At 36.4% G+C, this 72,089-nt stretch overlaps 1 protein-coding gene and 1 long non-coding RNA gene across 2 annotated transcripts; both read left to right on the top strand.

The window, feature by feature from the left end:
- Nucleotides 1-3,490: 3,490 nt before the first annotated feature.
- LOC129226609 (uncharacterized) lies at nucleotides 3,491-20,718 on the top strand. Its single transcript, XR_008580805.1, has 4 exons — nucleotides 3,491-3,599; nucleotides 12,469-12,596; nucleotides 14,540-14,635; nucleotides 20,645-20,718. It is a non-coding gene; the product is annotated as an uncharacterized LOC129226609 (long non-coding RNA).
- Nucleotides 20,719-21,753: 1,035 nt separating this feature from the next.
- On the top strand, nucleotides 21,754-67,776 carry LOC129226260 (multiple epidermal growth factor-like domains protein 6). Its single transcript, XM_054860861.1, has 13 exons — nucleotides 21,754-21,859; nucleotides 22,969-23,145; nucleotides 26,303-26,422; nucleotides 29,497-29,673; nucleotides 30,987-31,097; nucleotides 42,027-42,146; nucleotides 48,072-48,305; nucleotides 56,832-57,062; nucleotides 59,210-59,329; nucleotides 60,377-60,604; nucleotides 61,939-62,058; nucleotides 66,186-66,418; nucleotides 67,753-67,776. Exons 1-13 carry the CDS (start codon nucleotides 21,805-21,807, stop codon nucleotides 67,774-67,776), a joined length of 1,950 nt encoding a protein of 649 aa, XP_054716836.1. The 5' UTR covers nucleotides 21,754-21,804.
- The last annotated feature ends 4,313 nt before the right edge of the window (nucleotides 67,777-72,089 follow it).

The raw sequence follows: 72,089 nt of genomic DNA, 5'->3' as shown, positions 1-72,089 counted from the left end.
GTGCAAGTATGATTAAGAAAATCATTATAAAAAATTTGATGAAATAGATGCATATCATTTTAGTTACATTTGATCAATAAATAGTTACTAGAATGATACTGCCAGGGAAAAAAAAAAATGAGAACTCTGGTAATTTCATTATTTTATGATTGTATTTCTCAATGACTGAAGCGTTTCCGACTGTCAACTTGATTGTAATGACTTCGACATCAGCTAACCAAAAAAATTACATTTGCCGTGAGAATGAGTATTCATGGGGTAAGTTGGGGTGAATAGAAACAAAATTTGAAATGTTTCAACTTTATCCTGCTCTTCCTTTTGAATCAATTGAGAGTTACAGTTTGGTGCATTTGCATCTGAGACTAAATTAATTCAAAAATGTCAAAGTTAGCAGTGGTGTTCCCATATTGTGTATACTCCATATACGCAGTATACTCTCAAACATTTTTTACAAAAATAGCGTATACTCTCCAAGGACGCCCATATGCAAAATTTTAAGGGGGGCTGAGATATTTTCCCCATGGTTTAGCATCAGGATATTTTCCTCATAGAAACCGATTTCAGTACAGATTAGATATATTAAAATTTGAGATTTAAAATAACTTATTCATTAACTGCTGGAGAAGAAATATTTTTACATTTTTACGAAGAAAAAGGTAGTAAACGCAAGGAAGTTTTAATTTCAAAGAGGGGCTTGAGCCCCCACTTGTCCCCCACCCCCATACGGGCGCCCTTGATACCTTCATGCTTCTAAAATTTTCATTTTATGTCACATTATGTACATGATCGCATACACAAATTGTGCGTAATGGATTACTGGGAATATACCCTCAGAAAAATTTATGGGAACATCACTGGCTCTAAGCAGTCTAAAAATAACACAAGAAATTCTATCCAAGAAGGTAATATTTGACTTGCATTGATAGCGGTTGTAATATGTACATATGGTTCATTAATGGTTGTGTGGGAAGCATATTTTAAATTTTCTGTGGGAAAAATACACTGATAATAATTCCAAAATTGCCGACAGTGTTCCGGCTCTGTTTTGTTAATGGCATAACCTTGCTGTTTTCCCTTTAAATACTGTCTTCAGAGCTTTGAATCGGCATAATTAATGTTTTCCCTTTAAATGCTGTCTTCAGAGCTTTGAATCAGCATAATTAATATTTTCCCTTTAAATGCTGTCTTCAAAGCTTTGAATCAGCATAATTAATATTTTCCCTTTAAATGCTGTCTTCAGAGTTTTGAATCAGCATAATTAATGTTTTCCCCTTTAAATGCTGTCTTCAAAGCTTTGAATCAGCATAATTAATGTTTTCCCTTTAAATGCTGTCTTCAGAGCTTTGAATCAGCATAATAAATGTTTTCCCTTTAAATGCTGTCTTCAGAGCTTTGAATCAGCATAATTAATGTTTTCCCTTTAAATGCTGTCTTCAGAGCTTTGAATCAGCATAATAAATGTTTTCCCTTAAATGCTGTCTTCAAAGCTTTGAATCAGTATAATGAATGTTTTCCCTTTAAATGCTGTCTTCAAAGCTTTGAATCAGCATAATTAATGTTTTCCCTTTAAATGCTGTCTTCAAAGCTTTGAATCAGCATAATAAATGTTTTCCCTTTAAATGCTGTCTTCAGAGCTTTGAATCAGCATAATTAATGTTTTCTCTTTAAATGCTGTCTTCAGAGCTTTGAATCAGCATTATTAATATTTTCCCTTTAAATGCTGTCTTCAGAGCTTTGAATCAGCATTATTAATGTTTTCCCTTTAAATGCTGTCTTCAGAGCTTTGAATCAGCATAATTAATGTTTTCCCTTTAAATGCTGTCTTCAGAGCTTTGAATCAGCATAATTAATGTTTTCCCTTTAAATGCTGTCTTCAGAGCTTTGAATCAGCATAATTCAAGTCCAATACTGAGTAACTGGGTTTCAACAATTTCACTATTTGGCTACTTGTTAGCAGTGATGTTCCCATCAGTTTTTCTGAGGGTATACTCCCAGTAATCCATTACGCAAAATTTGTGTATGTGATCATATCTATAGTATGTCATAATATAAAAATTTATGAAGCTTGAGGGTATACGCTACATGTCTAAAAAATGTTTGAGAGTATGCGGCGTATATGGAGTATAACCCTATGAGAACACCACTGCTTGTTAGTAGATGAAATGCTGCTTATATTTACCCCAGTTTGTTTCCATTTTAACCATCCATCATATAACTTCATAATGTAATTCTGATAATTTCATGGATCCTCAAACACGAATACTTGTCTTTGTGAAGTATAGTTGGTCTAAGAAGTTATGCACACCTCAATTCATTGAACAATCAAGAAAAAATTTCTCTGCGAAAGAATACCTTATTTAATTGCTTATAAATGTTCCTCATTGATTTCTCTATAAAACCTCTAAGAATCAAAAATAAACGAAAGATTTAAATTTGCTGAATTTATCCTTGAACTTTCCTAATTAGTTATTTTTACAATGGATACATTATCATATGTTCTATTTTAAGTGGGAGAGGTGTTACTCACGAACGTGACGTCATTAAAATCTGTATGCTTTTTGGGTGGAGCTAAATGAGCAACGCCTACAGGCTATGAATATCCCTCCAAACAGACGAAAAAGGAAAGAAGAAAAAGTGAAGAATGGAAAGTACCCAGCTGTCTTTGCAACCGAAACTGAAATAAATTACTACTAATTTCTCCTTTTAACTTGAAACATGTATGTTTGAAAACGTTTTTAAATCAAATCTGGTGAGGCTATTTTTTATAACGCAAGTAGAGAGATGAGGTGTATGTAACGCCAACGTTATGTATGTCTTTTTCATTCAAAAGAATTTGCAAATGAAAGAAGGAACATCTTCATTGCATTGTTTATTGATATGAGTTTGACAGAAACGAGACCAAAAGTGAAAAACTACATATAAAGCCATAAATGTAAAAACTACAAAACGTTTGTGAGCTAAAATCCAATTTTTCTGGAGAATAAGTAGCCTGGTGCAAAAACAGAAAAAAAAAAAAGAAGATCGAGCTGTAACTTTAGTGTCCACTTCTGCAAGTAGTCGACACTTCATTTAAAAGTTAGGGCAAAAAATTAAATTTCCTTAAAGTGCACCGTGTCCCAAAAAGAATCTCTCCTCCATATCTAATGCCATTCTTAGTAAATCTGAGCAATACTTGCGGAAGGTATTCTCAATTATTTTTGGTAGACATTCTGAAGCTGATTAAGAAATACTGTTTCCTAATTTTTTGGTGTAATATTTTATGAAATTATGTGTTCCATGTGAAGCTACAAAATAAACCTATAGAAAGTGATGAATTCCTTACGTTCACTCGATGAACAATAGTTTATATAAAGGAGGCTATATAATATTATAGTCCCGCCCATAGAGTTGACCAGAGTAAAATTCATTCCTTGCACCGCAAATTTTCTTAAAATTTGAATGCTTTTTATTTATTTTATCTGAGTGCATAATTAAACTAGTTAAACTTGATTTATAGCTGTTTTTCATGTGGTAGTGATTGCAGCTTATGTGAATTGTTCTACAGCCACTTGCCAACATGAAGTCACGTGTCCGTGCGGAACGACGGGACTGAACATTACGTAAGTAACACAATAATACAGCAGAAATTCAAGATTTTTTACATTCAAATACACAGGTTCCATTATCTGTCTTACTTATAAGTTATACTTAACTAATTGCAACAGCAACAGATTGCGTCTGTTGTAATAGACTTACTGTGGATACTGAATCAATCCAAACACTGCAATAAGTAAATTCTTATCCGCTAAATCAAGCTAGGCAGCAACCTTTTAGCCTTGTTTACTGTATTCTACTTACTTCCTAAAGAGTTAGTAATCGATAATAAAAATCATAGCAAATTAAAACACAAAGTTTTTTAAAGCTATACTTCGCTTGGCGCAATGAAGGTGAAATTCCACCACAGTTGTAATGAAGCAGAATGCAAACGGTAATATTGTTCTAAATTGGCTATATGTTGCAAAGTCATCGCCTAATTGACGCCAAACATGAGCCGTCGAATCGTGCTTCAGTTTAGATATAAGCCTTATTTTTCTAGATAGCTATTTTCACTCCCTGTAAATTGCGTCGATTTGATCCAAACAAGGAGTATCAGAAGTTTAATTCTCACTTAAAAGACACTTCCATATTGTTTTTTTGGTTTATTTTACAAATTTTATTTACTTATTGATATTACAATACCCAATTTCTGACGCCAACCAACACATCATACTGGGTTCACGGGGAAGATAAACTACATGTAAACAAAGGAATGCGCCATTTGGCGACGTCAACTACTTGTTTGGCTTGGACTAGAACAAATTGGGGCCAAGCAGATGGCAAATGCAAACACTATTGGTTCACTTCTTTTTACTCCGGAAAAAATTCCCCAAAAGTGGCGATAGTGGCAAGCTTTCTGGAAACTAGTCTGTTTACTTCTGGTCTATCTTTCCCGTGAACGCAATTTAGATTAAGTTTGTAAGTGCTCTACATTTACAATATTTTACACTCAAGGCGTGAAGGCCGTTCCACTATGCTCAGCTAAGCATCTGCAGGCACCGGAGCCAAGTCAGACTTCTCTCCATTGGAGCTCCAGGTACCTAGTACCATGAGAAGCTGCTTTTTCCCTTCTCCATGAAAATATGTCACCCTTAGTAAGCCATACAGCATCGTCTGTCGCGCTGGATAATCAGAGACGCGTTCGAGGTTTGGGAAGTGGGCCTCGTTCGAAAAATATGCGTCCTTCCCCATTCAAGCATCGCCCTCTTAGAATATTGCAATGCAATATTAATGGGCTTGGTACAGCAGCAACGCGGATTAAACTTGACCAGCTTCTTGAGCTGGCCGAAACTAAAGAAGTTCAGATTATTGCTCTTCAGGAAACCAAGCTTAAAGAGACCTCTAAACTAGAGGTAAAGGGGTACAATGTCTTCCGTTCAGACAGAAAAACTGGAGGAGCTGGTGGTGGCTTAGCCTTCCTCGTCAGGAACATTCAGTATCAGAGCATCGACACCCCACAATTTGATAATACTAAACTGGAAATCCAAGGCATTTCGTTCCCCTGGAGAGGTAAGAACAAAGGACGGGAGTGTCCCTAGTGGTCACAAAGAAGCAGCGGACATCTTAGGCCTGCATTACAGTAATATCAGTAAACTGTCATTCACTAACCCAGACAAGACTATTGCACGTAGGGCAAGAATCCTTGCTAACAGACACCGAAACAAGAAAGCAAGTGACCCCTTATTCAGCGCTCACTTCTCTCTGCAAGAATTGGAGTTCGCTATTGGAAACTTGAAACTGTCCAAGTCTCCTGGCCCTGACGGCATCTACGGACACATGATCCTACATCTCGGTGAGAAGGCAAAGAAGAGATTGCTAGAAATCATTAATATCTCCTGGAGCAAGGGTCGGCTACCAAGAAATTGGAAAAAAGCTACCATTGTTCCAATTAGGAAACCTGCTAAAAGCGCAAACTCACCAGACAGCTACAGACCCATTGCCTTAACAAGCATTCCATGCAAGATTATGGAAAAAATGATCCTCTCCAGACTTTCTTACCATCTGACTTCCAAAAACCTATTACCTAAAGAACAATTTGCGTTTAGGAGAGGACATAGTACCACAGATCAAGTTCTTTACTTTTGTCAAAATATCAGAGATTTCCAAAACATCAAACCAACAAATCACACCATTGCGGTTTTTCTGGATCTTTCCAAGGCGTTTGATAGGGTGTGGTGGAACCTACTCATCCTGAAACTGCATGACAAATTTGGAATCAAAGGCAGTGCCCTTGCCTGGATTGCTGACTTTCTAAGAGCCAGAATTTTTCGTGTTAAGTGTCAAGACACCCTATCTAACTGGTTCAAAACGTATCAGGGGGTCCCTCAGGGATCCGTCCTTAGCCCAACTCTGTTTTCATTGTTTATGGCTAGATTCGAAAGTATCATCGCTCCGGAGTGTGATGTCAGAATATTTGCTGACGACATTGTGCTGTGGTGCTCTGGCCCTGATGTGAAAAATATTGAATCGACCTTAAACGCTACGTTAAAGGATGTGTGGAAGTTTGCAAACAACCACAAACTGAATTTTAACGTCACTAAATCATATGTTGGACTTTTTACCACCAATAAACACCTGTACTCGTACCACCCCCAGGTCCTCTTTCAAGATCAGCCTCTTTCATATGTTAAACATCCAAAGTACTTGGGCTTTGTTTTAGATCAGGAGATTACGAGCAACGGACACATTTCAAATCTGGTGATCAAGAGCCGCAAGAGACTAAATATCCTTAAGTACATCTCTGGCAGAGACTGGGGTGCTGACGCCAAAACACTCAGATCAACATACATTGCACTAATCAGGCCTATCCTTGAGTATGGATTCCCGGTATACTTCTGCGCCTCGACATCTAACCTTCTCCAGTTGGAGAGAGTGCAATTGAGTGCGGCTCGCATCATAACAGGCCTAAGAAACAGTTGCCCAAATGATATAGTGCTTTATGAGGCTGATCTCCCTCCCCTTGGCCTCGTTAGAAACTCGAAACTGGTGAAATACTTCAACAAACTAAAAAGCTATGAAAATCAGAACCGTACATCTGAATATCTGTCCAGCTGGAGTAGCAACCAAAGACTCAAAAGGAATAGCCCACTTGGTCTGGCCGACAAACTGGATATTATATCCCATTCAGTGGAGTACTCATCTCTAACACCTTGTGTTAGTCCGACTGAGGGACTCCTTGGAGTTCACTTCCACTCTGAACTACCGTCTCAAACCAACAAAAACTCTGATGTCCCTGAATATCTACGACAACTGGCTCTGGAGGTCATAAATAGTATCCCGAGTTACGCTACTCTTATTTATACAGATGGGAGTAAAGACGAGTCAAATCATACTGGGAGTGGTATATATATTGAGAATCCTTCTGTACGTCTCTCTCGACGCAACCCAGACCACTGCTCGGTCTTTAAGAGCGAATTAATAGCTATTAAGGAGGGTTTAAATCAAATTCTCCACTCCACAGACTGTAGTGACATCTGGATTCTTACAGACAGCCGTAGCTCAATTCAACATCTACAGGACTGGAACCAAGTAAATGACCTAGTAAGCATTCAAATCATCAATATGCTTAAAACTATTTCAAAGCGAAGAGACGTCCACCTTCAGTGGATCCCCTCCCACGTCAACATTCCGGGAAATGAAACCGCGGATGCTTTGGCAAAAAGAGGCTGCTCTGAGATGGCCACGACTGATTACGACCTAACCTTTGAAGAAATTTTCTCTGCGGCGAAAAATAGAGACCGGCTTGTCTGGCTTGCTCCTCCAGCTCATTCTTGGTACAGTAGACCAAAACCAGGAGGTGCATTACGTTTCAAGGCGGACAGACAGGATCAAACGGCCATCTCAAGACTCTTCAGTGGGCACCTGAAATGCATGTCATTTGAATCCGGCCGTAAAGTCTTCCCAACGTGTCCCAAGTGCCATCTGCTGCCGGCCTCCCCGCAACACCTACTGGATTGCTTGGGGCTCACTCTTGAGGATGTCCGCGACAACCCACTCCTGGTGCTCGACTTTGCGAGGGTGCATGGAATTATGGATTTGATCTAGCTGTCGCTAGATCCTGAAGGATTGGACACAACAACAACACACTCACAGAATGAGTGTAGATATTAAAATTGCTTCTTTTATCTTATTAAACCATTTTGTTTTATTTTAGTTACTCTTTTACTCAACGATATAACGTTTCAAGGTTCTAGTTACGAAAAAAATAATTATAGTGTTTTTAAGTTACATCGTACCTCGTTATATCATGCATTATGGGATACATGTAAAGTTGAAAAAAAAAAACAAAAACAAAACGAAGCATCTTTTGACTAGATGTAGAAGAGATCAAATAATTATATATGATAGACTAGAGTTGGAAAGATTTAGAGTTTGAGAAATTTAGAACTTATGTGTCTCTTAAGAGCTTTAAGGTCAAACTTTAATTTAAAAACAGAAGCTATCACAGCAGGCTTCAATACTATAACACTTTTCTTGGCTTAAAGGCAGTGGTTAGTTAATACAAGCCCAAAAAATTGTTAATGACCTTTTAATGAACATATGTTTAGAAAAAAAGTTTCATTACATCATTTTCAAATAGAGTACCTTTCGGTATACTTCATGAAAATAGCGTTACCCATATTCCGAAATGCGATTGATTATTTTTATGCGTAGGTCATCCTCCGTACTATTTATAAAAAGGTTCATGTATCTTTCACAAAGTAAGTAACTACTAGTGATGGGCATAATCGAGTTCTCTTAATCGAATCACTCGATTATTCAAGATCACTTGAGAACTGGATTATCACGAATTCTCGATTATTACATCTCGAGTTCTCGATTGACACAGCTCAAGTTCTCGATTATCACAGCTCTAGTTCTTGATTATCACAGCTTGAGTTCTCGATTATCTTATCTCGAGTTTTCGATTGACTCAGCTCAAGTTCTCGATTATCACTGCAAATCGAGATCTCTCGATTATCAAAACTTCCGTGCTACTAGAAAATTTCTAGTAAGCTAGACTTGCCATAAAGGATTTTGTAGGCACTAAAAAACTGCAGTACCACTAGAAGATCTCTAGAAAGTGGACTTCCATCAAGTTTTCAATAACGGCACAGCTCCTTCTTAAGTAACACTAAATTTTGCTTAAAAAGAATCTGAATCGTTTATAGAAAATTTGATGGAACCTCCGTTTCATAGAGATTTTATAGAAATACTGTAGTTTTTTTCTACAGTGTAATAACGATACAACTTCGGAAAAAAAAGGGGTTATTAAACAGAGTTGTGAATTTTTTTGCACTAATTCACCATCTATTTAAATAAAAAAATCATAACATTAATGTTTAAAAATTTTTTTCCCCCATTTGAGTTTTTTTTTTTTTTGTTTCTTTTTTCTTTAAATGAGGTTGCTTTAAATCGCTAAAACTCAAAATATTCTTGGTAAAATTTCCCTTTTTTTCAAAAAATTATGCCCAAATATCTAAGCTTTAATTTTGATTCTGCGATTTAAAAAATATTAATTCAACAAAAAATCGAAAATATTTGAAAAAAAATTTCGAAAATTTCGAAGATACTTTTTTTTAAAAAATCATATTTTTGAAGTAAATGTTTTTTTTTAATTTGCCGAATAAAAATGAAAGTAAACTGTTTGAAAAATATATGCTTTAAGTTTCATTACTTTATCTTCATCAGTTGTTGACTTATAAGAGTTTGAATGCAAAAAAATCGGGGAAAAATTGCATCATGGAGAAAAACACGTTTAAAGATTTAAAGTTAAATATAATATTAGTTAAATGCAAGCAACAGAAATAATTATATCTTTTGCTCTAATTAAGATAGAAATAAGATTCAAACGTCTTTTTAAGCAGAAAAAACGGAGAATTTCTTTATATGATTATTAAAAAAAACTTGCAAAATTTGACGATTTTTGTGTCTCGGACACCTTTAAGAAACAGCTGTATCGCAAAAAAAAAAGTTTATGGAATCCCCGTTTCCTAGAGGTTTTCTAATAGACTAGTTCTTTATTTTTACGACTAAAGTTTAATTAAATTCAAATGAACATGAAACACCAGCTGACCTCGTGGCGGCTGTTCATAATCTTCCATCACTGCCTTGTAAATACCAATAAATACCAACTGACTCATAAAATTCACTTTGATGGCACTAGAGGGTTGTACCATATTCATGGGTCGTAGCAACATCAGTTTCACCCGCCTAAAATTCTCATTGTTTAACTTACGACTGTCTGTTACTGGACCCTTTTTGTGACGTTACTATACAGTAGGTGTTTCTTTTCCTACTGTATAGTAACGTTAGTTTCTTCTTAAGTACCGCTACTAAACAAGGAGCTGTGTCGTACTAGAAAAGCTTATGGAATCCCAGTTTCCTAGAAATTTTCTTGAAAAGGCGCAGTTTTTGTTTTTTTTTTTTTTTTTTTTTACAGTGCGCATGAAGTCCCAAAAGCTACCTACGATCTCAAAACTAAAACGTGCTAAAAATATCAGAGCATAGTGCTTCATTCACAATGACACGAAAGAGGCAATAACATATTCACTTTCCTGCTAATATGGCAATGAAAACGTCTTCTGTTTGAAGGTTGACTGTGGGTAGCTCATTAGGTGACTCTATGGTAATCAAAGTCACGTGGATGAACTTGTGCGTTGTGTGTCGTAATATCAAGAATGTGTTTTTTTCTTTTTTGCTACATTTGGAGCGATATGCACCATTTCGAAATTGGAGTTTAATTTTTCTTGCTACAGCGTTTTCGAAAAAAATATTTCAAAAGCAACTTTTGATATTTTTTTCAAAGACGCCAATTATAAAAATGTTGATTTTTTTCTGTTGATCAGTTTTTCTCTAGTACTACTCTTCCCAAAAAGGGGGAGTTTTCACTTTTGAGTTTAAAAGGTTTTAGAGGTATTTGAAAAAAATGGGGTGTTAAGGTACTGTTTGTAAAATTAGACATGAAAATCCAAAATTTTATGTGGTAGCAAGTGGTCAGTAAACACTTTTAATTTAGTTATATAGCCCATTTTCATTTTCAGTTGCAGGTTGATTCTCGAAAAAATGTCCCGTGCATAACGCAAAGTTTTTTATTTTATTCAACTAATTATTTACTAAATATGGGATTAACTGTTTTGCTTTGATAGTATATTAAAGCATGTATTATTCCCCAACAGCATTATTTTTTAAAGGCTTTGATTAGCTGTAAAAAATGAAAAACTTAGCGTTATACACGGGACATTTTTTCGAGAATCGCCCTGCAGCTTCATCCAGGAGTTTAATTTTTTTTTATGAAAACTAGAACGCAGTCTTCAATCCGATTTGCTTGCCGAAATCTTTCTCCGCACGCAACCTTTCAGAGTGCCAAAAGATTCGTTTAGCGTAGTGCCTTCTTCTTTTCGCACAAAATTAAAATCCTAAATGAAGTAGCAACCAAAAATGAAAATGTATCTATACAACTAAATTAAAAGTGTCTTCTGGCCACTTGCTGCTAAATAAAATTTTGAATTTTCAAGTCAGCCTGAAAAACCTTCATTTTTTTTAATGTCATCTCTAAAACCAGTAAAACTCAAAAGTGGAAGCCCTCCTTTTCAGAAGAGCTCAATGTACTCAATATTATTGATAAACAGCAAAAAAAATCAAAAATTTCAAAATTGGCGTTAAAAAAATCAAAAATTGATCAAGTAATATCTCTTTTGAAACGCAGTAAGAAAGAAAAAAGAACTCATATATTTAAATGGTACATATCTTGTAAAATAAAAAAATATATTTTTCATACAAAAAAAAATGTAATAAAATATACTGCACCGTTTCGGAAATAAAGCAATTGGAAAATTTTGTAGAAAATCGCAAGTGACAAATAGTGCAAGGTTGCCACACTTGACTGGCGGTATCACGAATTTAAAAACTTCCGAGACTATGAAGGTACCCCAGCCCCTGCCTGAATTGACATAAACAATGCGCATATTCAAGCATTTCCCCCTCATTTTCATATACTTTTATTCTGTCTTGTAAATAATTTCAGCTGTTCAATTTATCTTGTCACAACTCCATCCCCTGCTCGTTGACGCTGACCAACCCCCGATGATTGCTTCGCAATCTTATTTGATTCGCAATGATTTAATTTGTCAATTTGAAAGAATCACATTAAAAACGCGTTACGAGTTCCGTTCGAAACAAAAAGCACCTCTTTTCCCGGGTTTTAAACTAACTTGTACCAACTTGAAAAGCTATAGGTGCTAAGGGGCTCCAGAGCATTGCAAAACGGCGGTTTTGTACGCTTGAAAAGTCGCTTTCAAATTCGTGATCTCCAGTAATATATTGTACTCTTTAGCTAAGAACATGAATTGAGTTGAACCTAGAAATTTCCGTTAAAATAGAAACCCTTATATGCTGTTCTAATTCATTTAGAAAGTTGGAACAAGCTTTATTTGATGCAGAAAAAAAATCTCTTTAGAACTACATAGAATGCAAGGAGTGTGGGTCTTGCATTCCTTTAATTGGCAATTTACTTCAAATTTTAGCTTAAAAAGTAATTATAAAAAAACTAATTCGAAATTTAAAATAAAAAAACCCAGGCGAAAACCCGTGGAGCTCGAAGTAATTTTGTACCAAATTTTAAGGCTATGGGGTCTCTAAGAAACCGTCTCTCGGGCGCAGAACCGCCGCAAACTTCCTTTCAGGATTTCTTAGAAGTTACTTTTTTTTAATATGTAGAGAAAAAAATGATAATTACAGTCAAGAAAAAAATTTACCTTCAGTCCTTTCCTATTTAACTAATGTAAATGATTTGTTTTATTTCTTTGAGCAATAAATTTCCGACTTTTTCTATTCGTATTTACATCAAATGAATCATAAAACTAGCGTTTCTGTATGAAAAATGATTACCGCATTTTTATCCTTTAAAAATAGTTTTTGCTCAAAACAAATGTCAGAAAGTAACGACACCTGTCAACAATGGGCTGGCTGCAAAAGGTGTCACCCAGAAGTCGATCACTGTATAGAATGTCCTGACGGATACACAGGTCCCACATGTCAAGGTAAGTTTCTGCCAACGGATAAGTTTTTGTAATCACGAATTTTGTCAAAAGCTTTAATTAAGCAAGTGCGAAATTGCATTTAACTCATTCCTTCTTACGAAGCTAAGATATTGAAAATCCTATTTTCAGTGATGTCTGGTTATTTTGAGGAAAAATGGTTTAAATATTTGCTTTATAAGTTTTACGTACGTTATTTTAACTGCTTTGTTCTAATGAACTAAGATCAGTCAAACGCCATAATTATTTTACTCCATTCATCAATTTTGTAGATCCTTGCTATTCGTTTCATTACCAGTAACAGTATGCTAATAAACTTTCGTCGCCTTCTTATTTTTTTTTCTTCCTCGCTTTTCGAATTAAATCGTCGGGTCATGGATATTTATGCTTGACCTACACAGAGCTAATCGCTATTAATGGATTACTCTATACATAAAAACTTTAAAAAAAATTTACAGACTCCATCGGTACCTTGAACTAACTTGACGGAAACAAAATGAGCTGTCAATATGGACATTTTTATTTAGGTCAAACATAAAGAGTTCTCTAAATTTGCTTGAAGAAAAAACAAGATCAAGAACCTTCGAAAATTATTGGAATTAGAAAAACACGAACACTATTTGATACAGGAAGACATATAGCACAACAGAAATCCTACTGTGCTTGATTTTTGAAAAACATTCCCCGTTTTGAAGAATAGGGTCAACTTATTCAAGGATTCAACTCGCTTCCGTTAAGTACTGCAGTCATTTTTGCAATTCATATTCCATTAGTTGCATTCCGTTATTAGCTGCTTTTACCGTTTTAATGTTTCCCTTTTAGGCAGGTTTTCACTGCGATACTCATATGGAATCGTACCTCTTTTCGCAAAGTGATGAAAACTACTTTGTAACAACAGAAAACTTAAATAATAATACAAGCTGATACTCTCTGACTATTTACTTTTCAGACAGAATATCATTCCCCTGTGGTGGATTAGTTTAGATTTAGTAGTTTTAGGTGCCTATGTGCGTGAACGTGTTGTCGACCGAGCGCAGTCAAGTCAAAATATAAACACAAAGAAGTTTACGTCACTGTATTTATTTGTTTTGAATCAAAACAAAACAAAACTACGTAAAAATCAGCGAATTAGTAAGCGAAAGATCAATTTACGCGTCCCAGAGACGGATCTTCCTCAAAACAGGGAAAAAAGAATCTTCATTGCTATTATTTGTGGTGAAACTAGTTACCAGGGTGTCTTGTGCAAACCGTCTGCGGCGGGATGGTGTACACCGCATTTGGAAGTGTACTTTGGGAGCTTCGCTTCTTTGCAGCAGGCGGCGGTACTCTCTATCTATGGCGGTTCGCTCAGTTTGCCTGCAGTGGGTTTGTGCGCAAAGGTTCCAACTACCAAGACTTTTTAAACGAAAACATCTTAATGTTTTACACTTAACATTTTGTTTATCATGCAAATAAACGCGTAAAAACAAATTACTGTAGGCAAAGAAATATTTAAAAAATACTAACTGCGACTTTTGTTCAGACAAAAATTCAACCAGTTAACAAAAAAAAAAAAGAAGTGAATGGCATTTTACGAACATTCGACATTTTCTGAACATCTGGTCCATTTTGAAGGCAGTAAGTAACAAAATATAGTTTTTATTAGAAGAATCTAACGCTACTTAACGCTGATTCAGTGGATAACTTGCAAAACACATACTTAATGCAAAATATACTATTAAATGTACAAAATTAAGATAATATATACAATTAAGATTTAAAGTGTTGAATGGTGGTCTGTTGTATCTAAGTAATAATAATGGAGAGAACTATTTTAAAAGCAATGTTAAACGTTAATAAACATACGTAAAATCCATATTATGTGAGATAAAAATAGCATCAAAGATTATTAATAGAGTCTAGTAGTGTTTTTTTTTTTTTTGCTATTTTTATGTTTTGACTTTCAGAGGCCAACGTTGACCTTCTTGTCCGTCTCAAGAGGGATTTCAAGTTTTCCAGGTCTGGGTCAATTTCAAGAAAAAGGGTCACACTTTCTTCTGCAGGTAAGACTTTCATGTATAAGTACGGGTTGTCAGAATAAGGACTCATTTTAGATTTATAAAAGGAAATGCATTACAACGCGAACTTGTGAACAAAACCTTACATGTGCCCAGTAGCAGAAACTCTGTAGTCAGTCTGCGACACTATTTTCGGTAGTTAAAAATAATCTGCCGCATTATTATTAGTTTTGTTTTAAGTTTTCATAAAATACATAAGTCCCATGTGAAGGCCAAGACTTGGACAATTTTCCAACTGGCCAGTGGCCACTAGACCCGAAAAACTTAGTGGCCACCACTGTTGCTGAGTTTTAAAGCAATAAGGGGGGGGGCAGCAGCTTTCACTACTTTCATAAAAATAAATAGAATTCTACACACTATGAAAACCAATTCTTCAAGATATATTAATTTTAATAGAAGTTTGCAGGAAACTGCATTTTAGATGAAATATTTAGCTTATAGCAAAGCCTTCAAATCAATGAGGATCAAACACAACTGTGCAGATAATAATTCGCATTTTTCAAAAAAAATATTTTATAAAAAGAAAAAAAACATGATTTATTGAACACTTTGTGTTATCTTCAATAGTTTGTGTTGATGTAAACATCCAATTCTGTTTTTGGAAACTTAGGTAAGTAATAGTATCGTTTATTTCCAGCTTGCGAATGACCAAACATGGCGTCTACGCGAAAAATTCATGGTTATAAATAGATATTTGAATTTGTTACATAAAAGTAGTGATAAATTCAAAATCCTTAAAAAACTACAATTTAGGTGAAATAGTTTTTAGCACATTAGCCTCTAAAGCAATGAAGAAAAGATAATATTCTGAAGATAAAATTCTGCAATTTTAAAAACAGTAATTAAGAATTACCAAAAAAAAAGGGCATATTTTGCATAATTTTCAACAGTTTGCATTGCAATAAACATCCAATTCCGTTTTGAAAACGTAGGCACTTCATGAGTCTTGCGTACCAACATCTTGGGAATGACCAAATATGGTGACTACGCTAAAAATTAAGATATGAATTTCTGAATTTGTTGCAAAAAATATTTTCAAAATAAAAATCCTCATGAGACTAAACTTAAGTTGAAGCTTTAGCACTTTTGCGACCAAAGCAATCAGGATAAGGTGTAATTTTCACATAAAACTTTTCATTCCTCAAGAAAATTATTTTAAAAAATAAAAATAAAAAAACGATTGATTTGCTGTAAATTTTAAGTTATTTTCATTTCTTGGCAGAAAAATAAAACATCCAATTCATCTTTGTTTTTGAAAATTTTTGCACTTTTCTACTTCGATTTTGTGAATGACCAAATATGGCGACTATGTTTCTAGCTGAAATGCTGAACCATCCATCGCTCAAAAAGCGATCTCCAAACGATCTTTTCCCAAGCTGCATTTCTTCTTTTTTTCCCTTTTATTTACAAATACAAATACAAATACAAATGTGACGACCAGCAACAGGCTCTGGGCCCAGCTAGGCTGGTCCTATTTATTTATTTTTTCTTTCTTTCTTTTTGTTCTTCGGTAAAATTATCTGCAGGCCGCGGGAAAATCTGCGACGCACGTCTCGCGTCTCGCAGTTTCTGCTACCGGGTACATGTGGATGAAACATGGCAATCCTCATAATCCAAATATTTAACTAGCATGTTAAAGAATACTTTAACATCCTTATGCTGAGCAAATATTCGGATTGTTAGGATTGCCATGATTTATTCATATGTACGGTTTTAGGCTTTGCGTGGTTTGAATATCTCCTACAAGAGCAAAAGAAAGAGGCGCTGTCCAGCTTGGAGTAGCCCGATGATTTTGGCCCTAGACATTAAGGACACATTTACGATCTGTAGAAAAAAATATGTTTTTAATCATACAGTTGATCAAATCGAATATGTTTTTTATTTAATTCGATACAAAATATTATTACATCGTTTTGATGGGTAAACTCAGGATTGCCACTCTTAATCTATGCAGCAGATTTTGTGCATCGGTTCTAAACTGTCTCCTTATCCGAGTACTCTCTTGCATTGGTGACAGTAGTTACTGACTAAACTAAAGCTTAAGTTGTGAGCTAACCCCTACTGAATAAGGACATACGAACGATTAAAAAAAAAATTAGATATGAATGCAAAAAGCAGGGGTACCCACCCCCTAAGGGCAAGGGCGCACGCCCTTAATATCACGGAGCTCCCCCAAAAGCAAGAGCACCACCAAACGAGAAAAATACCCCTCAAAACACCCTCTCCCTAAAAATTTCAATGGCGCAGTCCTGTGCCATGACCCCCCCCCCCCAAGTGGGCACCCAAGCAAAGGGGCAGTTACTTTCACCCCGTTATGATGCGTAAATCTATTACGATTCAGGATTCTTCTACACAGTACAAAACGATGCGCCAGTTGCAAACACGTTTTTCTTCCGATGGTCACAAAAACTACTAGTCAGCTAGAACATGTGACCTCATCTCTTGCGATTAAGGAGATATTTTTTAAAAAAATTAGCAAACTTCTTGATCAAAGTCTCAAACATCGTTACGTGGGAACATTTACATCGTTAAGAAGGGTAAATGTTCCAATTCCGAGTTGCTATTATTCATATGGACGTTTTGTATGTTGTTTGGCAACCCTGCTCATATCCGAATCTTCTTTCAATAGTGAAAGCTACTTGCTAACTGAGATGTCTGATCTTATCATTCTCAAGTAGAACCACCTTTAAGATTTAAAATAAAATTTAAAAAAAAAAACACTAATAATTGTAACTAGCAAATACTGTTATTTATACTAATATTATAAAGAGAGAGGGCGGATTTTTGTGTGTTTATATGTCGAGGTAATTTCTGGAACCACTGCACCTATTTGGAAAATTCCTTCACTATATGAAAGGTGCTTTCTTACTGAAGTAACATAGGCTATAATTCGAAAAAATCCGATAAATACTTCTTTTTTTATTCCAATTCAGGCCCAAATTTCACGTAAATTGCCTAGTATTGGTTATTAAAGGGGTGAAAAATTACTTGCATATATTAATATTATGTATCGTTGGAAAAGGTAGAATTTTCCACGTTCTAAACAATTTATTTCAATGCTCTAACTTAATTACGACGGGAGTAATTTGCGTTTTTAGCTCGAACTTTTTTAGGCTTAGCGGAAATTTAATCCCTACTATTTTTATTAAATATGTCAGTAAAAAGTGAAGGAATTGTCCCACAATTTTCTTTTTGACACCATTTAAAAAGCGACATTTTTTACTCCAGATCTCTCTCGACCTGTGGTCGAAAAATTTAGCTTCTATCTTCAAAGGGAAAAAAAGTTACAAGCGTTTTTAAATCAATTTCGAAATATGTCATTTTGATTCAAGTTGTCAACCAGTTTTTTTTCGCGTTTCCAAGGTTATGCTTTTTGAATCCATTGTTTATTTCCTTATTTTGCATTTAATTTCTCAAACTTATTTTATTTCATGTTTCCATGGTTACGCTTTTAAAATCCATCTTTCGCATTTTAATTTCTTAAAAGTATTTTAATATCTGTCGTCATTGTTTGGAAGCGTAATTTTGCATGGTGTTTTTTTTTTTCTCTTTAATTTAAGCCTGATTGTTGAATACATGTCACTTGACACAATTTTTATTCTCAAGGTAGACCTAGCAAAACCGGGCACGCAGCTCTTAATATGTAAAGATTTGAAAGCTACTGTTAATGTGATTTTATACCTTTTTGTTTGTTTGGCGAAACATTTATTATTCGCAACTCCAACGAACTATAGGGGCACTGCAATCACTGTCTAATGGCGGACGAAAAAACTAAAACAAACGCATGTGGTAACGAAGAAAATGCTAATAAGTCTAGTAAATTTTGTTCGTATGCATGATTTTTTCGCTTTATTCTTTTTAAATTAATTTTCAAAGTCTTGTTGATATTCTGGCCCACGTAGAAAGAAATGAGAATTCAAGAAGCATTACTAAACGTTAGAAATTAATGCAAAATACGCAGTTCGTAGTTCTAAGCAGCCATTTCCACGATGTTGAATTCGATATTTATCAATTCTTGATAAAACTAAATAATAATTGTGGCCTGACAAGAATAACAATTAATGCTAGAAAATTTAATTATATGACATTACGAATTATTGTCAAAAGAAGATGATACTTCTTTGCCTTGCTTGGCTAGCGCTAATTGTTTTGCATTTGTAGCTGAGTTATTTTTCTCAAATTGCCGAATCGGTTCATTTTAAATTTTTCTGTTTGGTATGTTTCTAATTTCTGAGTTATGATTAAATTATGTCATGCTATACAAATCATCAACAAAATTCTCACGGATATATGGTGGTAGTTTTCTTTTCAATTGATCTACCATTATTTCTTTTTACTTATCGAATTCTGTAATCTTTCTACCATTTTATTCATGATAAAAAATAAAAATGGTTTAACTAACATGGGCGGAATCTCGCCAAGGATACTTAGCTCGCGCAATACTAAAACTATAACCCTAAACAAATTTGGCGAAACCTTTCAGCTGAGAATAAAAGCAACAAAATAAATTCTTTCTCGGTTAAACATCTTCCATTTCGTTCTACGATAATATATTCAAGAAAAAATTTTGCATACTGTCTATTCCAACTAAATGCTGCTGTAAAATATGGTTTGTTAAATTAATTTAAGATTAAAAAAAAACCCATATTCTTACAAATTCACACAAAACAATAAAATTTTTTACCTGGTATAACGTTATCCAAGTTTGCTAATCCAGAGTTTTCTGGTGTTAACGCGTTTTCACCATTTCTCAATCAAGTCACTTTTTAGAGGGAAATAATGAAAACTAACATTATTTTGAGGAGCTCGAACACTTTCTGTTGCTGAAAGCAATCCAAGACACATCGAATGCGTTAATAAATACTCAGAACAAACTGCCTATGTTTAAGTCAATAGACATATACGTGGAACGCAATTTGGCAATGTTTTAGTTTTTTCGGCAGTTTTGTAAATCACCGCAAGGTAGCGTATTCGAGCGCTGGAGTTGCGAATTGCCAAAGAACATCCGCTTCTCTCGAAAAGGGCTGGATTCCGGTAGCGTGGTCGCTTGGCGCGTTAGCGCTGAGCAGGTTCAGTCTAGGATTATTGTTTTAAGGCAACCGTTAATGTAATTCATTGTTTTGGTGATTTGTTTTGAAAGAAAGGAAACTTTTTATTTGTTTTTATCCGAGTGATATGCACGACATTTCCTTTTTTTTCTGACGACGATTTTTGAATGTTCTACGGGATGTTTTTTTTTTCGTTAGGCGGATCGATTATGATAGCGTGGTTGCTGGGCAAGTTTTGCAATAAACGATAGAGTTACGGAATAATTTTTACATATAAAAGATATTATTTGATTTTTTTTTAATTATTATTTGGCGAAATATTTTAAATTGCAGTAAAAACCGCTTCACTCGCTAAATAGAGTTTTAAAGCAACTGTAAATCTAATTTAATAACTTGAAGAAAAGTTTTAAATACCAAAGAAACTTAAATAGTTTTTTTTTTTTTTTGAAGAGGTGTGTACGCATTTTATACAAAGAAAAATGATCATTTCACATTAGAGGGGGAGGGGGCGTCAATTTTTATTTATTCAATGGACTTCCATTAAATTTTTAGCACGGGCATCGCTGTACGGGTACTGCTAGTACGCAATAAGTTTGTGTGACTTATTCGGTGACATTTTCCTTCTGTATGAAATCCACCAAGTACCTAACGGAAACTTTCAAAACAATAGGAACAAAACAATTCTTATTCTCCTGCAAAACAATAAATTTCAGTGCAGAAATATATATGTTTTTGAATTTAAAAATTTCATTCCATCAATTTTTTGAATTTATTAATACCTTCATGTAGTTCCAACACTAATCCCATCTTAAACTGCCTTATACTTCAGTCATGGCACCATGATTACACGCTTACTGCGAGCTTAACTTCTTTTTTAAATGCTTGCATTTTAATTTGTAGTTCTTTTGATACAAACGTAAACGGAAAGACTCCTTGTTTGCTTCAGGTTCTGAAAACTGTCCCAGCCTCAAGAATACGGGGCTGATTGCTCTGCGATGCACAGACGATGGAAGTGTGAGGTAAATATCTTTGTACTTATAAGAAGACAAATATCTCTTTATCTTGAAACGGAAAACAGCAGAAAAAAGCATCAATGTGATGGAACTTTTACTGGTGAGCGCTTTCATGAACAAGTAGCCTTTCCCTTAGCGCCTATTTCCGAATATTTAACGGGATAATTGTTTGCTAAGGGCGATAATGCGCGACCAAATGGGGATGATTGTATAAATGAGTTTTTTTTTTTATAGTAGTAGACTGACCAGCAAAATGAGGTTTAAAAAGTAGCTTTTTAAATGAATTGGTAACAGGAGCTTCCTTTCACAAGCCAAAAAAAGGAAGTGAATTGTGTGTCCACTGGTTAGACTTGTTCATTGACCAAGGTTGCTGCCATTTTTTTTTTTCATTTGAGCCCTTTAAAACCAAAAGGGACCCCAACAAAGTTCTCCCAGTTTTTTTTCCAATCATCACACATATCAACAAAAATGTTTTTAACGTTACATACTAAACTATAACATAGCTTTCTGAAAATGAACTTGTTCTAAGTGCTCATTTGCTGGTCAGACTGTCTTGCCTCTGGTAAAAGAATAGACAGCTTGCTTCTACTAGTTCCTAGGCAGCTTTGAAAAGTAGCCATGTCTATTAAGAGCACTCCACGGAGAAATTATGTGTACAACCTCGAAGTCTTATATTTGGAATCAGAGTCAACAATCGTAGGGGAGATCGGAACTTGTATGCAATAGGGGTAAATATGCGAATGAGCGATAATTTTCCTGTTTCTAACTTGGCAGCTCTGAATCACTTGTCACATGGCCATGCAGGTGTCTCGCTACTGTGAGTGTGTTATCAGTGAGATCTACAGCACGAAATGTGTATTTGTGTTGCACGAAAACTGTTCAAATAAGACTGGGTTCCAACAGGATTATACAAACAAGTCTTTATGTTCCAACATTCGAATGAGTCTTTATGTTCCAACAGAGTTGTTCAAATTATCTTTGTGTTTCAACAGGACTGTTCAAGTACGTTTTTCTGTTCCAATATAGGACGTGCCGTGGGAAATGCATCACCGGCTACGTCTTTAAAGGCAGGGAAGGAGAACACGAAATAGAGATGACGTGTGAACAGGGAAGATGGTCACCTACACAGACCTTTCCGGTTTGTGTTTGTAAGTAATAGTTTGTTCAAAGTACAAATTTTTTTTTAAACCTCCGTTTTGAAACAGTTCGAAACAATTAACTTGTACATGAAATACACCGCCAGCTCATTCAATTCCAGCCGAGGACTGCAGTTTCGTGCTTATTAGCACTCATCAGCCCGGCATAGGAAAGTGACTAAGCTGGAGGTGGAAAACCTCTTAAGGAAGCCAAGAGTGCCAAACAAACTGGTAGCTAATATAGAATTAGCACTGACTAGACGAGTAGCCGAAGCAAAGGTTCGGTTCAACTCGAAGATTGAAGGCAAGGCATGGTATTTTCAGTAAGTTAAGGCCCTATTAGGCGGTAACTTACTGAACATAGGGCGGTACATAGTCGTGTACTTAGGGCGCGTTGACGTCGGAGCACCTCCTTTCCGTACGTTCTTACGGTGTCTTACTTCTTAACGTGCCCTGACGCTTTTCTCGCTCCGAACTGTCTTAAACCTTTTTAGTATTTTTTGGCTATTTAGTCTCAAAAATCACCATTTATTTTGTAATTGAGTTTCGAATTCGTATCTTATAGGTTATAATCATATAGTGCTGTTTTCATGCCCGTTCAACTTTTACTTTATACACTATTCAATCAGTAATAAGTTTGCTTTATTTTAACGATGGTAAGACATTATGTTTTAAACTCTAACCGAACCATGTTAGGTTGCCAAAATAAATATGCGTAAACGTACCCCGTGTCCGGGACAAGTTCACGACTTGGACTCAAAAATATTTTTTTTTAACGGTTAAAAAAATAGCAACAACTGAACATGCCAATTTTGACTCCATTAACTGCTTCATAAAATCCGAATCTCTAAAATTTCCTAAGTTAAAGCATAAAAATTAGAAAATTCATTGAAAAAAATCCGCGTAAACGTGCCCCGGTCTTCCCAAAATCTATAAATTCCGGGCAGCTCTCACCACCCAATAACGCTCCCAAATTGAAGTCCGTGGAAGAGCAGGGTATTTGCGGAGGTGCAGCATGGCCAGAGTTGTAGATCATTTTGCAGTATAAAACGTTGCCCAGGGTACACCACGTGGAGGTATTTTTTTAGTTTGAAGTTATTTTTTTTCTCTTTCTTTGGTAGCGAGTGGCCTGTGCGAGCTGTCTCTCACTGGAGAAGGTTCTGGTTCTTATAACTGCACCATGGAAATGAATGGTAAAAAATGTGATGTTGTTTGTGACGGAAAACGTCAAGGGCGGTACTTCTGCTACCCGGGCAGACAATGGGAGCCCAGACTACCGCATTGTGTCCAAGCCAAAGGTAAATGATCCTTATAGATATCTTAAAACAGGTCCGACGAGAGGCCATGTCAGCCTAGTCGGAAGCTAAAGGCCCAGCCTTTGAGGGAACCCGACTTAGATACACAGCATTATGTGTTATTGGGGGGGGGGGGGATTCGCGGTCGAACAGACAAGGGGCCCGTCTTGATTTTTGGCGACCCTAAAATCCTATATGCATCCATTTTTACGTAGACATAAACTACACTGGAAAGCAGATTTTAAGATAATTTTTGCAACCATTCTTGCACAGATATAAATTACACTAAGGAGCAAATTTTAAATTAATCTTAGTGAGTTAGAGTTTTGAGTTGTTTTGAAGTAAAATAAGAATCCTGATTTCAAAACTGTTCGTAGTTTTCCTCTACCATGCGAGGCTTTTTTTCTCTACACTTCGTGTGAAAGTGAGACTGCGACCACATTAAGTGGGAGAGTCTGTATCACGAGGAAGCCTTGTTGCTCTTCTATTGGCTGAAATAAACATTTTTTACTTGAAATAAAGTGTATTCAAATTACTAGTACACATGTGACGTGAACACCGATATTATTCATAATACACACCAAAAGAGTTGCAGTTTCTTACAAAGTGTTTTTAGTGGAAAATGTTTTGTTCATCAGCTTAAAGATTCATTTTCCAAGCTGGTGTGATAGATACTTCACCGTGCTAAGCTCAAAAATCGTATTTAAAACTTAGCTCAAACTGAGAAACTCCTTTTTATTGTTTGACGCTTCCGTAAATTTGATGCAGGTTCCCTTTATCAGAGTTTTTTTTTTTTAATATTTCTATTAAAAAATGAGCCCAAAACATGGTGTGTAGGCAAAACATGCTATAAAGAACCACCTCGGTTGACAATAACTCAACTTTGATAAGAAGTTCAGATACAACTTTTGTGCTTTGCACAGCAGTATTACTGAGCACCAGGTATTACGCAATCTCCGACGTAAACCTGTCCTGTCAAGAGCCCTGACGTAGTTGTCCCCGATACGTTTAACCCAATATAAGAGTACTTGCGGCAGTACTTTCAAGAAAATAGAAAGCAAATACAGCCAGGAAAGCTATATCTCAGCAACCTACTCACCATACATAGAAAAGAGCAATGGCATCACCTGAGAGATAATGAAGAATGAAAAACATGCTCCATGAACACGGAAGAAACGTAACGTTCGAAGTTTCTCAATGTTTTAAACCACCTATTCCATATTACCCTTCATTTGCCATTTTTTAAAAACATGTTTTTTCGTGGCAACATAATTAATAGTACTTTTTTTACAAGTGACAGTTCGCTACAGTAGTTCTAGTATAGGCTGATAGTGATTTGGAGATTTTTTATCCGAAAACCAACTAGTTTTTTTTTTATAGAAATGCAAATGGTATTCCAGATTACCTTCTTCTCGTCTACACTGTTAAAACCAGGGGTTCCAGACGAGAGAATATATTCCCCCTAAGGTGAAGGCATGGTACCGAAGGGTGCCACACTAGCCAGGAAACGCAGCAGGGGTGCGAAAACAGCAGGCAATCGCAGAATGAATCGTTACGCATGCGCGCTAACTTAGACATTCATTCAACCACTTCAATATGGCGGACGCAGGATCAGTAGCTTGATGTTACGTTCACATTGAATTAAGTAAAATATTGGATTAAAACTCTTCTAGGATTAAAACTTTCGAGGATTCAACTCCAAAATAACAAGTAAGTACAGTTTTTGATCACTTTGTAGCTTTCAGGGCTTTCAAACATAGTTAAGTGTTTTTAAAAGTACGTTTACTGCTTTTTATTGTTTAACGGTTACTGTATTGCTATTTCCAACATTCAAATCGATACTAAAAATATCTATCATTATTTTCTTGAGTACTCGATAAGCAACGTTTAACCACCACATTATTGACCAGCAGTAAGATAATAATCATTAAGTGAGATGAAATAATGAAAAAAATGATTCTTTTGCTTCGTAGATTATAAAACAGAATAGCAAGCGGGAAAAAATGAACTAAAAAATAAAACTCGTTCCGTCTAGTTTTTTTTTTTTTTTTTTTTTTCATTCAAGTGTTTGAATCATTTCCTGTTAGCGGTATTGGTGTTATTTTGTGAAGCCGATAATATAGCGTTAGAAATTTCTTTTGGTTTTTAAAAGTGGCGAAAAACTTCTAGTCTTTAAATTTAAATATGTTTGTGACAGCTCTTTGATACCAAGTAAAGGGGGTAGATATTTATTGTTTTATTTATTTTTAATATTACTGAAAAAAAAAAACTTCATCAATACGCAGAATTTTTTGACACGTTTTAAACGGCCCCAGAGTTGTTATTTTCATTATTATTATTTATTTTATTAATTTAAAGAAAAGGATAAAAATTTCACTGGTCCGTAATTCCTTTCTTTTGCTTTTACCTGTCGTGGGTCAAAAGAGGATGAGAAACACTGAGTTAGAGCACGATCAGATGAATTAAAGCAACGCTTCTTAACTATGTTGAAAACTCTGAAATATGATCAAATGCTGTAATTACAAGTTTTAATCTTTTTCCAGTGCTTAATTCAATGTGAAAAATGTCCAAAACGTAGAATATCATGATTAAAAACTAGATATATGTAAAAAAAAAGAACAACTACACAACTGTATTCAAAAACACACACTATACGGAAGAGGGGGGAGTAGGATCTACAGTAGAAATCAGTAAGGGTGCCATTTTTCTCTCAGAAGGTTCTTTCTGGTCACCCCAGCTGATTATCTTTTAGAAGGTGCCTGTTTTTCACCCAAATAAGAGGTGCCATTTCGGCTCCATATTGGGTGTCGCTTGTGAACAAGCTTTTCACCCCTGAAAAGTGCCAAACGCAACCTGTAGTTTTAACAGTGTTTATGAAGTAAAAAAACATTCGTTTTACGCATCTGAATTAAAGAGGATCGCTCTCAAAATATCGAAGTAATTTCTACCGAAAAAAAAAATACTTCTGCTGTCTCTTAAAATGTAACTAATCTTGGAACCAAAATTTAAGAGAATACTTTATGATAGTTTCATAATACTCACTTCAGTGCTGTGTGAAATGACGCGCCAGTTAAAGAGAAATATAAATGTTCAAGAACTTTTGAATATTAAAATCCGTACTGTGTGTGTGTATGTACGTTTTCTTGTTGCTTCTTTTTAGGGGATGCAACTGTCATAAACGCTGATCGTAGACGATGCCAATGTCAAAACGGAGGCACGTGTGATGCTTATGGACGCTGCGTCTGCCTTGCTGGATGGTCTGGTGTTAAGTGTGAACAGTGTGAGTGTGGCTTCCTGTGTCTTTTATATTTTTTTTCCTCCGTTCCTTCTTCACTTTAGTTTATTCTAACACAAACTTGACCTCCAATAATACAGTCCCGAACATTCGGAGTAAGGTGGACCGAAGAGGGACCGAGTTTGTGACAATGTTAGGTTATTGGGAATGCTCACGCAACGGGATTTTTCACTCTGTCCGGGTGTGCCCGAGAGCAGGGTTGGCCGAATTGGACCCAATTGGGTTGGACCCAATGGATTTTTTTGAAAAAAAAACCCATTTAAAAAAACCCATTATTTAGCCCACTTTTGGGTTTTTTCAAATTTTCTGAGAAGTTAAAAAAAAAAAAAAAAAAATTAATTTAAATACTTTCATAATTTAAATTTCTTTTTTATTTGTTCTTCATCACAGACAATGAACACAAAAAATGAATTTTGAACTTTAAGAGTATTTCTTAACACTTAACAGCATTAAAAAAAACACTTCAAAGATTTTAAATAAATATATTTAACTTTTTTCTTTAACTGGTCAATAAATAACTCAAATCATCTTGACTGAGTCCTGTCTCGTCTGATTTCCTCAATATTTGTAGATTGTACAGAGGAAACTACTCTAGTTAAAAGGCTTTCAGGTGAATTATTTTCTGCAAACCAACACGTCACAAATCTCGAATAAACACAAGGTATATTTTTAGAAATTAACAGACTTTTCAAACGGTCAACAGAAAACAGAACAGGATGTACAGTATTTTCATTATCTTCGAAAAAGTTTAATATTTCTTACTCTGTACACAGAAGTAGAAAAACAGGCAACATTCAATTCAAAGAAATGCGTTGATTAAGCTGGAATTCAGTAAAAACTGATTTAAACTACTTGAGGTTCTACAGTAGTTTTGCTTAACAAAATGATATACAATAAAGTAAAATGCAAAAAAAAAAATGTAGTAATTAAAAACGAACAATAGATTTTATCACTCGAGAAGTAACTTTGCCTTAACTGTTGGTAATAATGAAAACTAAAAAAAATCTGAAGCTTCACCATTCTTGGGTTTTGTAGTCTTTTATACTTTTCTTCAGAATATGCTGAATTTTAACTAGTTTTCCAGCTTTTTTTACCCGAAGACAATTTTTGCACTTTGTCTATACACTTACGCTACAATATGCTACAAGTACCCCCACATTTTCCCTAAAAAAAAAGACAAAAAAATCCACATTTCTTTTAAAAACCCAACTTTAGTTGGGTTTTTTTGGGTTTTATTTAAAAAACCCAAAAAACCCTGGGTCCATGGGCTTTAAAAAAAAAACCCGGGTTTTTGCCAACCCTGCCCGAGAGTTATGGATTCGTTCAGGTTTTTTAGTGACAAGTTTCCAGGACTCTACTGTACTGGCTTTTCTGTTTTCCGAGATATTTTCTGAAAAACCGATATGAAATGAATGTCGCAAGTTGCACTTGCAAATCTTTCAAATTAAATAAAAATATAATAACTTTTGCACGAGTATAAACTAGCTATATATTTAGATACTAGCTTTTTACCGAGTGTCGTAAGGTTCAGTAACTCTACGCTTAATCGTTTTAAGCGTTTCCTCCTAACGTAGCAAAGCCTACTAAGGTCTTTGCACAAAAAAAACCAAACCAAGCGTTTTCTGAAAATTTAATTTCCTCAAGGTTTATGCATTTTACCAAAATGAAATAACACATAAACTCTTAGGAATCGTTTCTATTTCTAAAAATTTACCATTTTCATTAAAACCTATTTCATTGTTGAACTTGTGACAATGGGATAGCCAGTTTTCATTGCGAATTTGGGAAATAAAAACATATTTATTGATGTGTTGAAAAAAAATAATAAATCAAAATGCTACGCTAAAAATTCAAAGCTTTTTTTTCACTTAAGCAGAAGATCCATATAAAGAACTAACAGGAATCAGCCATTTTTGCATTAAAAAACAATAAAACATACTAAACAGCACGGTATCAAGCATCCAGCTCTAAGCATCAAATCCCTGGCATTCATTTAAATTTTGACTTTTTGTATTCAAATAATGTGTTCCGCCATCACAACAAATTGCAATAGGCTCTTACTCGTTGGATTTCTCATTTCTACAAATGAATCCTACGGCAATCACAATTGCCAGAAACATAACTTGAATTTAAGACATTAAAATTCAAATGAATGACAGGGGCTGGATGCTAGATGCTGTCTGCTGGATGTCTAAAATGGGTTGTGTAAAGTTGTCGTGGTATAGATAAAATAGATTCTGGGGGATATCGACGTCACGGGAGTGGAGGCCTGGGGACATTGCGCCTCGAGGAGACTCAGGACTAAAAAGGGACTTAAAACGTCAACTTCAAATCAAGTGAGAATAATAAGCAATATGTGATTTATCAGAAAAAAAAACAAAAACAGGAGAGCTTTTTGTGGTTCTATTTTAGGCTTTTTGGGATCCTAAAGGTTTCCGTGGCGACGTCCTGGGAGTCGCCAAAACTCTTTTTCTTCTGCTGCTCGTTGTGACTCGAAGTGACACCACTATAACCTCGACGGGATATTTTGAGCAATCTGGGTCAACTTGATGTTGTCAGAGCCGTACTATAAAACTCAACGCCATGAAACAGCTATTTTTCTTACTGGATCGACTATTTATGCAATTTACGTACCATCTCACTGCTCCCATGTTCCGTTTGCATATCGTCGCCCCTGAGCCCCAGTAAGATATCTTACAGTTGCTCTGAGGCCAAGATATGCTCGAGAATTTACAACTTTCTGAACAACATTGCCACTGTTTTATTTACAACCCTATTATTGATTTTAATTTGCAATTATTTTAGTACAGTGAAACCTGTGTAAGTTGACCACCTGCGGTTCAGTACTTTAGTGGTCAACTTAGACAAGTGATCAACTTATGGAGGCTGATATATATGATCCAGGACTAATTACGTTCCTGGCAATAGCCATCAACTTAGACAGGTAGTCAACTTACAAGAGTGTGGTCAACGTTACAGGTTTTACTGTATCTTCTTAAAAAAAAAAAAAAAAAAAAACCTGCTATCCTTACTAGACTATTCTCATTTTTCCTCTACAGCGAACAGTCACTGCAAGTTGGTACTAACTGGACACAGTAATGGCTCTTACGACTGCACAACTGAAATGAATGGAACCGTATGTGAAGTTCAGTGCAATGGAAGGAAACGGGGGTACTTCTACTGTTACCCGGACAGTGATTGGCAGCCCAGACTTCCCGATTGTGTGAAGGTGAAAGGTAAAAAAGGTCACTAGATATCCAGTTGAGGTATTGTATCCGTGGACGTAAACTATTAGGAGGATCTACATGTATTAGGGTCATTCCACGAAAAAGTCAACCCGTTGTCCCGCACGTGACGGTTCATATATTTCATTAAAAAAGTAATAATTTTAAAGGGTAATGACGAAATATTTTGCTTAAGAAACCACACATAAGTTTGTAATTTGCTAAGCAGCAAAAAAAATGTTCATTAATATTTTAAAAAGTGTTATTTTTAATGAAATATATAAGGCGTCACGTGCGGGACAAAATGACCGATTACCATGGAATGGCCCATTTATATGATTTCTTTTAGCTTCACATAAGCTCTCAAAAGATCGACAGCTATTATATTATTAGAGGAAAAAAATAATTACCCACCTTTTTTTTATATACTGATATTCTTGAAAACTGTCTCTAAATGATGCCTGTTTCATGTTAGATGTAGATATCGTCGCCTCAGAGCTACTGTTGGATTTTTTAGTGTTATTCCTGAGATCAGATGTCTTACTGTTGCTCTAAGGCGACGATATGATAGCAAAATTTAGGGCAGTTTTACCAATTTAAGTGATCTGTCATTGGACGCATAAATTGCTTTTCTAAATTCGGTCTCTAAATATTCCATGATAAACGGGTAACTGCTCCTTAAGATACTAAACCTTTTATTTTTGAAATTTTGAAAGGGAAAAAAAAAACGCTTCTTGAAAAGACTAAATTTATTGAACTAAAATTAATGGAGTTGGTGACACATTCGTATACCATTTGATTGTAAACATTAAAAAAAACTCAGGGTGGGTAACATTTTGCTTTCAATACGCGGTGCTGAAATACGTTAGTCACTATGTATCTTAATAGTCTTACGTAAAAGAGTATGATCCTGATGGTTAAAAACCGGTCACAAGATATGGCAAATGTTTGAATTTGCGAAGATATTACGTAGCAAAGTAATAAATTACATTCAGCAAAAAATATGTTGAGAATTTTTTAATTGGTCTGTCCTTTAGAAACTGGCATTACTTTCCAAATGATTCTCGGTCGTCCAAGAGTAGCCGTGTTAAGGAAGTCAGAAACAAGCATTGAAGGGCATTGGCATCTTTGCGAGATTGCGTAAAAGATCCCAAGGATTCATTTGATTCTGAAACTTGGGTAGAATACAAATTGTGGACATTTTGTAGTTCAGCAATGTGATGATACATAAATTTCAAAAATTATTAATCTTGAATAATCAGTAAATGTTAAAGTACTCCATCTTCTTTTTCTGAGTGCAATGAAAAATGTTAATGTTCTTCCAGAAGATGCAGCTTCCAACCGCATACGCTGTCAGTGCCAAAATGGTGGTTATTGTGACGCCGATGGCCGATGCGTCTGCCCTGCTGGAAGATCAGGGACCAAGTGTGAAAAAGGTGAGAGGATGAAAAACTTTCTTACAGTGGACATATGATCGAGATTCGAGATAGCACAGGGTGGCGTCCAGTTGCTGACAGTAAACAAACAGTGGCGGATGGGGCCGGCGGGCAGTCGGGCAAATGCCCGGTGGGCCGCCTCGGTTTGGGCCGCATTAAATCTTTCAATTAAATAGTACAAAAAAAAAAACTTTTTTTTATTTCTTCTATTTTTATTTTTTTTATTTTTTTCATTTTTTCTTCCTTAAAAACTCTTGAAAAAATCTGTCGCCTAAAAGATGCGAAATCAAACCACTTTGCGACATTGGAAAATATAAAATTGGATCACTCATTTTTGTAAACGGATTTCAAATCTTTGTAAAAATCTTAGGAAGACCCTTGCCTTCTTTTTTTAAAAAACCGTCGACTCGTATATGACGAAAACCTTCCTTTTCTTCCCATGTGGACCGGTCCTGGACCGGCCCACCACGCACTCGGCGCCAGATTAAGCAATCGATTAGCACCCCACCTCATTAGCCCTTTCATTGATGATAGCCGGTAACCATTTCACGGCCATCTGTGTACAGGGTACAGGGACAGGGACCAGTACAGGAACACTACCTTAGTTGGAACGGGACGGCAAAAGCAGTTTGCGGAAAGGAAACAGCTGTTTTTCATTCGAAGATGCAGAGAGAGAGGTATTTTTCCGAGAGTGAACCCGAAGGCTGAAGGGTCGGGATTGTTTCCTGGAATTCTTTTCAGTAATTTTTGCTTTAGGGTAACTGAGGATTATACCAACATCACCACACCTACCACTTCCTTTTTTATGACTTTGTGAATGAAAGGGATTCGCGCGTTGAAACTTGTAGGCACTGGCAATCTATTTATCTTTTCTCCAGTTTCGAGGCAACAGGACTGAAGAATGATGGAGTCATTTGTAACACGTTTTAGCTGTAATTAAAAATCCTTTTAAAGTTATAATGAAATTGAAATTCATTTTGATTATTTAAACAAAGGATTTTGAAGAGCAAGTTTGGTTCGTAAAAAAATTTACTTATTTCTCTAAAACTTTTACTTTAGTTATCCATTACTGCTTTTAATTTGTAAAAATGTTTTGGAGACTTTTGTTATTTATACTATCATTTCCAGGGCCGGATTTACATTTTAGTTGCCTAAAAAAATGGAAATACTTGAAAAGAATCGATTTCATTTTCAAATGCTTGAAATTTTGCAAAAATGTAGCTACAAGCCTTGAATTTTAAAATTTCTAACAAATTGGAGTTGATGAGGGGGAGGAGTGCAAAAATATGTTAAATTCAGTGTGTGCTTCAATGCATGTTCGTCAAAGTATGCTTCAATTTTATTTCTTACTAAGAGTATAAATTATGAATTGTTCAAATAGGCAGTATGTTACTCTCTTGCTACCTATTTTCTAATTGTGTATCCTATTTCTTTTAAAGCAATTTGTAGATGGGTTGCAGAGGTGATTAAAAACTAGCTGTATCGAAAGTCCATGAGCACATGTAACAATGCATTATCCTTTCTCCTCCCTCGCTCTATCTCTCTGTCGACTGCCTCATCGATGTGTCGACCCCTAAAAAAATTTTACTGTGTATTATCTCAACTTGCAAGAGTACATAATTTTAAAAAGTTTTGTTCGAATATTTTTGATTCCAATCTTCCTTTATATGGCTTCAAACTGCAGAATTTTACTATATATTTTTTTTCTAAAATTCCCTCTGGGGGAATCCCCGGAACCCCTAAATTGGGAGCCCTGCATCATTTTCTCGATGCTATTCCCCTTCTTAAGAGAAATCCAAAAAGGCAGGCAAACACATATTAAAATATCACACACAAAAAAAAGAAAGAAAAAAAAAGAAAGGAAGGAAGAAAGAAAATAATGCATAACTTTATGGTGTCTCAGGGGAAAAGACAAATATAGAGCAAAAAAAAGTAACAATAGTCATTAATAAAAAAAAAAAAACAGTTTAGCATTTCCTCTTTCGCCACCGACAAAGTGGTCCGGATTACAAAAAGGGCCCCATACCAGAAATAACTTAAGGCCCCGTTAAGTCTAAATCCGACCCTGATCATAAATGTTTTAGAAATAGTAACAAAACTGGCTTTGTATGCTATTCTATGTAATTATTCTTCATTCCCTTTTTAATATGGGATCTTCCAAACCACTGCTCTTGTTAATATTACCAAAGATCGTCTACAAACTGCGTTTAAAAAAAAACTTGTAAAAATTTCCAGGGGAGTGTCCTCCACCTCTCCTTTTCGCCAGCATCGTTCAAGATTGGCCGATTTTGATAAATAAGGTGTCAATCGTTTCGTAACTGAGACCCGGGTGACATAGGCTTTATTTTTGCAGACTTCAGCAATAGGAAAATTTGATTTAACCTTATACATCCTGATTTTAACCATTTTCATTCCTTTCTCTTTTTAGCACGGGTTTTAAATAAATATACCCAAAAACTGTAACCATTCTACGGAAAAAACATCATTAGGTAAAGAACAATTTAGGTGTTGATTATTATTATATTAATTCTTATTAAGTAAGAGCAATCTTTTATAATCTAAGTTGTCTACCAATTTTATGTAGTAACACTAATTTAATTTATCTTTCACGTGTTTCAAACTAAGATGCTTGCTTGCAGGTATATAGTGCTCAAACTATTGTATTTTTCGTTTTTACCCGACTACGGCAAAGTCAAAAGAAAGGGTTATGATTTTAGCAGTCTATGTATGTTTGTATTTACGGTTGTTTCCCCGCAGCGCCAAAACTATTCATCCTATTTTGATAAATAAGGTGTCATTCGTTTTTTTAATTGTAACCCGGCTAACATAGGCTACATTTGACACTTACAGTCCTATATCGTTTAAAAATATCTTCGAACGATAGAAAAATCACCCGCGTAACTTGGATGACTACACTGTAAAAAAAAGGCCGAAGGCTATTTCAGTGGAACGTTTCGGGATTTCGCAGGTTTTCATCCACTTCCTGAGAAAATCGAGTATATTTGTCAAACAGTTTCCTGAATTGCCAAAACCTACACGAATGCAGACTTTTCACTGCTGTGAAAAATATTTTTTCGCTACCAGTTTAAAGACTGACTGAGCTTGTTTATTAAGTGTGTCGGCTTTACCACAGTTACTGTCTGTCCAGACTGACTAATGTATCGTTAAGAGCGAATTAGTCAAGGATCGCTTCAGCTTTGCCAGGAGTATGCTTAGTTCTTACTGGCAGTTCTGTCGTGTCTGCTTTAATGCTTCTGGAGTTCTGTTGGTGGAGCGGCGAGGTTCTAATTAATTATTTAAAACCCACCTACCACATTCTTCTCGGAGGTTCCCGAGACATGGCTGGCTTTAACAGAGGAGATTTCCCAATTCTGTAAAAAGTTTCAAGAACCGTTTCAGAAAGGTTACTGACTTTTGGCGGAACATTTTTCTGTTTTTCACCCGGCTACGGCGAAGCCAAAAGGAAGGGTTATAATTTTAGCAGTCTATGTATGTTTTTGTATTTACGTATTATCACCGGTAGTGCCTAAACTATTCATCCGATTTTGATAAATGAGGTGTCAATCGATTCCCTATTATAGCCCGAGTAACATAGGCTATATTTTAACCGACTTCAAATGTAGCATGAGACGATTTATTTGCTTTAAAAAAAAAATAGCAGTCTTTGTATTTGTGTATGTTCCACTATAGCACCTAAACTATTTATCCGACTTTCATGAATAAGGTGTCAATTGATTCGGTATTATGGCCCAAGTAACGTACGCTTCAATCTTTTATTGTTTAAATTTTCTATCAGCTTCATGCAATAGCAATAAATTAAGATTACCATTCTTGTATATCAAACTAAAATGCTTACCGTAAATTACTCACGCTATTATTTTTTGTCTATCTTAGATTAAAACGAAAAATATTTAAATAAAATAAAAGATTAAAAAACTGAATCCTGACTACGGCGAAAAAACCTAAAAGATAAGAAACAAGGTAGGTGCTGTTTAATATCATCGTCCTATTGAGTAAAGCCAGTAATTTGATAAGTTAGATATTCCTATTTATTTAGTTCTATTGAAATCATCTGTCACTTTCGCATTAATAACATTATAATTCAATTCAAATACCGTAGTCGTGCGGTATGGTAGAACTGTAGTTGAGAACGCACGACAACGGCATTTGAATTGAATTATAATGTTATTAATGTGAAAGTGACAGAGGATTTCAATAGAACTAAATAAATAGGAATATCTAACCTATCAAGTTACTAGTTTTACTCAATAGCACGATGATATTAAACAGCACCTACCTTGTTTCTTATCTTTTAGGTTTTTTTTTGCCTTATCGGGTAGAATGCATCTTTAAGACTGCAAATTAGAAAAATTTCTTATTGCGGGCCCTAGAATCACTCCTCCACGTCACATCACAAAAAGAGCGCATTGAACTCCGTTTTTAGCACTACAATTGCAGAAAAAAATCCGCCGGATAACCCCCGAACCACCCTCCTCTGAAAATTATTGGTCATAATGTTTGCGTTTTGAACGTTTCTATTTCGAAAAACGGGCGTGGGAGGGAGTCGCACCCGAGCGCATAATATTACGAAAGACAGTTAGAATGCATTTCTAAGATTACAAATCAAGAAAAAATTCCTGGGATATGAACCCTCAAATCTCTCCTCACTCTAACATCAAAAAGATCGTCTAAAACTGCATTCTTAGAGCTACAAATACGAAAAATAAGACAGGTGAGCGACACCGGACCTCTTCAATCCTAACATTACCAAAGATCGTCTAAATTGCGTTTTCAAAACTAAAAATTTCGAAAAATTACCGGGGAAGAAACCCCAGGACCCCCTTTACTTCGGAGTTAATACTATGCTTAAGGTTTGTTCATATCGGTTTCCATTTAAATCAGAAATCCTATACAGCCGCCACAGAACAAACAGTACTTACAGAAATACCACTTTGAGACGACGATTATGCATACATTTGTTGAGAAAAAGGCTGTAACCTTCTCATTAATTTTTACTCTTATGATAAACTTCTGTCACCTAGTAAAAATTCCTTAGAAAATGCTCTGCTGTGAGCAATAAGATGCTTTACTGTGTATTTGTAAATTCATCGGTCGGCCGATAAGATAACTTTGTTGCATAACTGTCCAGGACCTTCTAAGGCTCTAACAGCTGCCTGTAATGATAGTCTGTAGGGGACAATGAACACGTAAAGGCAGGGCCGTCTCCAGGGGTGACGTAGAACCGTGGCTGCCAATTTTAACTTAGGGGTAGAAAAAAAAAAACTTCTCAGTATTTAAAAAAAATTAAATAGAAGTAACAAAATATCAAGTGGAATTCCCGTGACAAAAAATATTTTCTGAACAAAATTTTGAAAGAAAATGCAACCCTTGAATATTAAACCTTTAAATACTATTTAGGAACATCCACGGTTCTTTATTATAATTTACTTAACTAAAAGCAGCTGAAATTTTTCGAGACATTCTGACAAATTAAAAAAAAAAAAATCAACCAAAAAAGTATTCAGTACATAGTAAAAACCTATGACAAATTTTAATTTAATATAATGAATGAATAGCTAGATAATAATGGTGGTTTCATAGGGGCCGCCGAAGCATGTTTTAAATAGAAAAAAAAAGTTAAAATGCAGTAAGGGAGATTTAAAACATTGTAACGTAATGAATGCTAAGTGTTTGAATGTATAAAACGAAAGTAAAATAAAACTTTATTAAGATATTCTAACTGGAGGATATTTAAAGTAAAATAAAGTTGGAAGAAGATCTGGTGTCCCTGAAAAGTACCACATCAGTCCAAAATGTTAAAAAATATTTTAACGAATCTAAAACTCTATTTTCAAGCAACTTCAATCATTAGTTTGGAAATTGAAAATTTCACTATGAAGAAAACCAAAGAACTAAAATGATCTCGGAAAAGATATACTGGGGGGAGGTTTTTCCATAACATTTGTATCAATAATTTAATAAAAAGATAGGGACTTTGCAAAGAATGCGGAATGGAGAGACATCCTCTAGCCTTACCCTTCATTTTACATCTCCAAGGTAGATTAGAAACGTGTTTATAACTTTTATTTTGAAAGAGTGCAGGGGAAGTTTCTAAATCGGAACCCAGTCTCATCTCATATCGTCTATCGTTATCAAAGATGGTCTACAATTCGTATTTAGGACTTTAAATTCGAAAAACTTCCAGGAGAGTGATCACCCATATCCCTGCAGAAGTGCCTCCACCCCATCTTTAAGGATCATTTAAAATTTCGTTTTTAGGACTACAATTAAGAAATTTTTCAGAGGTCATCGAATCTCTCCTTCCTCTTGTATCACCAAAGGTGGTGTGAAATTTCTTTTTTAGGGCTTCAATCCAGAAAAGATTTCTGAGAAGAGCCCCTGGATCCTTGGTAGCATCAGCGAATATCATCTACTCTACGACTGCGTTTTAGAATTCAAATTTCGAAAAATTACCGAATGAAAGTCCCCGAACAGCTTCACCCACTAACATTACCGAAGATCGACAAAAACTGCGTTTTAAAAGCTAACTTAGAAAACTTTTTGTTCCCAACACGCTCGCCAGCATCACTAAAGGTCCTCTCAAATTTCTTTTTATGGGATTCAATTCCAAAATATGTTCCGAAAATTCCTCCCCCTCACGTCATTGACAGTCGATGAAATAACGTTTTTTAAGCTTCAGTTTCCCAGAATTGTCGGTCCCCTTTACGTTATCAAAGAAGACCTACAATCCCTTTCTTTAGATTTCAATTACAAAGAAATCCTGGAGAGCACCTTCGAGCCTTTTCTCTCCCAAACATTACCTAAGATCACCTAGAATGCATTTTAAAGACAACTAATTGAAAAAATTCCCGGAGAGGAGGGGGGACACCGGATCTTTGCTCTCATTAACATTGTCAAAGATAGTTTAAAGACGTTCATCAAAATTATACGTTCTCTTTTCACGCGATATCGCGTGAAAAGTTCCTCATCAATCGTTATTGCACATAAGACCTTCAGATACTGACTTTAGGGGGGGGGAGCAATTTATAGGTAACAAACTTTTTGAAGAACTTCAATTTCAAAAAACATAGCCCTCCCCCAAAAGATGTCAATTGTCACCTAAATTGGCACTTTGGGAACTTCAATTGAGAAATTTTGCCCAGAAAGAATTCCTGAACGCCCTTCTCCTCCCTAGTGTTTCAAAAAAATGCTTACGTATACGTTTCAGAGCTCTGATTTTGAAAAAGTTTGGGGGAATTCTCCAAATACCCCCTCCCGCAAACATCGCCCAAGATCATTTAAAAAAGTCTAACAATGCGTTTTTGAAGCTATAATTTTGAAAATTTTCCGGGGGAGTGCCCCCCCCCCCATCATCAGCAAGAATATTAATTTTTACTATGCTGGTGTTCGTATTATTGATTATTTTTCTCCACATTCGTAAACGCAGTTCTCACAATTTGAATACTCAAATTCTAATTGTGACTCCCTAATAAAACTAGAAGATGTATCCGCTCTATCTTTTATATCTGGAAAAAGAAAAAAAAAACTTAAGGACGGTGGGAGCGTCTCCTCTTTAAAGAGCAAGTCTTAAGGGGGCCGGTTGGCCTCTAAATGCCAGGGCCGGTTCATGTTGCCCCATCCGCCACTGTAAACAAATAATCTTTGCTTAGTTGTCACGCGACAGTTCCTTGCTTACTACGCGACAACATGAAGCAGATTTTATTTGTTTGTCAAGTACGTTCTTTCTAGTTACCTATGTGAATCTAGTTTTTGTGTGACGGTCAAGAGAGTGTTTTCTAGTGGGCAATATGAAACAGCTGTTTGTTTCTTGGTTACGTGACAGTTTTCTTCCTAGTGGGCAACATGGAATAGATTTTTGCTTGATTGTCAGGTGACAGTTTGTTGTTTTCCACATACTGCATGAAACAATTGCTGCTTGATTGTCAAATTACAGCTTCTTTCAGTCGGCAACGTAAAACAGGTTGTTGTTTGATTGTGGCATGACAATGACAGTTCCTAGTCGCTAACATGAAACAGATTTTCGCTTCATAGTCACGGAACAGTTCGTCAGCACGAAATGGATTTCTGTTTGATTATTAAGTGACAGTTCGTTGCTTCCCAGGCGGCAGTATGAAATAGATTTTTCCGTTTGAGCATCGCATTTGTTTGATCGTCAAGAGTTCGTTGCGCCGGCGAACTTCAATGGCATTAGGATGCTAGTTCTCGCTTTAAGTGGTAAGAAATGTATTGTAGTTTCTATGTGTAGTTTTTTGTAGTTGGAAATATTTTGTAGTTGTAAGTTTCTTTCAGAGTAAGATTAGTTTAAAATAAGGCGTTCATATAGGTCGTTAACTACGATTAATTTAGCGTAAAGCATACTTCCCTCCTGTCTGGTATCATTTAATTAAAGAGTGAGGAGAGAAACTAAATTACAAATTGACAAAATTGGTAGACAGTTTTCTTCCAACATGCTTAGAATGGGTTAAATCAATAAAATATGGATAATCGCCAATGGCCTATCGCGCTAAGGAGAATGAGACACATGTTAATGAAGAAAAGTGTTGATCTTGAAAGAGCTTTTCTTGCGATTCTAATGGGAAGCAATCAGACGATTATCGTACTGATTGAACTTCTGCTCAATCGTTTTAGACCAGTCGACCAGTAGACGAAACTGCATCCCATATCGAATTAATCACGTGACAGAGCCAAAAATGGTAGAGAAAGTAATATGAGGCGTGTGAAAATCGTACAGATTCCGGAGTTGTACAAAAATTGAAAGTCACTACATGTTAGTGATTATTGTTCTTTACATTGAGGTGATGAATAAATCTATTATTTCATTTGTCGTCGCCTCAAAGCATATCTTACTTTGGACTTGGATATCTTATTGTTGCTATGGGGCTACGAAATCAGGAAAATGAGACTTTTGTACGAGTAACATAACAATTACCCTCTACATAAATTGTACTAGTAGGGGATAAGTGGGTACAGTGAGACATGGAAAACAGTAGGAGAACAGCAATTTATTTCTTGTTAGGATATTTGCAGCCTGTTAAAGCATTTTAAAAGTCAGGTCAATGTACTGTGAACAATATCATAGAAAAAAAAACTTTGCTTTCAAGTGTCATGTTAGAAAAATAACTATGTCATCATTAGTTTAAACCCATTCAAATAAAATAAAGGGTGTCCCAAAAATTAACGCAAGATTTGAATTTGCCGCCATTTTGGCAATAAATGGTTGGCAACCCTGAAAAAAGAACAATTTGACAGCTGAGAGTTTCGGGTGGAGCGTTATACGATACAATAACGCGCTTTCATTATTGAACAATTGTTTCAAAAATAATGAAAGTTGAGGCTGGTCAAGCAGTTACTGTTATTGGCGCTCGGTATCGCAACACGGTAATGCACGGGTGGTTGTGGGCTTGTTGACATAGACCTTTGAATTCAAATAACCCCATAAGAAGAAATTTAAAAATGTTAAATCACACGATCTAGGGTGCCAATTCTGATGACCGAAATGAGAGAGCACGCGACTAGGAAATGCCTTATGCAGTAATTGAAATGTTTCACTTTCTCTAGCTGTATGGTGCAATAACACCCCATTTTTACTAACCCTAAACTCTCAACTGTCAAAATGTTCTTTTTTCATGGCTGCCGACAATTTATGGAAAAAATGGTGGCAAATTCAAATCTTGCGTTAATTTTGGGACACCCTTTATCTCTATTGTTTGTTGCACTGTTTCTAAATTGTTAGATAAACTTTATAGACTGGTGTTAGTAATCTTTCATTAGCATATTAGCTAACCTTCATTTTAGCAGTGAATAATATTGTTAGTTTTCTTTGTCTGAGAATCAGAGGATGATGAAAAATCCTTGTTGGGTTCGTCATGCTCAGGTAACTGTATTTCAGCAGAAGAGCATCTGGTTCAGAGGGCATCATTCAGAAGGTCAATGTCACAATCTTTTGGTCAAAAGACACATACCCTAAAACTCCATTCTTTCGCAAAGTTATGTATAACAACAGATTTTAAAATATGTATTTATCTATTTTTAGCATTTTTAATGGTGATAGCAAACAAAGTTCAAGCGAAAGAAAATTAGCACTTTTTCTCAAATATATTCAACAGGCAAGGGTGAAAGAAAAAAAAATGGATTAGCTTAAATGGACAAAGGTAAAATAGGTAAAATTTCTTTTACCTTTGTTGCTTCACCTTAGATAACAGTACAGGTTTGCCTTTCAAAAATGCAAGTGGAAGTTCGCTATTTAACGGAGGGTATTCATTGAAAATCCGTTTTTTTTAATGTAATTTTTCGAAAATAGCCAAAATGTGAGTTGTTTGTTTTAATTTTCGCCAATAGAGATAAAATATAATTTAAATGAAGACTTACATAGGAAGTTTGGTGAAGTAAAAGAAAACTTATGGTATAACACCTCCCCCCCCCCCCCCCCCCGCCTCAAAAAAAAATAATTTGAATTTTGCCATCTTGAATTCAAATTATGTTTTTCGCAATCACGAGTGTGTGTGTATATGTAAGCGTGTGTTTGTGTGTGGGGGGTATGAGTGTGTGTGTAGGCATGTGTGTTTGTGTCTGTGTGCAGGCATGAGTGTGTGGGTAGTTGTGTGTAGGTGTATGTATGTGTAGGTGTATATATGTATATGTGTGTAGGTGCGTGTATGTATGCATGTAAGTGTAGGATATTGACGAAACCTGGAGACGGTTTTCGCTAGAGGTGCAGCATCGTGAGGAACCCGTCGACGGTGATGGTGCGGAGGGTGGCGGTGGGAAAAATCAAAGGAACGCCAAAAACAGTCAAATGAAAGCAATAAGCAATCGTGATTGCTCAAAAAAAATCTGCGGCCCGTCAGTAAATACACAATAGAAGCCAAGAGATATGCATGCGCTTTAACATTGTCTTTTTTATTTTAGGAGGCCCAGCGATCATAGACGATAACCTTACGCGATGTCAGTGCCAGAATGGTGGCATTTGCGACAACGATGAACGTTGCCTCTGTCCTGATGGATGGTCAGGAACTTACTGTGAGAAAGGTGAGTTCTTTAGACCTTTCACTTCTTACGCTTACGTATTCAACTCTGTGTACGAATCAAGTAAACTACCAGTTCTTCCTAATCGGACGCCATGCATCTTATTTATTGACTTAATTCTCATTAGTCCGTTAGTCTTCATCTACAAAGTAAAAGAGATGTGTATTCAGTAAATTACCGCCCATTAGCCAGGGCTAAAGCAAAAATACGTGAAATACACCGCCAGCTCAGTCATTTCCAGCCGAGGACGGAATGACTGAGCTGGGCGGTAATTTACTGAATATACCTTGCCTCGCGTTCAATCTTCGAGTTGAACCGAACCATTGCTTCAGTCACTCGTCTGGTCTGCTAATTCTATATTAGCTACCAGTTTGTTTCGCACTCTTGGTTTCCTTAAGAGGTTTTCCATTTCCAGCTCAGTCACTTTCCTATGCCGGGCTGATGAGTGCTAATTAGCACGAAACTGCAGTCCTCGGTTGGAAATGACTGAGCTGGCGGTGTATTTCACGTAAAAGAGATGTGGTTAGAGTTACTTTTAAGAAAATCCGGGGGTTGAAAAGTTATTTCCAATTTCGAAAATAAATTTTCACATCTTTTCAAGCACATCTTTTCAATTTATTTTTGGGCATGAACTTGCTCTGAAAATTGATTTGCTGTTTTTTCTCTAATTGGGCTGCATTAGAGGCTCTTACCTTTTGCGCAGCGATCCCCCATATAGCATCTATTCTTTCCATGTAGCACCACTATCAACGGATATGCCATACCATGAGATCTTTCACTCTCACTTTTCTCGCTCGATAGAGACACTTGATCTCTCTTCGATGCAAAACTGCACTTGGAATTTAATTTTGCCAAAAGCACTCCAAGCTAAACGAGTACTCGAGGGATCTTTCACATGCCGCATGCGACATGGACGCTGCGGATTTTCTGCTCCTTTAAAATCTACCGGCTGGAGCCAGGTTTGAACCTGCGCCTTTGGGCGTAAGAGATCTGTTAAATTATGATACATTTATCTTTACCATTGTGGCAACACATTAGTACTTTTACTATATTTGAAATGGTTGTTGCTGTAGTTTCGTTATATTTTCGTTGTTGTCCTTTTCTAAATAAATACAAGTAAAGGAACTACTTTGATATACCCCCCCAAATCGGAAATTTGGCGACTTTTTTTGTTTTTGTTGACATAAAACTTTGTTGCCACAAAAATTGTTATCACAAAACTTTAAAAAAAAACTCAAAAAATTGTACAAAATATATGAAAATACTAAATTTGGCAACAGCAAAAACCTAAAAGCTGAAAAAACCTAAATTGGCAACACCAAAATAAGAAACAGCAACCCTAAAAAGTCCGTAGGAAATGCCAGATTTGGCGCGTAATTTTTGGGGGTGTATATCAAAGTTATACCCAAGTAAAAATGCATCTGGATCTCTAATTATTCTTCAAGCACCATAACAAATTCACGGAGCTCACTTAACATGGTAGCAGAAGCAGTAGTTATTGAAAACTATCGAAGATCAAGAAGATTTGTTAGTAAGTTGCTTTAGAAACAGTGATATAAGAGAAAGAAAACTAATATGGCGTATGCAAGAAGTAGTGATATTGGTATACCGCTTTTCGATGGTTCAGATTACTTTAATTGGAAAACACGAATGATGAAATTTTTGCAGTTCAAAAAGTGTAAGGAAGTGGTTCAACGGACAGTTAATGCTAACGATGATCGAGCAAAATGGGAAGAAAAAGATGTTCAAGCAACAAATTATATTTATGGCGCTATCACAAATAAGCAATTGGAATACATCCATGAATGCGATTCTGCGCTTGAAATTATTGCGAAATTTGACACAATGTATTTGAAAACTTCCACTTCTTTGCAAATTGTACGTAGACATAATTTAGAAAATGTAAAGTTAAAGAATTATCCAGATATAAGTTTATTTTTCGATGACTTTGAAAAGTGTGTGAACGACTTTAAACAAGCCGGTGCTACCGTAACGGAACAAGAGAAATTGAATTATATGCTAAGAGCATTACCATCAAACTACAGCCATATTGGCGATTTAATCGACGTTTTACCGGAAAAAGATAGAACAGCTGAATATTTGAAAAGCAAAATTAAAGCGAAATCGCTCGAGGAGAAAAACGATTGTGACGAACGTGCGCCAATGAAAAGATCAAATGCTTTTAAAATTGAAACAAAGAAATTGGGCCCACGAGGAAATATTTGTTACAATTGTGGAAAAGCTGGACATATTAAAAAAAACTGTTGGTATGGCAACAGCAAAATGAATTATCATGGCATGGGTTAAAAAAATTATCGTGGACGAAGCCTTGCAAATAATCAGGAACGAAGTGAAAGTTTTGGTAATCACCGCGCACGTGGAGCGAACTTTAACCACAGTGTAAACAATAATCAGTTAGAAGAAAGTTTCCACACTACAATAATTGAAAGCAACATGTCAAGCTCTGGTGAAAGTATTATGACAAATAGAAGTGAAATTAACTGGTTACTGGACAGTGGGTGTACCGATCATATAATAAATAGTGATGAATATTTTGAAGAGCAAGTAACATTGAAGGACCCAATTAAAGTAAAAGTTGGAGACGGAAGATTGCTAGAAGCGACAAAGGTTGGAAATATTAAAGTCTCTTTTCCTGTTTATGACATTGAATCGAAAGTAACTTTGAAAAATGTATTTTATGTTAAAGAAATGAAGGAAAATTTATTAAGTTATTCGAAGGTTACTGACAATCATAAAATAGTTTCAAAAGGACGGTTCTCAAAAATTTATAATTTTGATGGCACATTATTAGCAATAGCGAAGAAAGATGAAAGATTATATAAAATAGTAAGTTATGTTTCAAATAATGAAATATTTGCGAATGTTACCAATAAAACACTAACATTAAAGGAAAAGCTGCATCGTACATTTGGACATGTAAATTTTAAATATTTGGACATTATGTGTAAAAATCAGTTATTAGAAGGGATACCTAAAGAAATAGAAACAGAATTTATGAAGTGCGCTATATGTATTGAAAACAAGATGCATAATTTACCCTTTAAGAATAATAGAAGAAGAGCTGAAGATATATTGGAGATTGTACTCACTGATGTAAATGGACCTCATAGAACTACTGGATGCAATGGGGAAAAATAGTTCGTTACTTTTATCGATGATTATAGCAAATTGGCAAAAGTATGGTGCATTAAGTCGAAGGATCAAGTGTTTGATTGTTTTATGGAATATGTAAATGAAGTTCAAAATTTAACTGGAAAAATGATAAAAGAGTTGATATGCGATAATGGTAAAGAATATATGAATAACGAGATATATAACTTTGCAAGAGAAAAAGGAATACAGATAAAGCCATGTCCACCGTATGTACACGAATTGAACGGCACAGCCGAAAGATATAACAGAACAATAATAAATATGGCTAGATGTCTCCTAGCAGAAGCAAAAGTTGATCGGCGTTATTGGCCTGAAGTAGTTAAAACAGCTGTTTATCTGAAAAACAGGACATTGACAAATACTGTACAGAGGGAGACACCTTATGAAATATTTTTTGTCAAAAAACCTTCTGCAAAAGAAATAAAACTATATGGCAGTAAAGTGTATGTCAGAGTACCAGATGAACTAAGAGAAACCAAATGGGATAAAAAGGCTGTGTTTGGAATTTTGCTTGGATATACGGAAGTTGGATACAGAGTTTTGGTTAATAATAGAATAATAGTTGCCGGGCATGTTGACATTATTGAAGAAGATATTGTGTGTATAAACTGTGGTGATGAAGATGACAGAAATACAAATAATAGGACACTGTCTGAAGAAGTGCCAAATGGGCAAAGTAATAAAAAGAGTTTCAAAGACAATGCGAAAAATGATGACGAAATAAAAGGTGAAACGAGACCGAAAAGGCAAGTCAAACCACCCGTTCGATTCCATGAAGAATTCGGATATTATTGTGTTGATGCGAATTTTTGTGATGCTACAATTCCAGGTAACTTCGAGGAGGCGATAACATGAAATGAAGCTGATCGATGGAAAGAGGCAATGGACAGGGAAATGAACAGTCTTTTCAAAAACAATACTTGGACACTAGTGACAAAACCGGAGAATAAATCAGTTCTAGATGTGAAATGGGTGTTCAAACGGAAACCAGGGGATGTTTTAAAGGCCAGGTTAGTTGTTAGAGGGTTCCAACAAAAGGATAGTATTGATGATACATACTCACCTGTTGCTAAAATGCAAACTTTAAAGCTGTTACTTTCTTATTCTTGTCAGCATAGTTTAAACATACATCAAATGGATGTCGAGACAGCATTTTTAAATGGTAAAGTGTTATCTGAAGTTTATGTAAGACAGCCACAAGGCTATGATGATAAATCCAATAGTGTTTATAAGTTAAACAAAGCATTATATGGTCTAAAAGAGAGACCACGAGCTTGGTATGAATGTTTTAATGATTATATTGAAAGTCTAGGATTTCGTAGAAGTAAGTACGATTATTGCCTTTATGTTAAAATTGAAAATAGTATAACTGTATATATACTTTTATTCGTTGATGATTTATTAATATGTTGCAAAGACATTCAAACAATTAACGATATCAAGAAACAGCTACATAATAAATTTAAAATGAAAGATTTGGGCAAAGTAAAGAGCTACATTGGGATCGACATAGAATATGATTATGATTATGAGAAAAGTAACATCTTAACATTAAGTCAGAAAAACTATATAATATCTTTAGCTGAAATGTATAATATAAAAAACTCAAAACTTCATAATACACCAATGGAGATAAATCTTAAACTGAGTCAATCAAATATAAATGAGAATGTTAAATATAGAAATTTAATAGGAGCTCTTTTGTACATCAGTCATGGTACTAGACCAGACATATCTTTCAGTGTTAATTATCTAAGTAGATTTCAGAATTGTTATGATGAAACACATTTCAAGTATGCTTTGCGAGTTTTGAAGTACTTGTATTTAACTAAAGATCTTAAACTAACTTATAACCAAAATCAGAAAGCTGATATTGTGAACTGTTATGTTGATGCCGACTGGACAGGAGATGTTACTGATAGGAAGTCAACTACCGGATTTGTAATTGAATTATTTGGAAATCCCATTTATTGGAAATCTAAAAAACAAAATTGTGTAACTAAGTCATCTACCTTTGCAGAATATATTGCATTATCTGAAGTTGTGACAGAAGCAATTTTTGTAAGAAATGTTGTTAATGATGTTTTTGTTGAAATTGTTCAACCTATTAAAATTTATGAAGATAATTCTGGAGCTCTTGCCATTGCTAAATACGGAAACTTTACGAAAAATTCTAAGCATATTGAAGTACAATACCATTATGTTCATGAAAATTTTAAAACTGGAGTTGTTGAAATTCTTAAGATAGATTCAGAGTCAAACATTGCTGATATCTTTACTAAGTCGTTAGAAAAAATTAAATTTACCAAGTTCAGAAAAATGTTGAAATTGATATAAATTTTGTTTTCTGTAAAAAACTAAATTGTATTTATGTTAAGTTCAACGTTTTGGATTTTTATGTTAAAAAAAAGCATATTATTTAATAATTTGGACATTTTGTACAAAAACGTTGAACGTAGTAAAAAAAAATTTTTTTTTGTTATGTTTGTAATTGGTAAAGATAATTGTAAGGAGGCGTGTTAAATTATGATACATTTATCTTTACCATTGTGGCAACACATTAGTACTTTTACTATATTTGAAATGGTCGTTGCTGTAGTTTCGTTATATAGCATCTAGCAACTCCCCTCTCTGTTGGTGAATTGCTTCATACCAAATTGCTAGGCAGTATTAGTGAGGCATGGGACATTAAAAAAAAAAGCTCTAATCTTGTTTACAAGAAAAGCCACATCATCGAATACTTTTTTATTGCAGTGTCCTGTGCGGATCCGGGTCCATTAGCCAATGCCGACAGCGTGAACATGTTTGGAGCTTCTGCTTCTTCCAGGACAAATTACAGACCTGGAGAGATTGTATACTTTTCCTGCAACCCAGGTTTCGGTTTACAGGGCTCAGCCTACATCACTTGCCAAACGTCTGGAAGCTGGACCGAGAAGCCAACATGCGTCCAACTGACTAGAGCTGCACCGACTACTTCACCTAGTCCTGGTAAGTAAGCAAACCACGAATTAGCACACCTTTTCATATTTCAGCAATACAGCATGTACAAATATAGTTTTCCATTAGTAAAAGTATGACAACGTGTATACATGTACAAATAATATAAAATTGTGAAAGAGTACAAATAATACGAAATAAAAAAGAGTTAAAAAAACTCTTAATGCAGAGGATTTTAACTTTTTTTATTTTTACATGTATACACGTTTTTTGTAGTAAGTTACCGCCCTAAAGCCAGGGTTAAGGCAGAAATACTTAAGATACACCCCGCCAGCTCAGTTATTCCATCGAGGACTGCAGTTTCGTGCTTTTTAGCACTCATCAGCCCGGAATAGGAATCACATGAGCTGGAGGCGAAAAATCTCTTAAGGGAGCCAAAAGAGCCAAACAAACTGGTAGCTAATGCAGAATTAGCAAACCAGATGAGCGACTGCAACAATGGTGCGGTTCAACTCAAAGATTGATGGCAAAGCTAAGGTATTTTGTAGTAAGTTACCACAAATTTATTAAGTATTTTGTAGTAAGTGTAACTTTCTACAAAATACCTTAGCTTTGCCATCAATCTTTGAGTTGAACCGCACCATTGTTGTGGTCGCTCATCTGGTTTGCTAATTCTGCATTAGCTACCAGTTTGTTTGGCTCTCTTGGCTCCCTTAAGAGATTTTTCGCCTCCAGCTCATGTGATAACTATTCCGGGCTGATGAGTGCTAAAAAGCACGAAGCTGCAGCCCTCGGATGGAATAACTGAGCTGGCGGTGTATTTTAAGTATGTATACACGTTGTCATATATTTACTAATTTCATTGTACAAAGTTTTCGACTGCTTCTTTTACATATAGCTTTCCATATTATGTTTCAGCAAAATAAATTGGTGAGATAAATTTATTTCATCTACTAGTTTGTTGGCCCTCGCGTTCACAAGAGACTTTTGTACTTCGCAAATCCCCCCCTTTAGCTCCGAAAAAAACCGGTTGCAAAATTCCCTGTTTACATGTAAAAAGAGGTTTGTACATTGTAACCAAGAAAGCGGTTTTTACCCAGCATCCTTAGCGACTATACACAGCATCAACTTGTTTCGCGTAATGCATTCTGGGTAAAAACTCCGCATTTACGCCAGAAGGAAGCAGGAGGAAGGAAAATCCACATTTACCCGGTAAATAACCGAAATGCGGTTTAAAGCAGGTTATTTGCTGGGTCGAAAGTGTCCATGTAAACGCGGCTATTGAGATGACATTTGCCTCCAGCTCGGTTTTTCACTATTCCAGACAGAAGAGTTGTAATCAGAACGGAACTGCAGTCTCTGGATGTGATAACTGGGCTGTCTGGTATATTGCATTGTAGAGTTTATCTCTTGCAAGGACGGAACCGTTTAGAGTGTGTTATTCCTATTGATGGACCATTGGACAAATTATCGCATTTTAATTCGTCAAGCACGGAATAGTTTCACAATAGATAAACTCTACAATAGGACAATAACAGAGCATTATCTCTTGCAAGGGCGGAATCGTTTAGTGTGTGTTATTCCTATTGATGGACCATTGGACAATTTATCACATTTCAGTTCGTCAGGCACGGAATAGTTTCACAATAGATAATGCTCTGTTATTGTCCTATTGTAGAGTTTATCTCTTGCAAGGGCAACACCGTTTAGTGTGTGTTATTCCTATTGATGAACCACTGGACAATTTCATCACACTTTAATTCGTCAAGCACGAAATAGTTTCACAATAGATAATGCTCTGTTACTGTCCTATTGTAGAGTTTATCTCTTGCAAGGGCGGAATTGTTTAGTGTGTGTTATTCCTATTGATGAACCACTGGACAATTTCATCACACTTTAATTCGTCAAGCACGGAATAGTTTCACAACAGATAATGCTCTGTTATTGTCCTATTGTAGAGTTTATCTCTTGCAAGGGCGGAATTGTTTAGTGTGTGTTATTCCTATTGATGGACCACTGGACAATTTCATCACATTTTAATTCGTCAAGCACGAAATAGTTTCACAATAGATAATGCTCTGTTACTGTCCTATTGTAGAGTTTATCTCTTGCAAGGGCGGAATTGTTTAGTGTGTGTTATTCCTATTGATGAACCACTGGACAATTTCATCACACTTTAATTCGTCAAGCACGGAATAGTTTCACAACAGATAATGCTCTGTTATTGTCCTATTGTAGAGTTTATCTCTTGCAAGGGCGGAATTGTTTAGTGTGTGTTATTCCTATTGATGGACCACTGGACAATTTCATCACATTTTAATTCGTCAAGCACGAAATAGTTTCACAATAGATAATGCTCTGTTACTGTCCTATTGTAGAGTTTATCTCTTGCAAGGGCGGAATTGTTTAGTGTGTGTTATTCCTATTGATGAACCACTGGACAATTTCATCACACTTTAATTCGTCAAGCACGGAATAGTTTCACAACAGATAATGCTCTGTTATTGTCCTATTGTAGAGTTTATCTCTTGCAAGGGTGGAATTGTTTAGTGTGTGTTATTCCTATTGATGGACCACTGGACAATTTCATCACATTTTAATTCGTCAAGCACGGAATAGTTTCACAATAGATAATGCTCTGTTATTGCCCTTTGTAAACGTGTGTAAATTTCTCGATTGAAAAATGTATAATCTATCAAAAGCACATTTAAATTCCCCTCATCCCCATCCAACCCCAATGATTTTAATTGTGCTCCGTTGGCAACTTCATCAGCTTCTTGGGAACACTTTAGAGGTTGTTTTACAATGTCTAAGTGAGAAATGAATCCATTTATTTATATACTAGTGGTACCCGCACGGCTTTGCCCGTAATAGAAAAATTAAAAGGTCTTTTGGTTCGCCTGTATATTTACCAATAACGTATGGTGAATTTTCTCGCCAATTGGCTTGTACCCATGTTACGGTTCCACGTTATGATAATTTCGTAATTTACTCGTCCATCTTGCGGTAATTTTGTTCTTAAAATTGGAATAGAAAAAGAACCACATCGAATTTTCGAAAAATCGCTTCGAGGTGCACACCCCCATGCTACAAACTAACTTTGTGCCACATTTCATGAAAATCGGCCGAACGGTCTAGGCACTATGCGCGTCACAGAGATCCTGACAGACAGACAGCCGGACAGAGAGAGAGACATTCAGCTTTATTATAAGTAAAGATTTATTTTTATTACTAAAAAGTCGCCTGGTATGACGGGTGAAAAAGGCTTCTACATTTGAACGAGACAGTTGCCTGTTTGGTGATATTTTGATAGTTGAAATGGTAACCCTAACTCCAGTAGATGAACTCTAAAGTCCAGTAGGTATAGCTTTCATAATTGACCGCTTTTTTGTTTCTTCTTCCCCTGAAATGCCACAGTCTTGCCAGTAAAGCAGTTAAGTGACCGGATCGAGTTCAGCCTTAGTCACGATAAAGCCTTTCCCTGCATGTTAAATAATGCCGAAGCGTATTATCAAATTATCATGCCGTTGCGCGAGTTTCGGTGTTGAAACACGTGGGTCACTCTATCAGCGGCTGTTATTTATATGAAGATGTATGGTCGATAGTTTACCCTGCTTTCGCAGAATAAATGAAGTTAAAGAGCTTTTCATGCGCACTGACACTTACAGTAGTTTACAGTAGTTTTTAGTTGATAGTGTGGTCAAGATCGTTTTTTCTCGAAGTCGAGTAATTTTTATTATTGAGCAGTATTTTTTATCTTTTTCATTTTAAGTCGTTGTTGAGCTTTTCAATTCTAAATTTCCAGGGTTGTTTGGTTTAAACCATGGTTTTAACCATGGTTTAAACCAATTGGTTTTTAAAAAAAACCATGCGGTTTTTTAAAAAAATGGTTTAAAAAAATCCATTTTACAGGTTTACATTGATTTCCCCACACATATTGAAAAATGTAAAATTCCATTTATGCTAAGTTCCTTGCAAAGTTGCTTCTTCAAAATGTATTACAAGCTTTAATCGAGAAAAAAATTAATATATTTTTTATTTCATACATGTGCCATAAAGCAGATTTCAGTCAACTTCCATCATTATGCTTAATTTGCATGATTAGTTAAGATTTACTAAGGGTTGAATCTTTTATTGTAGATGCAATCCATTATATTGCTCACTCCTGTTGCAGGGGTGTGACATTTTTGCCCATTTATATGCACTTTCCTGGAATTTTAACTTTGACTTGTAAGGTAATCAACAGGGTAACTTAATTGTTTGCACCTAAAAATTTGTTCTGCATGTGAACACAAATAATATTTTTTGAATCAAATTTTAAAAAAAATGTTTATACTTCATATTATGATACATAATAGTTCCTTATATTATATAGATTGAAAGACAAAGTTTTAAATTCCCAGAACAAAATGCAAATGTATGTGTAAAAATTGATTGAGAAATATATAAATCTTCACATATAAAGTACACTCTCCATTGATGTTTTTGTTTTTTTGGATTCTGTGTGCTCAAAAGATTTTAATTGGCTATACACCTATGCTGCTTTATGACTATTGGGTGCAGATAATTCTTAGTCCCCCCCCCCCTTTTATTCATTGGAATTGGGATTTTGGTATTTGCTTTGCCTTAGCTAACTTGTGCAGTTTACAAAAGTTACTTACTCATATTGTTTTAAAAAGAATGTCTATGCAGACTAATATGTTAATCAAGTCAAACATTTCAATCAATATTTCCCCGCAGAAAGCTATTTTAATTATTTAATTTAGTTACAAGATTTTGTTCTAATCTCTTTAATTAATCAAGAAATTAGGTATAATGTGACTATTGAATAACTGTTAATTACATGAAACCTTAATTACCTTCCGAAAATTAATTGTTTTTCTCGCAAATAGTATTCAAACCAAAAAAAAAAAACGATTTAAACCAAAAAAAACCTGGTTTAAACCAAAAAAACCGTTTTTTTTTGAAAAAAAAAACGGTTTTTTTTACCAACCCTGTAAATTTCTGAATTTTACTGCACCTTGCAATCTCAGGTTCCTCCTTACCTATTGCGCTGTACCAGTACTCTGAGAGTGTTTTGCCTATTGTTCTCTGGTTACTCGATCATCGGCAATGTATTATTATTACTAATTTGAAAATGATTGCTTCATTTATCTCCTCTGATATCACCTTTGAATAACACGATCCATTTCCAGTGTCTTGTCCAGATCCAGACGTGGTGCAGCACGCGGATCGCATAAACATAAACTGTCCATCCGGGCCTATTCCGGTGTACTACCCCGGATATGCCGTCATCTACACCTGTTATTCCGGCTACGTCCTCGAAGGGAACACTTTCCTTACTTGCCTCCCTTCAGGGAGGTGGTCCGGCCAGAGGCCCATCTGTCACGTGTTCACACCTCCGTCGACAACTACAGCTAGGACTATCAGTACAGGTAAACATTTTCTTTTTTGAAATACATAAATTACGTAACTAAAAATGGCTGTGACAGAAATGGCTATGTCGCTGGCAAATTGGTGTTTGCTGCTTCACTTTTTCAGCTTTGGTGGGAAGTCCGACTTCCACAGTACACACATGCCACAAGGACCCGCTTATAGGGTGGGCAGCCATTCACAGCACAACACATTCACACAAAGAAAGGACAAGGACAGGAGAGAGAAAGTACATCCATGCCAGAGTCGAGATTTGAACCTGGGACCTCCTCATTGCAGTCAGACTGTTTTGACCACTAGACAAGGCGGTCTGTAAAATTTTGTAACAGATTGCGGAAAAATAACCAAAAAGGAAACATTTTAAATCCCCCGATTACAGGAAAAGCCTCAAAAAAAAAGCCAGAATTTTATTTGGTCATATTCGAGAAAAAAAAAATTGCAACAGATCTTTGGTCTCAATGATTTTCTTCATGCTACAAATTTTAATAAAAGCAATGTTACGGAAAGTTGAGATGAAGCACTGCATAATATTTTGAATGGAGGAAAGCCTTCAAAAAATAGGGATTTCATATCGAAATCTAAGTATCATAATATTTATAATTGTTTTTAATTGATATCTCCGCTAATTATTCTCGGAGAATTATGTTAAATAGCCAAACATAAAGATGAGAAAATTACGAATCTATCGATACCTGGTTTGATTGTCTTCGGGAGAAGTAACTTGGACATACATACATACATACATACATAGATACATACGCTCAGGGCTTTAATTCGGATAACGTGGTTCCTTCACGAAAATGGCTATCACCAATCTCACGCAAGGACCGAATTAATTAGCTCGCGGATTGGTTTGCATTTTAATTCACCTCTTAATGCCATTTCAAAAACGCGCATCATAAACTTGCGACAGTATTTAAGTTTAAATTAACTACCAACTGAGATTCAGTAATACAATTTCTGAATTAAAATTTATTCCAAGATCTCAAGCGAGAAGATAAGGATCTTGGGATGGATTCACTCTGTGCTATTTCTGACTTCAAATTCTTAGAATAGCATGTCCTCTTTATTTTACTCTGTCGTGGGACAAGATGTTTGATGGTTGTCATAAACAGTGAAAAATAGTAGTAATTACTAGCTGCGTCGCCCAGCTTCGCACGGTCTACTCGAAAGCAAAAGTTGTGTCAAGTGACGCATTTTCAACAATCAGGCTTTAAAAAGAATCAGTAAAATTTTGCAGTAGATTGTGGAAAAATAACCAAAAAGGAAACATTTTAAATCCCCTGATTACAGAAAAAGCCTCAAAACAAAAGGCAGAATTTTATTCCTTCATATTCAAGAAAAAAGCTGGCAACAGTGTCATATTTAATAATTTTTAATTGATATCACCGCTAATTATTATTGGAGGATTATGTTACATAGCCAAACATAAAGATGGGGAAATTACGAATCCATCGGCACCTGGTTCGATGGTCAGTTGACTGGCGTTCGGGAGAAGTAACTCAGACATAAATGAATACATAGGTATATACGCTCAGTTTCTAATTATATAAGATAAAGTCGATTTCGTTAATACAGTTAGCTAATTTCAAGACTGAACTCAAGCAAGCATATATTTGTATTTTGAGCGTTTGAAACTTTTTAAATGAAACAGGTTCTCGGGGCTTTCCTACTCTGATGGCTTTATTTGATTCATTTTAAAAGCTTTAACAAAAATTTGTTTCTCAAGCCCGCCGTTTGCTTGCCGACCCCACTTTGCATCGTGAAAGTTGTTTGTTTTGGCAAGATCTATTACCCCTTGTAGTTTGGACCATTAGTTTAGCAACACTTCTGTATTGCCTGTTTAACTGCGATGGATTTACCCTAAACTCCAGTAGATAGCGTTCATTGTTGACCACTTTTTGTTTCTTCACTCTCCTAAAATGAGTCTCACCAGTAAAACAGTTGAGTTACCGGATTCAGCCTTGTCTAAATGAATCATTTTCCTGCTTGTCAATCTTTGGAAAAAAATATTGTCAACTCATCATGCTATGGCGCGAGTTTCATTGTTGGTGACGTCATGAGCGTTACTCGACCAATGAATTGACTATTATATACAGGGTGTTGTAAACTAATGGTCCATACAAAAAGGGGTGATAGACCTTGTCAAAACAAGCAACTTTCACAATGCAATGTGGGGTCGGAAAGTAAACGGCGGGTTTGAAGAGGGTACTTGGTTTGCAGAAATGAGGAATGCAATAAAGACCAATAACAGCAATATGAAGTCAAATAACCTTTATTTATAACTTTACTAGTGGTATCCGCACGGCTTTGCCCGTAATAGAAAAATTAAAAGGTCTTTTGGTTCGCCTGTACATTTACAAATAACGTATGGTGAATTTTCTCGCCAAGTGGCTTGTGCCCATGTTACAGTTCCACGTTATGATAATTTCGTAATTTACTCTTCCATCTTATGATAGTTTTGTTATCGGGTACCACTAGTTACTAATAATAAAGCTGAAAGTCTCTATGTCCGGAGGATGTCTGGATCTCTGTAACGCGCATAGCGCCTAGACCGTTCGGTCAATTTTTATGAAATTTGGCACGAAGTTAGTTTCTAGCATGGGAGTGTGCACCTCGAAGCGATTTTTCAAAAATTCGATGTGGTTCTTTTTCTATTCCAATTTTAAGAACAAAAATATCATAAGATGGACGAGTAAATTACGAAATTATTATAACGTGCAACCGTAACATCTACACAAGCCAATTGGCGAGATACGAAATTATCATAACGTAGAATCGTAACATGGGCACAAGCCAATTGGCGAGAAAATTCACCATACTTTATTTGTAAATATACAGGCGAACCAAAAGACCTTTTAGTTTTTCTATTACGGGCAAAGCCGTGCGGGTACCCCTAGTTAGCAATAAATAAAGATTCTTTGTCTTAATATTGCTGTTCTTTTTTTTATTATTGCATTCCCCATTTCTGCAAACCAAGTACACTCTCCAAGCCCGCCGTTTGCTTGCCGACCCCACTTTGCATCGTGAAAGTTGTTTGTTTTGGCAAGATCTATTACCCCTTGTAGTTTGGACCATTAGTTTAGCAACACTTCTGTATATACGGATCTATGTCAGACTGTTTCCATTATTTTTTTTCTTCAGCCGATTCCGATTCTGTAAGCCTGGATTGCCCTGATCCCGGTAGCATCGCCAATGGCATACGCAAGTCCTATCCGCCCCTGAACGACCAGCAACGCGGGTACCAGCGAGGGAGTCGCGTGACCTACTCTTGTAAGGAGGGATATCAGCTGCAAGGAGTCGAGTCCATCTTCTGCTTGATCGGCGGGGAATGGTCCTCCACCAAACCCGAATGTGACCAAGTTCCTAGATCAGGTACCCCCTTCTTGTCGATGTTCTCTGAGCAAAAATTTCTTCAGAAAAGTTTTCGTTTCACTCCTGTCACGTTGCAAATAATCTCAAATGGAGGCATCTTGGAAAAATGAAGGACAGGTAATTAGTAAGGCTGAGGTGTTAAAGATAAATGAGCGAGTTTTTTGTACGCATTTTTATTGCGCCTCTTATACCGATGCGATTCCTCCACTTGTTTGCTATTTCGATTCAATGTGTGGGGTCGATCTAGAAATTCTTTCCCAGACCACACTCATCGTGAGAAAAACATGTTTCGCGGGTGTTTTATATCTGTCACCAGAATGGGAGCTGGACATTTGTTGTGAACGTATTTTTCGAAAAAATTTTCAACCACCCTGTCAACGCAGTTGAAACCTCAGACAGCAGAAGGAGAAGATCTTTACGCATTTTGTCAACACCGTCTGACTGTTGTAAACAGGGGTGCATTCCCCGCCAAACGAATCCCCGTATATAAGAGAAAATAAAGAGGTCAAAGGAGGAGACACTCGTAGAGCAAAGAGCTGGGGAGCCACGGATTTTGGCTCTCGTAGTTCAAAAATATCTTTGTAACATTAAATAATCTGTAATTTGTAATATAGCTGTAAATATTGATCACATTAAACGTCTCTAAAAGACCATGTATTCTCTTGTTATCTTTACACAAGAGGTAAAAACGGTACACTGTCTCCTTACTTCTTTTTTTCTTGTGATATGCGTCATGTTTCTTTAGATTTTTTTAGCAATCATGAATTGCTTTCTATCCTCGCTGGACCAAAGTAGATGTTTTAGCAAAAAACTAACATTTTCTTAACACTTCCAGTGCATTCATTTTCCTTAATTGTTAAAACGTTTCGTATCTATCTCTGCGTTAGATACCAGACCAGAGAGTAATATGACCCTCCAATTTGGAAATAATAACCTAAATACAGATTTTATGGGTGAATGTTTCAAAACTTTCCCCTAAGGACGTGCTTTTTGCTCCCTAAATTTAATTGATCATTATTTCAAAACCACGTATTGCATGTACATTAAATTTTAGAGGTTTACACCACAGTAATATGTTCAATTACCATTTTTGTAAAGTTTCAAATCTTTAGTGTTAATACTTTTTTCGCTAGGTCTGTGGGCGTAAATAAAAACTTTGAAAACGTGGTTATGAGAAAATCAAGAAAGAAAAAGCAAATTTCAGTTATAAGCAGTGCATTTGAGTTTAGCAAATTTCTTCTAGTTTAGTAAATTTCTTCTAGTTTTCTCAATAATTCATTGAAGTAAAAACAAAAAATTGCAGATTTAGAAAGAAGAACCCTAGGGCTCTCTAAAGTTCCCTAAGTCTCTAAATCGACTTTTTTTCCGAAAATTAGGGTATTCGCCTACCTTAATATTTTCTAATGAAGTTTAATAGTAATATTTCAATTTACAGTCATTGTGCTTTAAAGAAAATATGTGGCATTCATACTTCGAAGCAAATTTAAGACACTTTAACTGACGAAAAAAAAATTTTTAAATCGATGACATTTCGGTTGGTAGATCTTCTTATTTTTAAATATGCTCCAATAATCAAGAGTTGATCTTTTTTTTTATTCCAAGGAATAAAAATTCGCTTTGGTACGATAGATGCTTTTCAATTTTAAGAATATTAAAAATAAATAAGTTTATTATGTAAAACAATTATAATGATTTTGAAGGTTGTAACTAAGGATTGATATACGCCTAATTGTTTTGTGGTGTTACTAATTGACCACAAACTACTCTATTCTGTCCAAGTACTGTTTATTGCATAAGCTATATCCTCACTCCTCGAGTGACAAATATGCTTTGCCAGTGCAGATTCACTGTCGATCTTGCGGAAGCTTACGTGATTGCACAATTGGAGTTTCCATGATTGCACAATTGGGCTCTCCACAATTGCACAATTGGGCTCTCCACAATTGCACAATTGGGCTCTCCACAATTGCACAATTGGGCTCTCCACAATTGCACAATTGGGCTTTCCACAATTGCATACTGCTGCGATGATTGGAAGCACCCATAGAGTATCCCCCCCTTCCCAAGGTTGTTTCTTTATCTGACATATTTACATTTTATTATATTCATGTAGTTCATTGTAACATTAACTTCACCTTTTTTTTTAGATGATGAAACTGTCATACACGCTTATGATGGTCCTTGCCAGTGTCAAAATGGCGGCTACTGTGAAAGCCCTGGACGTTGTGTCTGTCCATCTGGGTGGTCAGGTATTTACTGTGAGAATGGTGAGTCTGAAACAACTTTTTTTTTTAAATTTTCTACCATCCCTTTCGTTTATACAATTTAATTTCCTCCTCTCATAAATACTTGTTGGTCAATTTTTTGGTTAATGTGCTTGTGTCAAATGAATTCCATTAACGGAAAATTGGGAATTCTGGTGGGAAGACGAGTCCAATCGTTTTTAACATGGCTGTGGGAAAAAATCGACATTAGTGATGTATATTTTTTTCAATTCAAAGAACATCCATATTTTTAAAAATGGATTTTGAAAAAAAAGTAAATAAATGAATAAAAAGCAAGCCGACCACAGGGTTAATAGCTAGTTGTGTTTTCGCCTGCCTTTTTTTAAATATCAAATCAGTATCAAAAAACATTGACGTTCTTTGTCCGATTGGCTTCATTTGCCCCAATTGATGACACCAGTATCGTCAAACGTACCATTGCTTTGCTTACTTTGAATAATATTTCTCTGTGAAGATTATTATTAGTAAGTAATCATACAATCATTAGTGAAAAAATGCGATGCACATACCAATGAAGCTTCTCCGCTTGACAGGTGTTTGAAGTGGACAAGAGTATTAGTAAAACGCTTTCCTCTATTAAGTTTATTTAATTTAATTTAATTTATCTATTCAGTTTAATTTTTATTTATTTTATTCTTTTATTTTTTATGCCCGGAGAAAACTGTAAACTAGATTTAGACCGTTGAGAAATGTCAGTAAGAATATTGGAAGTCTTTCACCTGTGTCGTATACGTGAAAACTTCGACGCGAATCACTAGACTATAAAAGTATCTTCTCACTATAGTAACGACACCATCTTACTGTAACAAAATAAAATAACACGGTGCAATATTATTCTACTAAAGCACAATCTTACTATAATAACAGCACGATTGTAAGTGTTACTGTAGTCAAACATTATCTCATTTTACGAGACGTTTAACCTCGCGTACACTATCAGTACAATCTCACCATACCCGCAGGATGATTTCAATACGCTATTCATACTCAGTATGCCGTGTATGTAATTAAAAGTGCTTTTCTTTCCAGCTGAGGAGCTTGGAGATCTGTACTGTCTTGACCCTGGAGTTGTGGAAAATGCACAACGCGAGTCCTATCCTCCCGTGAGTGCCCGACAACGGGGGTACCTCCAGGGAACTCGCATGACTTACACCTGCAAGGAAGGGTACCATCTACTGGGAGCTCAGTCCATATTTTGCTTGGTTGGCGGAGAATGGTCCTCCAGTAGACCCACATGCGATCCAATCCCCAGAGCAGGTACTTGAGATATGTACAACTCTTAGAACAATATTTCCGCATCTGGGGGGTGGGGGTGATACATATCGCCTGCTTGTAGTGCTTCCTGCTTCAACTGAACAAACCTGCAAGGTACCTGCTTCGTACCAGCTGCTGGGAGCTCACTTCATATTTTGCCTGGTTGGCGGAGAATGGTTCTCCAATAGACCCACATGCGATCCAATCCCCAGAGCAGGTACCTGAAATATGTACAACTCTTAGAACCGCATCTGGCGGGTGGGGGTGATACGTATCGCCTGTTCGTGGTGCCTCCTGCTTAATCTGAACAAATCTGCAAGGTACCTGCTTGGTACCAGCTGCTGGGAGCTCAGTACATACTTTGCTTGGTTGGCGGAGAATGGTCCTCCAGTAGGCCCACATGCGAACCAACCCCCAGAGCAGGTCCTCCCGATAAGTACAACTCTTAGAACCATATTTCCGCATCTTGGGGGGTGGGGTGATACATATCGCCTGCTCGTGGTGCCTCCTGTTTAATCTGAACAAATCTGCAAGGTACCAGCTGCTGGGAGCTCATTCCAAACTTTGCTTGGTTGGCGAAGAGCGGTCCTCCAGTAGACCCACATGCGATCCAATCCCTACAGCAGGTAGGTGCTCGCGATCAGGGGCGTGCACAGAAATTTTGGGGGCCCGTCACAAATGAGTTTTCTGGGGTCCCGCTCATAGTGTTTACCCCTATATTTCACGCCTAGTTTTAAAAATGTTGGGCCCCCTTTAGGCTCGGGCCTGGGCCAACAAGTGTCCCTTCTTTCTCCTCCTTCTGTGCACGCCCCTGCTTGCGAGTACAACTCTTAGAGTAATATTTTTGCATTTTTGGGTGGTGACACATATCACCTGCTCGTGGTGCCCCCTGCTTAATCTGAACGATCTGTACAAGGTTTCGCCTCTGATACGTGCTGACTGGAAGATGATGATCAACCTTACGCAAAAAATTGCTCTTGTCAGAGTTCTGACACAGACCCCAGCGTCATATTTTGGAATGCTAGTGGCCTTAATAATGTAAAACTTTTGCAACTGAGACGAAACGTTGCTCTTTACAACGAGGATCTTTTTTTATTATTATTGATATAGTAGCAGCAACTACGTGTGGGCTGGTATACCGGTATGCGGACCAGTCAGCTCCCGCCTGTACACCCTCTTGCGTCCTTAAACTTAAACTGATTGTTTACAAATTTACATATTTTTCGCATTTGTGACTTAACCCGCCTATACGCCCTCTTGCGTCCTTAAACTTAAGCTGATTGTTTACAAATTTACATATTTTTCGCATTTGTGACTTAACCTTGCCTCTTTTTCAGAAGAGGAAGCTGGCATTCTCGTTTATGACGTACAATGTGAGTGTCAAAATGGTGGGCAATGTGACAGCGCTGGACGATGCATATGCCCTGCTGGATGGTCAGGCACTTACTGTGAGAAAAGTATGTATAGAGCAGTATTCTGCCGTGGGAAGGTAAAGGGCAGCATGAGCAGAAATGAGCTTTTGGAGTCCATACTGACAATTGGGAAATGTTAGAATTTAAAAAAAAATTTCTTTCTTTCTTTCCGTGCTTTATTTTTTGCGGAAATTGAATAAGGAAGCTTGTGCAATAAAGCTCAAGTACAATAGATGACAAAAAGGCAAAAAAAAAAAAAAAAAAAAAAACACGAAACATTTGCAGATACTGCCTCTCTCTTATTATCCCACGGCAGTATTGTTTTTCACGTTTTTACTTCAGTTATTTCCAAGCTAGTACATATAACCTTAAAAGTACACTCACGTTCATTAATTTCAATACACCTGTTTTTTCAAATTTTTTTCATCAAAAACAGACGGAATACTGTACTGCAATTGAATATATATTCATCTATAGTTTTCAAAGCAGCTTTCGTTTGTTTCTGTACCAAACATTGGTCGTAAAAAAACGCTAAGAGTAGTTTTTTGGCAACTTTTCCAAAAACGAAAGTTTTAGACCACAGTTTGTATTCGGTCACTCTATTACATAATTAAAAATTCACAAGAGTGACGTAGTAAGTTGTTCAGCTAGATGAATGTGCACAAGATAAATCAGTTCAAAGCAGGACTGCACATGAAAATTCTTTAAATAGAAACAGCCGGACCTTCATCTTTGGTGGCCTGTATCTCGGCCTAGGAATTTTTTTGGACAAAACCAAAATACAACCTGATCATACTTTTGCATGAGTTTTAACATGTTACATTCAAAAAAATACCAAGACGTCAGTTCAATCAAGATAATGCCTTGGTTGAACTGACATGGATTCTACCATATCATTTTTTCGAAGTTTTCATTTTTCGTTTGTTTTTCCCGGGTCGTACTGTATTCCGCAAGTCGCAAGCACCTAAAAACTTAAATTACATGTCAATACGAACACAAAAATATATGTGTCGAAAATTTCCACGAGGGGGGGATGAGGGTATACACTCCGCTCTATAAGACATGCAGATCAAATCTTGCTGCATATTTGTCGTTTACAGAAAGTTTCCATTGGAGAATTACAGTAAATATTGATCGTTTTCGTCCTGGGAGGCCTCAGAAAATTGTGGAACATGCAGATAAATATTTTTGGGTGATATCCAAATGAAACAAGTTCAAAACGAACCGTCAAATTCGTGCTGAACTGATGGGAATGGTGAAATCATCCTATCAATATGTAGTCAAATGACGTCTGATCACTGGCTAAAAGCCTGGGGAAACATCAAGAAAGCCACCTCAACGACAGATATCGTAAGGAAAAGGTTAAACTGGGCTAGAAAATACAAGGTTTGGGCACGTGATCCGTGGAAAAGTACTTATCACTGACGAATCAAAATACTTGGGTCTAAGAGGCGTTAGTTTTGTAATAGTGTTGTGAGTCAGTGCATTTTATCCACTTACAGGTATTAAACGAACCATCAAGTATGGAGAGTGTCCTGACATGGTTCGATGAGGTTTTGGTAGTGGCATTGTTGATGATATTGTAAAAATGGTCCCCAAACACCCAAACGATATCACACCATCCTTATAAGACATTGTACACGGCGTGTTCTTGGTGTTGGCGGTCTTCTGGCACTCGCCTTATTGACCGTGGATTCATTTTAGAACAGGACCACAACCTAAATCATTACAATTTGTGGAGGAAGTAAGATGAATCTGAAAAAATGTCAGCAAGTGCTTCAAGCACTTGCAAGGAAAGGTGCCAGCTGCAGTCTCCATGCAGTTGGTACCCTTCCTTGCAGGAGTACGTCACACTGCTAACCTGCAAGTGCATGGTTAGGTCACCCCAACGTCCAGACTGCAGTCTCATTGAACTACTCTGGGTTCATCTGGATAGGTAATATTAAGGGACAAAATCATTTGTGAGAGGAAATTTAATTCAGTTAGAATGGCACAGAATCTGAAATTTTGGATTGACTAACCAATAAACTAAACCGCCCCTCCCCCGTTTGTACGGCGTTAATCGCTTCTAAAAATCTGATTTTGACAAAGGGAACATATAAGGAAAAAATATGATGTTAAGTATGTAGTGAAATATTTTTTTTTTACTCGTGAAGAACTTGGCTTAGTTCCTCTTGTAAAATCCTTTAAAAAAAAACGTCCAACTTAGGTGAATTTATTGCATATTATTCAAAAATAAATCAAGAGTAAATTGCTGATATTCACGCAATTTAGTTAGCATATAGGGTTATAAGTATAGAGTTCTTCATGCATCATATCAGGGTAGTTTGGATCTGTCCCATCACGATTTTAGTGTAAAGTTGAAATAGTTCTGCATCACATTAGCTACAAAAACCAAAATTGAAATTCTTGAGGAAAAGATAAAAAAAGACTATTTTAAACTGAAGACATTTTTCTTCAACTGTTAAAAAACAGCGAGAATTTTCTTACCGCTCCATTCCGTCGAAAATTTTGTCTCAAATTATACCTCATCTAAATACTTCTGTACTAAATATTGAAATGTTTTAATAAATGTGTTTTATGATTTTATTAATTTCCGGTAGCAATGCTAATATCAACAGCATCGACTTGGCGAGCATTCTCTCTTGAAATCTGCACTAAATTAGTTTCAAAAATCCAGGGTTCTCACTCCTAAGCCCTCCCCTCCTTTTTGCGAAGACACTCTCCAACGGTCACCGCATAAAACCATCATTTACTTAATGAATTGTGAATTTATTTTAAAGTAAATTGCTTTTTCTGGTATACTGCTGGCAGAGTGCTTACAAAACGCTCAGGATTTTTCAAACTAATTTGGTGCTTTGATCTCACCGGTTCGTCGTAAAAAGTGGTTTAGAGACACAATATCCATTATGTTTTAATCATCTTTTGCTGCACAATTTAAATATGACAAGGGACGTTAGAAAAGCATCAAACCTTTGGCTGAAGAAAGAAAACTGGCAATTATGGAGCGTCGGAAACCTAATCACCATCCAAGTAATGGGACTGCTCATACTTCTCTCAGGGGTGCTGCCATTGTTGGAAGCATTTCTAGAAGCCTTGTTTCGGAACATGGCCCCACTGGTTGGCGCTGACTCTTAACGGGCCTTGACAATTTCTGACTTTTCTGTATTAAACCGATGCAACTATGACTCGCTCATGCATCCACCAATCAATGTCAACGTTTCAAAGGTTGTTCATTTTTGATTGAACATCGCCCATTTTGACTGCAAGAGGCGCTGATGGGAACCCCTGCATCCACCAATCAATGGCAACGTAATGGAAACAGGAGTTCCCTGTTGCGCCCTCTTTGTTGCCATGAGTTTCAGCGATTGTCACGGCCGATAAGAATTAAGGGGGCTCTGTTCGGAACGGAGTAAAGCTAGAGTGTAGTCATAATGTCTTTAAAAAAGCATGCATGCCCACAAAAGTTGAAGGTCAGCTCATGCAAGTGCGCTCGATTCATATCCATCAGGTTTTTACAAAAAAAATAAATAAATAAATAAAATAATTTAAATTTTGACATCTTGAATTCAAATTATGTTTTTCGCAATCACGAGTGTGTGTGTATGTAGGCGTTTGTGTTTATGTGTGTGTGGGGGGTATGTGTGTTTGTGTGTAGGGGGGTATGTGTATGTGTGTAGGCATGTGTGTTTGTGTCTGCATGCAGGTATGAGTGTGTGGGTAGTTGTGTCTATGAGTGTTTGTGTGTGGGGGGGATGTGTATGTGTGATTAGGCATATGTGTCTGTGTGCAGGTATGAGTGTGTGGGTAGTTGTGTGTAGACGTCTGTATGTATGCGTGTATGTGTTTGAGTGTGTGTTTGTGTATGTGTGTAGGTGTATGTATGTGTGTGTGTGTGTACGTGTATGTATGCGTGTGAGTGTAGGATATTGACGCAACCTGGAGACGGTTTTCGCTAGAGAAGCAGCATTGTGAGGTGCGACACCCGGTCGACGGTGGTGCTGCAGAGGGTGCTGGTGGGAAAATAAAATGATAGCACATCAAAACAGTCAAACGAAAGCAATAACCAATCGTGATTTCTCAAATAATAATAATAATAATAATAATAATAATAATAATAAAGTCGGATACTTTATTATTTTAACAGCCTTGTATTTGATTTTTTTTTTCAGGGGCACTCGATGGTGGAAGTTTGTACTGTCTCGACCCTGGAGCAGTCGCCAATGCTGAACGCACCTCAATTCCTCCCCTGAGTTCCCGCCAAAGGGGTTTTCTTCAGGGTAGCCGTGTGACGTACACCTGCAGGGAAGGGCACCAACTGCAAGGAGACGCGTCTATGTTTTGCCTGGATAATGGAGAATGGTCCACCACAAAGCCCAAATGCGAACCAATCCATACAGTCCAGGTATTATTTCGCATCTACCGGGTGGTTAAAATTAAACTGACAGCACTCAGAGCAGACAAGTGGTGCAAAAAGAGGGGAAGGAGCACAGGGCCAGTTTCCAATCCAGAATGCTGAATAGAATGCTTTTCGGAAATATTTTTTCTTACTAAAGGGAAGAAAAGAAGTTCGTTTTGGGAAAACGAACAAGGGCGCCCACATGCAAAATTTTAAAGGGGGGGGGGGGGGGCTCAGATGTTTTCTCCATGGTTTAGCAGGATATTTTCCCCATAGAAACCGATTTCAGTACAGATTAGAGTTATTAAAATTTGACATTTTTAATAACTTATTCATTAATGGCTGGAGAAGAAATGTTTTTACATTTCTGCAAAGAGAAAAGTACTAAAAGCAAGGAAGTTCTAATTACAAAGGGGGGGGGAGAGTTTGAGCCCTCTGTTGCCCCCCCTCCATGTGGGCACCCTTGAAAACGAACCTATTTTAATTTTTTAAAAATAAGTGTGTTGCGAAATTAACTCTTTTGAAATGTTTTTTAAATAACATTTTTCAACAGTTGCAGAGAATAAGTCAGCTAATTTTGTTCCCCCTACCTACCCCTTTCTCCTTTTCTAGCCCGTCTTCGAAATGGCCCCTGAAGATCCCTCCAAAATCATTACAGAGTATCCAAAACTTTGTTTTCAGGGTTTCAATTTCGTATTTAATTTCGGAGGAGAGTCCCCGAACACCCTCTACATAAACATATATAGCATACAATTGTATTTTTTGAGCTTCAATTTCAAAAAATATCAGGAGCAGAGCCTCCGAACCTCCAAATCTCTTATGTCACCAAAGAACAACGAAAATTTGCTGTTTTATAAACTACAATTTCGTAAAATTTAAGCGGCAGAACATCTGAACCTCTCCCCGAAAATTATTAAAGAACGTCTAAAAAATCCGTTTTTAAAACGTTAAAATTCAGAAAAAATTCCAGAGAACCTCTAACACATCGGCGAAAATTGTCTAACAATTGCGTTTTTGGAACTTCAATTTCAAAATATTGAGAGGGAGAACCGATTCGAAAAATTGATTGGAGACAGTCCCTGAGCCATATTACTTCCTTTAACATAAACAAAACTTAAGGGTTTTAAAGCATCACTTACGAAAAATTTTCGGGGAGGACCAACGAACCTTTCCTCCAAATTTAAAATTTAAAACAAGCGCTCCAACGAGCAAACCCCTAGGGTCCGATATATTTTTAATATATCTTGTCGAGTCAATCTGTATAATCAATACATATTTTATCATTAATATTAACTGTATATAATGCATGAAATTAATTTTCTCCCTTTTTTTCTTTACAGGAAACACACATTCCAGCGAGCTAGTCTAAAGTTTGGTCTTTAGGACTATTTTATTACAGTTGTCGAGATTAATTTTAAGTTGTCGAGAATTTATTATTTTTATTTTGTCTGGGACTGTCGGTGAAGTGTGAAAAGAAGAACTTGAGAAATCTTGTAATACTAAAATTTATTGAACAAATAAAAAAAGTTCCAAAAACGCTGCCTCTTGTTTTATGCGCTTTTAATGGTGTATAGTTAACTTCCGATTATTCGCCGAATATGATGGCAAGGTAAGAGTCCATAAGTGAATTGTGCGGCTAATCTGCAAAATCACTAAAAAATAATGATACTAATAAATACAATGATACTAATAAATACAGTAACTTAAAAAAAAACTAACACCCGCACATCCAATTAAAATCTAGCTAAAAGCGATAATAGCTTAGAGGAAAATGTATGTTAAAGCTAAAAAAAAGAATACCTCACAAATGTATAACCTCACGGATTATACACATCTGCTGCAAATCGTGCTAACACTTGTGTAGGGGAGGTTAAATTTTTCGAACAAAACGGTTCTGGTCACTCGTTTACAAGCGTAAAGAGTAGATGTAAAAAACGGCTTTCAACATATAAAGTTTCGGTGAACGAGGAATATTTGCGGTCATTGGAAGGAGAAGAAATAAACAGGAATGTCTAAAAAATGGACTTACTTTTCTTTTGTTGAAACAGGTGCATTTTTCTTCATTCAGTAAATCATCCCTGCTGAAAGAAGAAAAAGTGGAAGACTGCTGATAAAACCATAGACTAATAATAAGAGTAGACCGAGCTTTCTCATTCTTGCTGATGAAGAAAATTGGTTCATAGATGTATCATGTGACTAGTGGAAGGGCTTGGCGAAGACTTTGGCAGCATGGTTGCTAGATGGCAGCATTATCTATAGTTTGGCACTCGACATGTATTTTAAGACAATGTGTTTTCATTAAAAAAAACTTCCAGGTGCAGAGATTGAACTGTTTTTCTTTTAGTTATGCATTATTTTGACATTAGTAATAGTTTTTGATCAGTTTTCGGTAACTTTTATTTCATTTGGAGCTGTCAGCGTTGGCGTGAACGAAATGGCGTAAACGTTTTGCGTTAACGCAAAAATGTACTAATCGGTATCTTAAATTGAAACTGTAGGTAAAAATCTTACCGTTTGCTGATTCTTCTTGGTCGCTTGCATCTTTTATTGCTTAGAGAGTTATTGAAATTGACTAAAGAAAATGCACAATACTATCTAAACGAAAAACTCACTATATTAACAAAATATTCACAACTTAGAATAACAAATTTACAAATCGGACTCCATAAAAGATCATTCTTCCGTGTCCCATCAATTCTATTTATTTTATTTCGCGCTGGCGTTGATCGTCTGCTACGATTAACGCCCGCTGTTGCTAGGATATCCACCAGTCACATGGTTTGGTTTATGAGCAGCAAAAGGGTTGCCATAGCTCGGTCTACTCTTATTATTAGTCTATGGATAAAACGCAAAGCGGATAACCGGAAGTTAACTGTAACTGTATGTTACATATTTTCCTTGTACTGCCCTTCAAGAATTATTTTGTGTCTAATTTTGGAAGATACTGAATGTTACAAATTAATGTACGGGAAGATTATAAAATAACGTGAGGTGCTCAGAGCCCTCTAGCAAGTGAAGTATTGGACGAAACATTGCCAAATTTCATAGACGTGCATAGCAGATCATGGGATTTCGATTCCTGCAATAAAAAAAAATAGTATCAAAATTCACCACCAGGGGTATTTTGGCGCTGCAAAAGTGTATTACTTGCGAATACTAAAGAATTAAATGCTAAAAAATTCAGCACACATCAAATGTGTTTCTTGCTTTCAAATAAGGTTCAATAAAACTAGAACCCCTATAACTGGAGAGGCTGACGCATCCGCCATATTGGAGCAAAAGCACAACAGGAAAAGCTACCTTTATTAAAGCTTGACCACGAAGAGAAGGCGGCTGACCTTGAAGCAAACACATCATTTGTATTGTTTGTAATAGGTTGGTTGTAATTATTTTGTGATAGATAGGATCAATGAGAACGACTCTCACTTTTAGGTGCTTTCTGGTTGATTCTACCTATTACAAATGATACAAAATGAGGTTTCGCTTCAAGGTCATCCGCCTTCTCTTCGTCGTCAAGCTATAGCAATCATTCGCCAAACAGGAAACGAGAGAGTCAGGGAGCGAAGGTAAACATTGGCGAAATTTTGGAAACAGTTGGCGTCGGTTCTAGGCTACCAGTCACTTCCCGGGCTATTAATTATCCATTTCTCTTTTTTTTCTGCATCTGCTGGAAATCTGAAGAGCTAAAATCCTTTTTTGGAGCTGTTTACACAATTAACAGCCGAACAACCACCCATTTGACTCAGTTTAACACATGCTCAAGAAATGTAAACATCAGCAGCAATGCTATCGCTATACGAAGCACTGGATCAAGTTTGTTCCAAAATGGCGGATGCGTCGGCTCCTCCACTATAGGGGCCTTAAATAAAACCAACAAGAAATTTCAATCCGTAACAAGAGGAGAATAATACCAAAAGTCTTCACGAAGAAATTTTGGCGCGGAAGCAAGGATTTCTTCTTGAATAATATTCATATAAGATGGTGCACCACCCCACGTTGAGCTTTAGGTACTGAGCGTATGGCGACAGCATTTTTTTGATAGCAGATTTATTAGTCATGCACTTCCTACGGTATGCAGACCGTGGTCGCTTTATCTTTCACCTTGTGACGTTCCGCCATGGGGATTTCTTCATGGTGTTGTGTTTCTACGACATGTTTTCGATGTCTGAACTTTGAAAACTTGAATAACATTGCAGGTAGGAGAAATTAATCCCCCCCCCCCAGGATGTGTGGAAAATATTGTGCATTGTATGCAGTACATGGAAAACATTTAATCCTTCAATATTCACAATAATACACCTTTTCAACGCCTCTCGTCCTGGGCGGCTACGTGTGCATAGTTGTGTGTGTAAGTGTGTAGGCTTGTGTGTGTGCGTAAACCTGTGTGTGTGTGTATGTGTGTGAGCGTGCGTGCGTGTAGGACATGGACGCCTCCGACCAGGAGAAGCGGATAGCTCAGGACCGGAGCAGCCGCGCCGCGCCGCCTGCAGATGACGGTGAGCGGTGGTGCTGCAGAGGCTTCTGGTCCAAGCTGAAAAAGGCACGGAACATCAAAAACAGTCAAATAAGGACAATAAGCAATCGTGATTGCTGAAAAAAAAAATATTAATTTGAATTCTGAAATTTTGAATTCAAATTATGTTTTTCGCAATCACGAACTGAGACAGGACTCTACTCATTGGAGTTATTGTTTCTAGAAACAGCTTCTGTCCCCCCCCCCCCAAGCCTGCCTCTCCTCTTGGGCGGTTATGTGTGCATAGTTGTGTGTGTAAGTGTGTAGGCTTGTGTGTGTGTGTAGACCTGTGTGTATGCACGTGGGCGTGTATGTGTGTGAGCGTGCGTGTGTGTAGGACATGGACGCCTCCGACCAGGAGAAGCGGATAGCTCAGGACCGGAGCAGCCGCGCCGCCTGCAGAGGACGGTGGACGGTGGTGCTGCAGAGGCTTCTGATCCAAGCTGAAAAAGGCATGGAACATCAAAAACGGTCAAATGAGGACAATAAGCAGTAGTGATTGCTCAAAAAAAAAAAAAAAATAATTTGAATTCTTAAATTTTGAATTCAAATTATGTTTTTCGCAATCACGAGTTGCGACATGACCCTACTCATTGGTTACTACTCTACTCACTTGTTTCTAGACACGGCTCTTGTCCCTCCAAGTCTACTCTCCTGTTGAACGGAGACGTGTGTATTAGTTGTGTATGTGTAGGCTTTTGTGTGTGTGTAGACCTGTGTGTATGCACGTTGGCGTATGTGTATGTGTATGAGCGTGCGTGTCTAGGACATGGACACCACCGACTAGGAGCGACTACCGGAGGACGGAGCCGCGCCTGAAGGTGGCGGTGGTGGTTGAAAAAGGCACGGAACATCAAAGACTGTCAAATGAGAACAATAAGCAATCGTGATTGCTTTAAAAAAAAATAAATAAAAAAATTTATTTGAAATCTTAAATTTTGAATTCAAATTATGTTTTTCGCAATCACGAGCTGCGACAAGACCCTACTCATTGGTTACTACTCTACTCACTTGTTTCTAGACACGGCTCCTGTCCCTCCAATTCTACCCTCCTGTTAAACGGAGACGTGTGTATTAGTTGTGTATGTGTAGGATTTTGTGTGTGTGTAGACCTGTGTGTATGCACGTTGGCGTATGTGTATGTGTATGAGCGTGCATGTGTCT

Source organism: Uloborus diversus, chromosome 7, assembly GCF_026930045.1.
Source record: "Uloborus diversus isolate 005 chromosome 7, Udiv.v.3.1, whole genome shotgun sequence".
In the NCBI taxonomy this organism is placed as follows: Eukaryota; Metazoa; Arthropoda; class Arachnida; order Araneae; family Uloboridae; genus Uloborus; species Uloborus diversus.
This window is presented reverse-complemented; position numbering and strand designations above follow the sequence as displayed.

Excerpts from the sequence above, each read along its gene's own strand:
- LOC129226260 (XM_054860861.1), top strand. The coding sequence starts at position 21,805 with ATGACGTGTGAACAGGGAAGATGGTCACCTACACAGACCTTTCCGGTT. Across the intron at positions 29,674-30,986 it reads CGATTGTGTGAAGGTGAAAG|AAGATGCAGCTTCCAACCGC; the intron begins GTAAAAAAGGTC and ends ATGTTCTTCCAG. Across the intron at positions 66,419-67,752 it reads AACCAATCCATACAGTCCAG|GAAACACACATTCCAGCGAG; the intron begins GTATTATTTCGC and ends TTTTCTTTACAG.